This window comes from Beta vulgaris, chromosome 8 (assembly GCF_026745355.1).
Source record: "Beta vulgaris subsp. vulgaris cultivar EL10 chromosome 8, EL10.2, whole genome shotgun sequence".
Classification (NCBI taxonomy): Eukaryota; Viridiplantae; Streptophyta; class Magnoliopsida; order Caryophyllales; family Amaranthaceae; genus Beta; species Beta vulgaris.
The window spans coordinates 27138906-27210994 of record NC_079209.1 but is presented as its reverse complement, the minus strand read 5'-3'; the positions used below and the strand labels follow the sequence as shown (position 1 = coordinate 27210994).

Sequence of the window (72089 nt, the reverse complement as noted above, 5' to 3'; positions counted from 1 at the left end):
GGAGAGTCTGTATTGATTATAGGAAGTTGAACAAATCCACCCGCAAAGACCATTTCCCCTTTCCCTTCATTGACCAAATGTTGGAGAGGCTTACTCGTCATTCACACTTTTGCTTTCTCGGTGGTTATTCAGAATTCTTTCAAATCCCCCATTCATCCAGATGACCAAGAGAAAACCACATACTTGTCCGTATGGGACATTCGCATATCGAAGGATGCCCTTTGGTTTGTGTAATGCCCCATCCACTTTTCAAAGGTGTATGACAGCAATCTTCTCTGACATGCTGGAGGATTCTATTGTGTTCATGGACGATTTTAGCATGTGTGGTTCATCTTTTGACACATGTCTGGTTAATCTTTGAATGTGTATTGAAAAGGTGTCAAGAGACGAAGCTCGTCTTGAATTAGGAGAAGTGTCACTTTATGATCGAGGAAGGCATTGTCCTTGGGCATAAAGTGTCAAAGAAGGGCATTGAAGTGGATCTGGCAAAGGTTTCGGTTATTGAGAAGCTTCCGCCACCGAACTCGGTGACGGGAGTTCGTGATTTCCTTGGACATGCGGGTTTTTACCGGCGTTTCATCAAGCATATTTCTCAAATAGCCAAATCATTGACAAATCTACTCCAAAAAGATGTAGATTTTGAGTTTGATGAGTCTTGTATTAAGGCTTTTGAAACTTTGAAAAAAAAACCCTTATTTTTGCGCCCATTATGCAAGCTCCGGATTGGAGCTTACCTTTTGAACTAATGTGCGATGCTAGTGACTTTGCAGTGGGTGTTGTTCTTGGGAAACGAAAGGAAGGAAGGCTAAACTTATGCAAGTAGGACTTTGGATGATGCTCAACAGAATTATGCAACTACGAAGAAGGAGATGTTGGCTATAGTATTTGCATTTGACAAATTCCGATCTTACTTTACCTGTAATAAGATTGTTGTGTATACGAACCATTCTGAGGTCCGCTATTTGATGAGTAAGAAAGATGCCAAGCCTCGACTCATTAGGTGGGTGTTGCTTCTTCAAGAGTTCGATTTTGAGATGAAAGAGAAGAAGGGGGCGGAAAATGTTGTAGCTGACCATCTTTCTGGCCTCCCTCTTGATGAGAAGCTCTTGGATCTGGACGAGATCCCTATTGAAGAATATTTGAGAGAAGAAGCGCCATTCGCCATTCTGAACAATAAGATTCCATGGTTATGCGGACTATGCGAATTATTTGGCTTGTGGGATTGAGCCTCATGGTTTTAATTCCCAACAAATAAAACGATTCTTCAAAGAAGTTTCGAGGTTCTACTGGTATGACCCGCTCTTGTTTAAGAAGTGCGCCGATGGAGTGTTTAGGAGGTGTGTGCTCAATCATGAGATGACCTCGGTGTTGAACCATTGTCATACCTTGGCATGTGGAGGGCATGGTCGAGCAAGCAAAATTGTTGCTAAGGTGCTTCAATGTGGTATGTTTTAGACCTCATTGCAAAAGGATGCTCGGGAGTTTATTTTAAGTTGTGATAGATGTCAAAGGAGTGGGGGCATCACAAAGCGACATGAGATGCCTAAACAAAACATCCTCGAAATTGAACCATTTGAAGTTTGGGGAGTAGACTTCATAGGTCCATTTGTTCCTTCTTTGGGCAATATGTATATTCTTGTTGTGGTTGACTACGTAACTAAATGGGTTGAAGTCATTGCTTCCCCAACTAATGACCACAAGGTTGTGACCAAGCTCTTGAAGAAGATCCATTTTCCTCGATTTGGAGTACCCGTGCATTGATAAGTGATGGCGGTTCACACTTCGCCAAGAAGCAACTAGAAGCACTTTTGAAGAAGTATGGGGTAAATCACAAAGTCGGTCTTCCTTATCACCCCCAAACCCAAGGCCAAGTTGAAGTCTCAAATCGAGAAGTTAAGAACGTCCTTGAGAGAGTGGTCAATAAGTCAAGAAAGGATTGGTCTTTGAAGCTTGATGATGCTCTTTGGGCTCCTTGCACGGCTTTCAAGACACCTATAGGCACCACTTCCTATCGCCTTGTGTATGACAAAGCATGCCGTTTGCCAGTTGAACTAGAGCACAAAGCTTGGTGGGCAATTAAAGAGCTCAACATGGATCTTCACTTGGCAGAGATGCTCGAAAGGAAAGGTTAGTTGAGCTTGAGGCACTCCGATTTGACGCATATGAGAGCTCAAGATTATACAAAGAGCAAACAAAGAAATGGCATGGTCACCGGATTCAACAAAGAGAATTTCGGGTTGCGGACAAAGTCTTGTTGTTTAAGTCAAGACTAAAACTCTTCCTTGGAAAGTTAAAGTCCAATTGGTCGGGGCCTTTCTCAGTGTTGAAGACTACCCCCCTATGGAGCTTATGAGATTTCGTGGGAGAACGGTCCATTTCGGGTGAATGGTTAGAGATTGAAGCTTTATCATGATAATCACGCCATTGTTCCATTGGTTGTTTGATGCTTCGCTCACCCGAGCACATCTCGTGAAGAACATATCCTTCTTAGTCCAGCTAATGACTTAAAACAAGCATTATACGGGAGGCAACCCGTTTCTTTTCTTCCCTTTCATTTTTTTTTATTTTATTTTTCTTTTGGTTGTTAGGCAGATTTTTGATTTATCAGCTAGTCATGAGAGCTACAATGGGAAATATGATTCTTATGAAAAGTTGAGTTAAAAGGAGTGAGTTGGTAAAAAAAAGGTTGAGGAAAACAGACGAGCTTGGTGCGCCCGCACGTCCTAAAAAAATTTCGAAATATTAGAACGGTGCTCCAGCGCCACTTAGAGGTGCGACCACACCAACTTTTAGAAAAAATTTGCGAAAAAAAACTTAAGAGGTTGGTGCGCCCGCACCAAGCGTTAAAAAAAATTTACGAAAAAATAGAAGAGGTGGGTGCGCTCCAGTTTCAAAAAAAAAAATTGGCTGAAATAGAAGAGTTTGGTGCGGCCGCACCTCGTCAAGGTGCGCCCGCACCAAACTTTTGAATTTTTTTTTGTCGTTTGGTGCGCCTGCACCACCTATAAGGTGCGCCCGCACCAAACCCGGTTGGGCAAAAAGACGAATTTACTCGTTTTTTTTTCGGCCTCACTCACCCTACCTCTCATTATCAAAACTCTCTGACTCACTCACTCACTTTCTCTCTCTTCAAACTCTCTAGATCCGGCCACCACACAAGTTTTTCGGCGACCTCCGACCGACTTTCTCACCGGAATTTTCATCACCTTCATCTCTACAACACTCAAGGGTTTCAAATTTTGGGGATTTTCATTTCCATGTTGGTAAATCTTCTTCTAATCCTTTTTTTCATCTATGCTCTTGTTATTTGGACGTCTAGTGTATTTTCTTTTTTATTGCATGCATGTTTTTCCTCTAATTTTTTATTATTCATGAAGTTTGCTCAATTTTGTGCTTGATATTGTGATGAACTAGTGAGATTTCATGTTCTTTGTGAGAATTTCATAATCTTTTGATTTTTTGTGAAGTACATTGCATGATTTGCTAAGTGTTATTAATATTGATAGATAGATGCCGCATTATATAGTCCTAATTTGCTTGAGGACTTGCAAATCTTAAGTGTGGAGTAGTTGATAAGTCTTTATTTATACATGGTTTTTGCCTGTTATATTACTTTTTGGTACAAGTTATGAGACTTATAATAGCTTTCTTCTCATATTTTAACGTTTTTATGAGTTAAATTACGTAAGTAATATAATTGATGAAAATATGAATAAGATGTGCTTAATAAACTATTTGCTTGATTCTACTACAATACTTATAATGTTTACATGCTAATTTGACTTATTTAATATTTATAATACTGGTATGTGTTTACTATGCAAATAGTTTTTTTTTAAAAGCGAATTTATTGATTACCTTATTATCGATTATTTTGTAGGAAAATGATGAAAAAAGAAACAAAAGAAGGAAAAAAAAAGTATATGAGAATCATCTACTAGGCCCACGAAAGAAAGCTAAGCTTAATGGTATAAAACAAAAGAAAAGGAAAAAAAGGAAGAAAGCTCTTGTTGGGCCAACAATTTTGAAGAAAAGAACCAAAACACATTGGGAGCTACAGCTAGCCACGCAGCAAAACACACGAAGAAAACAAAAAAAATTAAGAATAAAAGGACGCAGCATAGGAGGACAATAGGGATGCAAGAGGAGAAACAAAGGAACGCAGCATATAGGACAACAGATACGCCAGTGTGGGAGCAAGCACGTTTCATCTGAATCTGGGGTTTCTTTCTCTCCGCTCTTAGTTCATGTTATTAAATCTTGTTATTATTATGCTTAATTTGAGATTTTTGTTCTCAATTAGTTAGGTTGATTTAGCTGTTATGTCTAGCTAAATTTCTATGCTCTAGGTTAGGGATATAGTCTTTTATATTTCTATCAATGAATTGAATTTTATTTGTTGTTTGGGTTTGATTTATTATAATTGCAATTTGATAATCTTGGTTTGTTTTCATATAATTGATTTGGGCAGTTGATTATATGTTTAAGAAATTGAATTATTAGCAAAAGTGAAAGTTCAATATTAGTTCATGGGATTATTAAACGTCAACTAGTATAATTTTAAAAATAGTTATACACTTGGGGTGGTCCTTTATATGAAATTTTTGTTCGTAAAGGGTTTATATTAATTGTTATGACCACAGAAGTAGGCGTAAGATTAGTATATATATTTAATACACGTTTTCTACCTTGGAAGATGAGATAATATATCATAGGAAATTTGATCATTGCAACTCAATATTATTTCAATCCAACAACTAGTTTAATCTCATTATAGGAAGTAAAAGGTGAAACCCGAAACTTAGAACTATATCTCATATTTGGTTATACCTATTACCCAACCTTTTTAGAGTTAAAATTAGTTTAGTTCTTATTTTTTAGTAGTTTAGTTTATCACCACCATTCACTATTTCTGGGATGTCTAAATAATATTAATGTCTCTTAATTTGGTAGTTGATTATACCTCCTTGTGGGAAACGATATCTTGCTCACCTATACTATTATACTTGACCCGTACACTTGCGGAAATTTAGGTATATTTTAGACCGACCAATTTCATAAGAAGCTAGTCTGAAGAAAGGCAATATTTTTTTCTTGGACCATTTGTCATGAAAAGGTTTCATTCGCAGAAACCATGCTCTTGCATTTGCCCCTGAAATCCATCCGTTAAAGGGCTTGCTGGCTTAAGGCCAATTGTTTGGGAGTATTTTTGGGACAAATGGAAGTGTTCAGAGCTTATTATTCTCAATGATAATATGGTTCAAGAACGGGTAACATTGTTGCTCTAAGACATTGACCCGTACGCTTTGGATTTTGCATCTTGAAAGGAAAAGGACCAATAGTGACAATTTTGTCCTCTAAAGGAGTTAGCATCAGTACTTTTGTTCACATACCATAACACTTGAGACTTATTAGTCCCAAGTTTCACTCTAATGGCGTTGCATAGTTAACGAGCTGCTTTAGATTGCATCGCATCACGTTTTGTAGAAAGTGGTTCACGAATCTCATCTTCACGAACTCTTTCATTAGACATGGTGAATTGAAGTTTGGTGATGAATGGGAATTCGTAAAGAAAGGTAATAAAATTGCTTGAAGAATCTTAAATTTTCCTAAAATCCTTGAAAAAGGTATTAATGAGGAAGACAGCTAAAATGAAACAATAAAAGAAGAAAACACGCGCATAACGCATGATATGTTTCATTTTGGGTCATATTTCATTGTGCCATGTTAAGACCAAGTTTTAATAAATTAAAATTCAAGGTTCTGAGGTCATATTAATGAAGCCCATTCCAAAGGGGCATGACTTAGAAGCCCATTCCAAAGGGTGTGTTACTTAGAAGCCCATTCCAAAGGATGTGTAACTTTTCATTTTTCCAGAGAGAGTAAAGAATATTTTTATAAAAAGGAGTAAGTGTCACAACATTGACATACTACTCATCTCTTGATCAATACCCTCAAACCTTTCATCTCCCTAAACCTTATCAAAAAACCTCTCCAGATATGGACCGCTCCCCAGCCATCAACGGAATCATGCGTCACTGGGCCCCAAGAGGTTGACCACCCTTCTTCCCCCCTCTAGAGATACAGGAGGATAGAGAGGAAGAAGAAGAGGAAAAATATGAGGAGGATGCTCCTCCATCATCAGACCCTAAGTTTTATGATGATGATAAGGATGAGGATGAGGATGATGAGGATGAGGATGAAGATAACGATGAACCCACCGCCAAAAGGAGGAGCGTTGGAGAATTCCCCGATCCGAGGACACCTTTAGTGGGGAGAGTGGCTCGCGACAAACCGCCATCTCCAAAAGACATCATAGAAATTTTGGCCTAGAGTTTAGAATTAAAAAATTCTAAACCATAATTGCAAATTTTTATTTTAATATGAAAATTTCAATCTTAGGTTGTAAAATTTCTTATCTAATGAAAGTTACTTTTTATCTTTGTTCTTTATTCTTATAATTATTAGCCCATATTTGCATTATTTATTTTGTTCAATCAAAATTGTTCGAATTAATATGTTATTCCAAGAAAAACTATCAAATCAAATAATGCAAATCTAACGGTCAAAATTAAAATGAAGAAAGATGAAGTGTCTCTTGGGATACTAAATATATTAAAATATATTAATGAGGTAGAAAAAGTTACTTCAAAAAGTAATAATTACCTTCCAAAACACACCACTAATGGCAAAATCTACAAGTTATATGATACATTGAGGGGCTAATGGCCAGACCCATTTTACCCACTAAGGCCTTAACTTGAAATGGTTAAGGTTCACTTATAGAATAATTGCTTATTGTTGCGGTCATTAAGTGGCCTATTGCGGCGGTTTTGATCGCACAACAATTAAGGGAGTAGCAACAGGTAATTAACCTAATGCTGCGTTTTTTATCGCAGCAATAGACCAAGTTATTACTGCGGTCCCTAGCCAAAATTGCAGCAATATGTCACACCTATTGCTACGGTTCCTAGCCAAAATCGCAGCAATAGATACTGGTACATGTAAAAAGAATTTATTTTTTGCATTTTGCCATCATGTACATTTGAAAGACAAAAAGGCTGAAAGAAAATAAAACACTACTGATTGAAACTAATGACAACAAATTATTATACAAAACAAAAAATACAAAAAGACGAATTGAAGTATATTATTACAATATATTTAAGGCAGGTTATAAAAAATTAAAATTATAGTACCAGAGAAAGGGCAGATCTGAAAATAAATTATAACAATTATCTTAAAAATCACCCAACATAAGAACAAGAATATAACTCCAAAAAGTATATAAGAAAAAATTTATACTACAACTATAATATGGTAATACCACAAAACACTAGATTTCAAAATATTATAACAACAACAATTACCAAAATAACAACAATTACAGAAATCGAACGAACGGTCACTAATTGCAATCAATCGGAAAATTGCCCACACACATTTTCCTCAAATCTAAACCCTTCATCGAAATAGCATACAGCTGAAAACTGACTCAAATTCTCATACAAGCGGTGAAATCAATGAATTAACTAGATATTAACCTCTTGATTATATAAAAAAAACAAACAAAAAACATTAATTTTGCAGCTAAACATTCATGTGATTGGAGCCCGGAGGAAACAGTGTAACGGCGAAGGCATTTTCAGCCGCAGCCTGCTGGAATGACGAACGAACGGAACGATGACGCAGCCTGCTGGAACGCCGAACGAACGGAGCGACGACGCGCCCTGCTGGAACAACGAACGAACGGAGCGACAACGTAGCCTGTTGGAACGACGAACGAACAAACGGTCGTCGGGCTGTGAAAATTCTCCGCCGCAGCCTGGGTCATGTGGTTAAGCATCAGATGACGATGAGAGGATGAGAGGGTTAAGAGGTGATTGAGAGGATGAGATGGTTAGAGGAAGAGAGAAGGAGATAAACTGATGAGAGGGTTAGAGGAGGAGAGAGGGTGAGAGGAGTGAAACCCTAGTTTGGTAAATGACAGAATAACGGCACCCCACTATCTTAATATTAATCTTAAAATCCTATTGCTGCGATTTTTTGTAGGAACCGCAGCAATATGTTCAAACAATACTTTTTTATATTATTTTAATATATTGTTGCGGTTTTTGTCAGAAACCGCAGCAATATATTTGGTCAAATAGTCAAAATATTTCTGGTGAAACCATATTGCTGTTGTTTTCGGCCGAAACTGCAGCAATACGGTTATTTTATATTTTTTTTTTCTTTTCTTTTTACATGATATCTTATTGCGTATGGGTAAAATCGCAGTAATATCACCGCAGCAATAAGCAATTATTCTACTAGTGGTTAGTTATAAAAATATGTAATACGTTATCTGAATAGACAAACTTCCAAGGCCTCACATACCTTAGAAAATAGGGATGACAGTTATGGTGGTTGTATTATAAATATATCATTCACTAGTGGAAAAAGGTTGATTTGCGTCGGACCCGAGACCCCTATTTGCGTCGGACATGGGTCCGACGGCACAGGTCTCGACGCAAATGACCTATCAATGATCTGCGTCGAATGCAGAAACGACGCAGATCTTCATCTATTTGCGTCGCACCTTGTATACGGTGCGACGCAGATGACTATCCCAGCCCAATTCAGAGTACTTCAGAAGGTAATGTGCGTTGCACATTGCGTAGTGTGCGACGCACATGATTGATTTGTGTCGCACCTTGGGCTAGGTGCGACGCAAATTGCTGTCTTAATAAAAAAAATTAATTTTATGAACTAGCTTACTGCATTCCATAACCACCAAAATTCGAACTAATATTGCATTCGAACAGAAGAAGAAGGCATTCGAACACAACAGAATAAACAAACATAATTCCATAATATTATAATATCATAATTTACAACTCTAATACAAAACAATAAACCACCAAAATTCCATAATTTACAACTCCTACACAAAACGAAACTGATTATGGAAGACAAAAGCACCAAAAACTTCAATTTCCTTCAATTTCCTCCAATTTTCGATGAAGAAGACTTCCAGAAAAACCAAAAACAGATCTGGAAATGAAAATAAGAAAAAAAAAGTCAATAAAAAATCAGATATAAAAAGTAAAAAAACAGAAATTGTAGATCTGAAAAAAAATTAGATCTAAACAATGAAAAATGAAAAAACGAAATTGTAGATCTGGAAAAAGAAAATTGTAGACTTGGAAATTATAAAATCAGATTGAAAATTTGAAAAAAAAAACGGAACCTGTCAAAGTGAGAGAGAAGAGTGTTCGTTCATATCAAACTCAAAGTCGCCGGAGAGAGAGAGTTTCATCCATAAAAAACCAAGTCGCCGGAGAGAGAAAGTGTTCTGTTGTACGCCGTCGACGAAGTCGATTATACGTCGTCGACGAAGAGTTTGTTCGTTGTTCGTTCGGCGGAGAGAGAGAGAGAGAGAGTTTGAGGGTGAGAGAGAGAGACGCGAGAGGGAGATGACTTAGGGTTTGAGGGTGAGACTTCAGAGAGATTGAGAGAAAGCGGCTGCTGGAGTTTTAGTTTTTAGGTTTAAGTTTACCTTCCTTTCCTTTCAAATTGGTACATCGGGGTGATACGGTTAAACCTAAATTTGTGGGCCGCGGATCTGCGTCGGACGGGTCACAAAGTCCGACGCAAATTGGGCTTTTGCAACGCGCTAAACTAACATGCGACGCAGATCCTCGAAGACGATTTGCGTCATATGTGCCTGAAGGTCCGACGCACATTGGGCTTTTGCAACGCACATATGGTATATGCGACACATATAGCTCATACTGGTGCTCATTTACACATGATGTGCGTCGCACTGTTCTTCGTGTGCGACGCAAATGACCCTTTTGCGTCATTTCCATTTCAGTGCGACGCAAATCAGGGGACGCAAATCGTCGTTTTTCTACTAGTGATTCTAGCTATGAGGATTTTACTCCTAATATTTTGTTTTCCTATCAAAATCCAAAAATCCTTGAATATGGCTAATCAACAAATATCTTCTTTACCTTCCCGGGGGAATGTTGGAGGCATCGATTTGATTTAGACATTAACACAAGAGGACTGGAAGGAATTCAAAGATGAGGAGATAAAGAAGTGACAGTCTAAGATCACACGACTCTTTAGAAGGTATCCAAAGGTTCAATATGGAGATGCCAAGGAAAAATGGTCCGATGCCACTATCATTGGAAGCGATGTGGATTTCCTAACATCACATCTTTGGCTAAAAATAGAAAAAAGGTGAGTTTCTAACGCTAATGAGCATCCATAAAGCATGGGGAGAATGCATTGCAAAACAATACTTCCCCCCCCCCCCCTGAACTCACGTTGAAATACCACAAGTCCATAATCTGCGAAGAAAGCTTGGGGTATTCAACAGAAAGTATAGGGTCATCCAATTGGGAGAAAATATGAGTTTCAAAAAACTCATGCAATATAAGTGTACTTGCTTATTGTGGGATGAAAGTTTGTTGGGAGAAGGCGTCCTTATATTCCCATGCGAATATTACTCAGATGATGATGATGTTGATGAAGATGAGGAACCACAAATCATCATTAGTTTGGCCCATCTTCGTGCTTGATAGATCCAGCAACGTTTTAAATGTCTTAGATGTCTTAGTAGTCCTAGTAATAGTGCGTAGTTTGGATCTTTCCTAGGAAACTATGTATCTATTTTGAATTTAGTTAATAAATATCTTCTTAAAGATATTTCATGATTAAGCTATATTATTTCATAAGTAATTTTTATCTTGTTATTCTTTTTTTTTTAATATATCCCCGGATCACATTAAAAAATTGTGAGCTTGAATATCATTGTTCATGAAATGAACAATAAACCCAAGGAATTTATTCTTAGGCACAAACGCCTAAAAACCGATACATAAGTTTTAGATTTATCAACAAATTGATAATTTTAAAATAAATGATAATTAAAGAAAAGGCCAAACACTTCTTGAAAAGGGGTTAAAAGTTCTTAACTATTAACTAACCCCAAAATTTATCACAAAATATAACCATTGAACAAATTGGCTTAATATTTTAAGAAGCATAGCCATAGCATACTAGCATAACGAGCCATATGCAAATATGGTAGCTAAGTTTGATGATGATTGTTTTAATGATCGTTTTGCTTTCAACGGCACAGAGGAAGACAAGGGATCTTTCATTACAAATGAAAGAGCCAGATGGGTAGAGAAGATGGCACGAGTTTTTGGAGATGAAGCTATGGTGGAGCCAAGAGATCCTGAACTAGCTGAATCAACCGCTACGAAGGTTAGTTCTAACATAAACCTATTATCCATCTACATTTGGCCTAAATTAGATGAGGAATCACAAGACAAACTGCTAACAGTTTGCAAAAAGTGGGGAAATGAGGTCTCTACAATCTTCAACTTCCCACGACCTCCGAAAATGAAGTGGACATATGCAAAGAGTCTAGTTCTTTCTTGTACCAAGTCCTCCCTTAAATTAGTGATAATGAAAGAGGGTCAAGATGAACATCAGGGGAGAATAGTTCACTTTAAGTGTATGTGTGAACTATGAAAGTTGTTGGTCCAAGAGCACTTCTTTTCTTGGATGTATGTTGCGCTGGTCGACTGGATATATGCTTGGGATAAAAGTTACCAAAGGAATCTCTTCGAAGAAAAGTTTAAATATTCCCCTGAAGATGACGACTACTTCAAAGTTACCAAGAGCAATGCAGGATATGAATTAGAAGCCAGTGAATACGGGGATGGTAAAGACATTGAGTAGAGAAGACTTCAAAATGTTATCTCTAAATGCAAGGTTTTTTAAATTAAAACTTCATTAATGACTTTATTTTCATAAAATATAAGTCATAATATAAATGTAACGAAGTTACCTCAAATGGTAATCTTATTCAATAATATATTTTCAATTATTCAATTGCTTTAGCATAAGTTTTTGATTCACCAAATTGAAGTAAGACGATCATATGTGTGTATATATATATATATATAATTGAAGTAAGACGATCATATGTGTGTGTGTATATATATATATATATATATATATATATATATATATATATATATATATATATATATATATATATATATATATATATATATATTATATATATGTGTGTGTGTGTGTGTGTGTGTGTGTGTGTGTGTGTGTGTGATCTCCAAAAGATTCTAAGCTTAAATCAAAATGGATTACACATATCTTCCCGTGTTTCACCAACCTACTCCACAGAATATGACATGTCCATCAAAATGCCCAAATCATCATAAGGCATTGAATGTCATATCTAGAGATAATGATGAATATATTAGGACTGAATCTACTAAATGGATCTCCTCTACTCAAAAATACTTTGGAGATAATCATGTTATGCAACAAGATTCGGAGAAAGAAAGAGAATATAAGGCCTTCAAAATAGGGTCCAATCTAGATTTCATAAAAGAACTGATACTTCCTAAGTTCGAACAGACTGATCAGATTACGTCTCTTCTAGTTTGCAAATCATGGGCAAAGTCGTCACAGAAGAGATATGGAAACTTAATATTCCTTGGAGATATCTGAAAAGGCTATTTGTCAAAGGAACTAAGAAGAAGGTTAAAGTCTACAGAATGGTGGATGGATCATCATCAAGAGTCTTAGTTCAGTACAAATGTGCATGTCAGATATGGTGTGATCTTATGACCTATGATATAAATCATTGTTGGTTATTATCAAAGGACCTGGCAAATGTGAATCTTGAGGAAACTTTCTTAATAGATTTCACAACAGCTAGAAAGAAAGGTGAAGGAATACATGAAAGATTATTCTTCTTAACTAATCTTAGTCATCCTAAAAGAGCATTTATTGACCACCTTCAAACAATGGAAGAAGTCACATTCATAACACTATTGGATGATATTAGCTGTAACCATTAGAAGTCCCTCTCTGCTCATAATTTGTGTTGTGGTGTTGAGTACATCACTCCACAAATCAGGGGGGCAACTTATTACTACCATTTTTTGATGTCAAGTAACATTTAATGTAGTACATCGAATCAAACCTCAAAAGATTGAATTTATGCTTTAACATAAGGGCCTAATGAAAGTATAAAGCGCATTAAGTGAAGTTAATAGAAGCCAAAGTCAATAAGACCCAAAGGAGGGCCATCTAAACTACCAAGAGATGAAAGTCAGAGGTAATAGAAGAATAACAATCAAAAGAGAACAATCAAAGGGTGATTCAACATGAAAACAAACGTGCATTAGAAGGCAACAATTATTTAGCGCCAGAAAGCGGTTAAGGTTGGAATCAAATATGATTCAAATCTTTTCCCTCCCTAGCATACACGAAAGTTACATATCATGATTCTATATAAATAGATAAATCATTATCAAGCAAATGACAACAAATAACTCATCAAACTGCATTTCTTAATTCCTTAATGTAGCCTAGCTTTAGCATAGCCAACCCCCTTCCGGGGGTATAGTTTAGTTCTCTAGATTTAACTTTGGCATCCGAGCATGTTCTAGCGCCATAGACAAGGTCTCAAACTCTCCAATTGAAACAAGGAACCATGGAGGTAATAACCTTCGTGTCTCCTCTTTAGTTGTCCAGTCTGACTTATCCTTTTGTGTGTTGTAAAATTCATCTCGAGGTCTGTGGCATGTATGGGAATCTTATACTTTACTTAAGAGATTAATTATTGTTTGCTCAATTTATTGTTTGTTGCCTGAAGTTAATTTGTTGTAGTTTGATCATTAATTAAATTACAACAGAGTACGTTAGTAAGGTTTTATCCAATTAAAACCGGTAATCCCCAGGGATTAAATCTCCCAAGGCATTCAATACTAAACTATTGGGTGTCCATTGACTTGTTTGCAAGGTCAACGAACTGATTTTGCACCAACAATATCCAATAATATGATGTAATTCATCCATTTTTTCTTTCCCCAAGAAATCATTAGTGGCTTAATAAAAAAAATTATTTTATTTTTTATATGAAAATATTGCCTATTTTCAATATACATAATTTTGGATTTTTCATTGGGAAAATGTTTGTTGACCTAAAGGTTGCAAACTCTCCTATACACATAGAATAAAATATTAATATATGTGCAGTAAATTGGAAAGAGAAGTGTAATATAATTAACATTTTAATGTATGATTGACCAATGAAAATTCAATGTTAAGAGGTTTGACAACACTTTGGATCACCCAATCACTCTGAATTAATATATTTTCATAAAATATATGGGAATTTATATTGTGATTTTGTAGTGAATATGTAACATGTGACTTGTGAATATTTGAATATAGACAAATTATTATGTTGCGAATTTGTGACTTGCTAGGTTGATTTTTTAGTATTGCTTTTAAATGTAATACGAGTAAGAAAAATACTATAGGAGTTGAGGATTAGTGAAGGGATATTTGTGTTATGCGTATAAATATATTTCAGAATCATGAAGAAAAAACAAGATGGTAAAGTTCAAGGGTATTTTTTTATATATTCAAGAGGACACCTAATGAAAATGCAATTTTTTTTTTTTTACGTTTGATACAATAACAAAAATACACTACCCCAAACTCTATTTCTTGTATCCGCCATTGACACTAGGTCATAGGTTAGAAAAACCGATAAAACAATAATACCACAAACTTTCATACACTAGTGGAAAAATGAAGAAGGGCTGCGCTAAAAAAGGCATGTAGGGCTGCGTTTTTTGACAGCAGCCCTTTCAGTAGCAGCCCTTCACTTTTTAAGTAGGGCTACGCTAGAAAAGCGCAGCCCTTAAGCTAGAAAGGCTGCGCTAGTTAGGAAAAAGCGCAGCCCTTCTAGCCCAGAAGGGCTGCGCTAGTTAAGAAAAAGCGCAGCCCTTCTGGGCTAAAGGGCTGCGCTTTTTCCTAACTAGCGCAGCCCTTCCTACCAAAAAAAAATAAAAATAAAAAAAAAAAAATTTTGTCATTTTTTTACTCATAATCTCACATTTTCTGAAATTAAACAGAAGAGAAGAGAAACGAAACGAAAATACTAAACCCAAAACAATAAAAAAATGAAACGAAAATGAAAAAAGGAACAAAAACTAATATACAAAGAAAGTATACAATAATATACAAGAACATTAATCAAAACAAAGATGAAAATACAAGAAATTATATAGAAAAAGAAGCATACAAGAACATTAATCAAAATAAACAAAGAAAGCATACAAGAATAACATTAATCAAAATAAACAAAGAGAAGTATACAAGAACATTAATCAAAACAATGAGAAGTATACAAGAACATTAATCAAAACATATAAACAAAGAGAAGTATACAAGAACATTAATCAAAATATATAAACAAAGAGAAGTATACAAGAACATTATAGATCTGAAAATACAAGAACTACAACCTAATAATGTTTAAATACATAAAACAAAACCCAAATACATAATTTAAGGAAAAAAAAAATTTCGGAAAAACTTAAAATGGCTATTTGGAGGCTTAAACGAACTCGGATGGCTTAAAAAGCCTAAACGTCACGGCATACGGTGAGTTTGACTCGTTGGCTCGTTCCGCTTCCGAAAAGGTATCACAATAGGCAATCGGACTCCGTCGCCATGTTTAGTGCAAATCATTTCAAGGTTTTTGTTGCAAATGTTTATGGGAGATTTTGAGAGAGAAGAGAGGATGAGAGAGAAGGAGGAAATGAATAATGAGGGACGTGAGAGAGGAGAGAGAATGAGAGATAATATATTTGACGAATCCCCGCTCAATATTTCAAAGCCCGCGATTCCGAAATTTCAAATTTTTTCAGGAAGGGCTGCGCTTTTTTAAAAAAGCGCAGCCCTACTAAGCAGAAGGGCTGCGCTTTTCAGCCCTTCTTACCTACAGAAGGGCTGCGCTTATTTAAAAAAGCGCAGCCCTACTAGTGAAGGGCTGCGCTTTTTTAAATAAGCGCAGCCCTTCACTAGTAGGGCTGCGCTTTTACGAAAAGCGCAGCCCTTCCTGCGCAGCCCTTTATGTTTTTTCCCCTAGTGATAGTAGTACCAATGTATATGAAAAACCAATTTTTCTTTTTTTTTTTTTAAAAAAATGGTGTCATCAAACTACCAACTAAACACGAGTATGACCATAACATTTCCTAATATCAAGATAGAAAAATATAAATATTTTCCCAATATTTTTCAATTGTAATTTTTTTTTGAGAGGTTTTTTCAATTTTAGTTAGATATTAATATTTGAATGGAATCTAATCTATTAGTAATTGTTCTATCTTTTATCTTTTAGCTTATTTTTAGATTAACCTTCACAAGCCCATGATCTAGCTATTAAACCTAAAAACTGGGGATAATTTTTCTCAACTATTTTATGTTGTCCACTCCCAGTCTCCCAACTTAAATAATTCAAACTTGAGGGGAATTCCTCAAAAAAAAAAAGAAAAAAAAAAAAAGAGAGAGAACCGAATATCCACAGCACATTGTCAACCCCAGCCATGCACACTGATATATTCCTTAACTTACTTGATAAAGTAATCATCCATCCGTTGACTTTGACTCACTCTGTAAATCCATACCACTTGCCATTATCATCCCAATTAGCTGTCGTTTAGAACTGCTTAGACTTTGCAACACTCACGTCTAGTTGGGGCCCACTTTCGCTCCTCCTTTTTAAGCCCACCAAACAAACTAACAAATACCTTTCCAATTACATATCTTTCGCCAAATATCCCGGATTTTCGAGATAATTGAGATTTCTGATAATTGGGTTTTTCTCTGAATTTGATTTGAACAAGTGGGTCATCAATGGAATTGCAAAACGTTGGTATTGCGAGATGTGGGAAGTGGATCAAAAGGCCAGAAAATGTCAATTTTGTGATTCTAGGAAAGTCTTATAAATCTTCTTCTGCGAAATCAAAGCTCGAGATTTTTTCATTTGATCCTAAAACTACTACTCTCGAATCTTCTCCACTGGTACTTTACTCATTATAGAAAGTTATATTATGAATTTATGCCTTATGGGTTAGAATATATGGCCAAATTTTGTGAGATTTTGACGCATGTATAAAAGTAGATGGGATATTTATTGTGTCACATAGTTCCGTTTCTTTTATTGTTTTATTTGTCATCGAAACGATTTTTTATGAGGGTTCATGTTAGTAGACGTTTAAGACTTTATTGTTGTTGTTGTAATATGTTGCTGGTAATATGACGAGAAAATTAAATTTTCTGACTGATTTTTGGAACTTGAAATTGTGGTTTGTTTACAGACTGAACAGGAAATTGAAGATGGAGAGCCAGTGAGCATTGCGGTGCACCCTAATGGGGATCAAATCATTTGTGCTACTTCCTCTGGTGACTGCAAGTTAGTCTATCTTTCTTTTTCTAATCATACCTAGAAAATTTGTTTGTCTTGGAATCTATAATATTTGCTGTGTATGTTGCCTTAATGCATTTCTAGAAGAATGATACCTGTATCGGTTATGACCTCCGAGTATGTTAATTAGTTAGTAGCATTTGAAATTCATGAATAGTTACTGCGTAATTTTTATTCATTACTCAAGCTTGGCTGAAATAATTGTCCTAGCCCTCTCTAGAGGATGTTGCTCAAATCGACTTAGAGTATGTTCGGAATGGGGAATTTGGAGGGGAAGGGGGGGGGGGGGGGTTCGTTATCTTTTGTTTGGATATATAATGAGAGAAGTGAATTTCCATTGAAAAAGAAATTCAGATGACACATAAATTCAAATATATATACATTGAGGTTTAAGTTCATATGAGAACCACCCTTAGTGAGAACCACCAATTTTACCTTATTTTACGAACTTTTTTCTCATTTCACAATGTTTTTGCTCATTTTATGTTTTGCTTATGTTATGTTTTTACTCATTCAACATATTTATGCTCATTTCGCAACGTTTTTGCTCATTTTACATTTTTTTCGTTTAACTTTTTAGGTACATTTTACTCATTTTACAATTTTGTTCATTTAATATTTTCTACTTATTTTATATTTTTGCTCACTTTTTACTTTTTGGCTCATTTCATGAAGTTTTTGCTCATTCAGGTAGTTCTCACCATAAGAGTTTTCTTATTAGAAAACGGTGGGGAATATATATATACATATATGTATTTATATTTTTCATTGAAATATAAATAATACTCTGTCAAAGTAAATGCAATAGAAAACTGTGGGGTATATTCCAATTAAAAAAGTAGATGTGATTAGAGATAGTGGGTTACATTTATATAAATGGGAGAGTGAGAAGGGCCATAATTTGTAAGTAGTGAGCAGGAGATGTATTAAAATAGAGGTATCATTTCCACAAGAAGTGTAAATAGTATTATGAGATAAATGAAGAGGAGAAATGTAAAAGAGTATTACAAAACAACGGGAGTACTGAAAGAAATTTAATCTATCAAAAAGAAATGTTTTCTTGCATTATTATTCTATGGTTTAACTTTCAATCAAACCATAACAATCCAAGAGTATACAAGATTATTAAAAATGCTAAAATAAAAATTGAAAACCCAATCTGCAATTCAATATGGTAATGAGACAAGGGTAATCTCATAACATCACCTCCAAAAATAAAAGAAAACAGAGAAAATAAAAACTAGAGTAAGCCAAGTGACCGAAAGTACTTTGCGTAGCCAAAAGACCAAAAAGGCTGAGATTGTTTGGCAATCGAACACGGAATTTCAAGCCATGTTTTAAGTTGGTGACAGGAAAATATCGCCAACTAATCTATTACAAATTTATGCTAATAAGACTCCAAAAGAAGAAAAAAACATTATCGATTTTCTGGATCATCGTTGGGCTGTGGCACGCGTAGGCCACCCCCTAGATCTGCCCATGGTTTTAAGAGCACATGTTTGTAAGGCCATGCAGCTGTAAGTTTGTTCATAGGACCTGATTCTTCCATAGCCCAATGCAACACACATTAGATTTTTACATATTAACTGTTGTTCCTCTATGTCCACCAAACTCTGGGAACAAAGTACACAATAGGGGACTCCTTTATGCAAATTTTTTTACAATTGCCCTTATTTTATTGCTTGCACATGATAGAGCTTCCACATATGAGCAGCATAGACTGTTGTTCAGTGTTTGCAGTTGACACCTATCTTCACCTTTTTACTTAGTCTGAAGAAGCATTAACATAATTTTTTTAAAACGCAGGATATTTGAATTATGTGTCCAAGAAACATCTACAAAACTGTTGGCTAAAGAAGCACCATCTCTAGAAGGTGTTGGACTGCAAAATTGTGTAGCTTTTAGCATTGATGGATGCAAACTTGGTATGGGTGGAGAGGTAAGATGTCTAAAATTTTGATTTGAAGAAGGGATTAGAAAAGGGCAAGTTCATGTGGTATTGATTTTTAGTGATGGTTGCTTTTCTTTTCCAACAAAAATAATAAAAAATGATATCTTTTCTTTTTCCGCTGCTTTATTGCACATTTTCCAATTTACTCTGCTCTCATTCAGGATGGGCGTCTCAGAATCTTAGAGTGGCCTAGCATGCGAATAATAATCGATGAACCAGCTGCTCACAAGTCCTTTCGAGATATGGATTTCAGGTGACGATAAATTCCATCTGTTTTATATCCTATTTGGTTCTGAATGAATCCAGAATGAAATGTCTGCACATAGAATACATGTCCTTTCAATAGAAGGTTGTTGCGTAAAGGCACCCCTTGAAATATATTTGCTGCAAAATGGTTGGTGGTTACGTCAAGGACATTGTTGTTATCTCCTCATTCTGAAAAATCATTACTTCCTCTCTCTCCCCTCTGTATCCTTTTTCCTTTCCATAAAGATCGTTGAACTATTATACTTCCTCCACTCCAAAATTAATGCAACACTTGCCTTTGGCACGGAGATATAGAAAGGAGTTGGAAGTAGGGTATTGTGCTAATATTTATGTTAAAATAAGAAGAGAGAAAAGTTGTTTAGTGTGACTGTGTGAGCGTCCCATTTGTGGGTATATCTTTTTTTCCATTTATAGAAGTGTTGCATTAATTAAAGAACTACTCAAAAAGGCAAGTGGTGCAATAATTTTGGAGCGGAGGAAGTATATGGATATCTATGATGTTAGCTGTAACCTTGAATTCAGGATCACTTGGGTGCATCAAATCTTTTTATTATGTCAATACGGTTCTACGAGACTAAGACTTTCTTTCACAAGAAACCGACTAGCTTTATGTGCATGGATATGAGCCCGGGGGATCATACTCTTAATCAATGTTGGTAAAGGTCCTAACTCCTAACTATGTTGTACTTAGACATCTTGTCAGTTGTCATCTATTTTCTCAGTCGTCCCCCTTAACTGAGAAGACATTACACTTGTTCCATATCAGGCTATTAATGTTATTGCTTGAGTCTTAAAACACACAGTGAAATTTTCCATTTCAACTTTGTATATGCATATGCACTTGATTCTGTTTGGAAATCGTTTTCGGGAAGTTGGTTTAATTTGATGAGTATCCAGATTGTGAAAGATGAATCTTCCATTTCTATGAGGTGTTATTCATCATGTATTATGCATTAAATCGAGTATGGATTTATGATTGTAGCCCCTCTGAAGCTGATTTACTGAACTTGGTTCATTTAAAATCTATTGTGGCTGTATTGAACATTATACATTTAAAACCTGGAACGATCTGTTTAACATTGTGCCGTAATCCTTCAGCCTAGACTCTGAGTTCTTAGTCTCAACTTCTACTGATGGTTCAGCAAGAGTTTGGAATGTTAATGAAGGAGTTCCTGTGGCAACCTTGAAACGCAGTGCGGTAAAGATTTCTTGTTTAGTCTTCACGCTTTTCTGTAGTAACTGTGCTGAATTCTAATCCTTGAGTCTTGTGCAGAATGAAAAAATTGAATTATGCTGTTTCTCGAAGGATGGAACTAAACCTTTTGTGTTTTGCACTGTTCAAAGAGGTAAATAAGTTGCTACGTGATGTTGAGTTTTTTTCCCCCTTTAAGAAACAGTTCCTCAAACTAGTGGGAGCTACAATTTTGAAATAATGTTTATCTAAATACAGCAAAGCTTAAACCAATTACTGCTGTTTGGGACATGAGTACTTGGAAAAGGATTGGATACAAGGTACTGCTTGGAAAGCCTGCTTCAGTAATGTCCACCAGCCCAGATGGGAAATATCTTGCGCAGTAAGAACTTTAAACCGTTTGTAGTTTCTTCCATACTTGTAGGTGTGGTTTCTGTACTTTCATATAATGCTTTAAGTCCCAACAATTAATTTAACAGCCACTAGTACTTGTTAGTCTTTAGCTAATTCTTTTAGTGAATTGTTGTTCTTACCATTGCAGTACCATATGATACTGATTTGTCAACATACAAATTAGGGGGTGAAAAATATAATTATTCTTCAAACACTACTTTTTCTTCTTTTTTCAGGGGAAGCAAAGATGGCGATTTCTGTGTAGTTGATGTGAATAACATGAGGATCAGTCACTGGAGTAAAAGGCTGCATCCGGGTACATCTATCGGAGGAGTACTAGAGTTTTGTCCTAGTGAAAGGTAACTTTTCAACAATTATGACTCTGCTTAAGTAGTTGTTGGTAGTATGATAAATTACAATAAGCTGTTTTGCAGTTTATGATTTAGTTGCCTTCTTTCTATCTAGTTCTTCATCTTAATAACACTGCACTACATTGCAGAATCCTGATGAAAATTGGGATTTCATGATCTAGGCACCAAATAGAAAGGTTTTATCTAGAGTATATATTGGGGACATATTATGTGGCAAATCGCTGTCTTCATCGGCTTATGAGATGGTGACAGTGATGGGAACAAGAGACTATGGTGAAGCTATAAAATGTCACTTTGATCTTTCAAACTAACCTAATCAGAATCTTCTGAGGAATAAGCATTGATTTATGGTGTTTTGGCTAGCAATGGTAAAAGGAAAGGGAGAGAAGGATGCTTACTGAAAGGGAGAAGGAAATTGCTTAGTGTTTACTGAAAGGGAAAAGAAATTTGCTTCTTCCATCTCCTTCCCATCCTTTCTCCCAATTGAATTAAACGAAAATGAATCCATCACATTCCCTTTTATTCCTTTCTCTTCATATTCTTTCGTTGTTTACATCTTCGTCTGGATGCTTTTGATCTATAATACTCTTTTCTAAAATGCCCTCCCTTTTTGTTATACTCGCAAACCTGCTCTGTTACCCGTTAATGATGATTGAAGGATTCTGGAAAGTTGTATGGTGAGATTTTTCCCAGCAGCTGGCAACAACCTCCCCGCAATAGCCTGGGAACTGAAGTTCCTTAGCATGACAAAAAGCTGGGCATTTTTGAAATAATTGTCAGTTTATGGCTTCAAATCTTCTCCTAATTTTGGTGCAACAGTTGCTACTGCTGTGCGCTTCTTTGAATTTCTTGTTCTTATCTATAGTGTGAAAACATGCCTCAAAATTCTTGCTTAAAAAGACCTTTTTTAGAATCCCTTCTTTTACTAGCAGAAGAATAATGTTACGGCCTATGAGCTGCCTTGCATTTGGGATGTGAGTTGAAATGTGTTTCTGACATTTATATTGACAGGGTTGTACTTACAACTACTGAAGAATGGGGAACTAAGGTGACTAAGCTAACTGTTCCTGCAGATTGGAAAGGTTCTAATTTCTATCTTGAATGCATTACAACCTTCTTTTTATGTTTGAGGAGTGTAACTACTTACAATCATGTGTTTTGTTTTTGCAGATTGGCAGATCTATACACTGCTGCTGATTTTGCTTTTGGCTTCTGCAGTAGCCTTCTATATATTCTATGTGTATTCTGATTCATTTTGGCAGGTGCCTGGCACAACTCAGCACTCTAGACCAAAATTCGATACGCTTATAGGAGATCCACAATCTGAGGATCCATTTGGCCCGTTGGATCTGTAATTACTTGATTTTGAGTTGCATAGACCTTACAGTCATAACCAGGTTGAACCAACTTCTGCAGTTTTATTGATGAGGTTACACTTTACACTGCTCTCCTTACTCTGCAGTTGACTGATTGAGGCAAGATAGCAAAGTTGATATCTGATTTTAGCGGTGTATATTTTTATTTCTATTTCATTGTTTTTAAGTGTTTAACGTCCTTTTTTTTTTCCGTGGACTACATACAATGTATTGATTCTGAGTTAGTATCTTTTGGTGCAAATTTGTTTCTTAGTTGGGAATAAGAGCTGAGACATTTTGTGACTGATAAGCTATTTCAAAAGAAATGGTATTATGTATGATGCGTCGTCTTAGTCTTATACGCTCTCGCGTGTGCCTATATTTATCCGATTTATTAAGACTATGTTTTATTAAAGCAAATTTAATCTAGTTTATGTGAATATTCTTTATACTTCATTCGTTCTGTTTTAAATAAAATATTGGGTGTAATGACATTATTTATTGATCAATTTTGACTTCAATATATCGACATTATATAAAGAAAAAACATATTCAAGTGGATCTTGCTAGATTCGTCTTGATGCATATTATCAAATTATAATTTTTTATATCTTTTTACGTGTGCACAATTAAAGATATCTATCTATACAAAAAAAATATTAAAAGGCTTGCGTGATAATGTATACATGCCACGTGGCACCTCTGTTTCTCCATTAGAATTGTCCAATCTGTACATAATTCATGTCAATTAACAAAAGTAAAATTAGCTTGCAACAAGATTTGAACTCGTGACCTCTTGCTATTATACATGACACAATTACCATTTCAACCAACTTTTAATCATGCTTAAAGTGTCCATATTATTATATTTGTACCTTTCAAATGTTGAGTTTTTTTTAAATATATTTTTAATGGAAATGAAAAAAAATAAATATCAAGTTCGGAAAACAGTACCAACCCGGAGCAACACCCGGGCCCAAATAGTTAATGATTAAATAAGCGTGTTGGGTTGCGTGAAAAAACAAATGTTTCATTTAAAACAGAACGGAGGAAGTATGAGAAAACTTTATAATATTCTTTTTTAGCTAATATCTAATCCATTTTGGTAAAATTATAATTTTTTTTCTTACGAGACCAAATTTTAAAAGGATTACATTTTGAGGAAAAAAGTATTTGATAATAGTAATATGATAATAGTTGAATTATACACCATCAGAACACTTGTTAGGGAACATATTTTAAAGTGATAAATTGTAGTGTAGCTATCAAATGTTGTATTATTGAAAAGTAAATATGACGGATATCTTTTTATTTAAAAAAAAAGTTGGGTATTTTTTATTGATAAAACATGAATAAAAGTACAAGAAAACTAATATAATAATTATGTGATCATGCTAAAAATAGAAGTGATTATTCATAAGTATAAATTATACGAGATTATTTTTAAGAAGATATACAAGAGTCTGGAATATTCATATCAATTATTTGGATAAAATGTCATTCTTTTAATTTATTAATTTTTAGAGAGCATTTGTAGGGTACCCTGCTTTAGTATTACTTAAAACACTAGTGGAAAAATGAAGAAGGGTTGCGCTGAAAAAGGCCTGTAGGGCTGCGCTTTTTGACAGCAGCCCTTTCAATAGCAGCCCTTCACATTTTTAGTAGGGTTGCGCTATAAAAGCGCAGCCCTTCACTGTGAAGGGCTGCGCTTTTTAGGTAAAAGCGCAGCCCTTCATAGCTAGAAGGGCTGCGCTTTTTAGGTAAAAGTGCAGCCCTTCATGGCTAGAAGGGTTGCGCTTTTACCTAAAACGCGCAGCCCTTCCTACCAAAAAAAAAATAAAAAAAATTTTTTTTTGACATTTTTTACTCATAATCTCACATTTTCTGAAATTATACAGAAGAGAAGAGAAATGAAACAAAAATAAACCCAAAAAAAAAAAAAAAAAAAAAAGAACGAAACGAAAATGAAAAAAAGGAACAAAAACTAATATACAGAAGTTATAGATATGAAAATACAAATTAATCAAAACGAATATGAAAATACAAGAACATTAATCAAAACAAAGAGAAGTATACAAGAACATTAAATCAAAACAAAGAGAAATATACAAGAACATTAATCAAAACAAAGAGAAGTATACAAGACCTATAGATCTGAAAATACAAGAACTACCTCCAAACATTAATCTAATAATGTTTAAATACATAAAACAAAACCCTAATACATAATTAAGGAAAAAAAAATTCGGAAAAACTTAAAATGGCTATTTGGAGGCTTAAACGAACTCGGATGGCTTAAAAAACCTAAACATCACAGCTTAGAGGTGAGTTTGACTCGTTGGGCCGTTCCGCTTCCGAAAGTATCACAATAGGCAATCGGACTACGTCGGCATGATTCGTGCAAATCATTTCAGGCTTTTTGTCGCGTTTGTCGCATTTTCTGGGAGTTTTTGAGAGAGAAGAGAGAATGAGGAAAGGGAGGAGGGTCGTGAGAGAGGAGAGAGAAGGAGGAAAATGGATGAGGGACGTGAGAGAGGAGAGAGAAGGAGGGATAATATATCTGAAGACCACTCAATATTTCAAAGCCCGCGATTTTTTTATTTCAAATTCTTTTAAGAAGGGCTGCGCTTTTCTTCAAAAGCGCAACCCTACTTAGTCAGAAGGGCTGCGCTTTTTATAAAAGCGCAGCCCTTCACATAGTAGGGTTGCGCTTGTAGAAAAAGCGCAGCCCTTCTGAAGTAAGAAGGGCTGCGCTTTTTCTACAAGCGCAACCCTTCACTCTGAAGGGCTGCACTTTTTTCTAAAAGCGCAACCCTTCTGTTATGTAGGGCTGCGCTTTTGTACAAAAGCGATAAAAGTCGCAGCCCTTCCTTTTTTTTCCCCTAGTGAAAGAAAATGAAACGTGATTTTATAGTCACAGCCAGTACAAAATCTCAAAATTTAAAATGGCGGTAACTTTTTTTTTAAATAGAACCTATTAAGCTTAAATGTGACTCATGGTTAAAAATTGATTTTTTTACTTTTTTTTAGGGAAAAGAGGTAGTGTATTAATTTAGGGACAACGTGTCCATAAGCACATAAGGAGATACAACACTAGGACAATGATTTACCTAGTATTGCTCATAACCAAAAGACACTACTCTAGCAAGATGGTGGGCAACATAATTACTACCTCTTTTAACATGAGAAAAATTAACAAAAAGGAAATCAAAACAGAGAAAATAATGTCCCCAATGAAAACATCCAAATCCGAATAGTAGATAGTCGTTTGGAGACGCAAGAGATAATGACTTAAGAATCAGATTCAATGATGATCTTCGACAAACCTTTCTTTTTGGCCCAGCACACAACCATATGGATAACTTTTGCCTCTGCTACATCAGGTGGCCACCAAGCTCTAATGCGTCGAGCAACCAAAAAAAGCACCTTACCTTCCTTGTCCCTCGCCACTGCACTCAAACCGACCCACCCTTCCTCATTCAATGTTGCATCTGTGTTAATTTTCACCAAATCATCAGGTGGACTACATTAATGATTTGGACTCGGCAGATGTGGTCTACACAACCCAACATAGACCACAATCTTTAATATCAATAGTAATTTTCACCAAAATTCCTCTCTTTTTTACTCTAAATGACCCTTTTACCTCTAGGAATGACTCCTTCCTCCTAAGGCTAAAAGTGACTCCTTTAATTTTAAAATGACCTCTTTTAGGCGATCTTATAAAGATTTTTGATTTCTTACTAGATGCATCATATTGAATTTTTACATTATTAACATAGTAATTTTGGCCATCTTTAATTACTAATATGTACAAATACATCATTATTTTTGTTGTTATCGATTTATTGCCAATCTATATTTTTTAAACGATTTCTTTTACAATTTTTACGGATATCTAATCAAACATATTAATGGTCAAAGTTGTACATTGAGAAGTATACTCGGTTAATTTAATGCATCTATTAAAAGCTTGTTTGGTTGCATGTAAGAGTTAATATTTTCCTTGAAGTTTCATTTCCTAGGAGGTGGTCAAAGTTATTTAGTTTATCATGAAAAGTTCTAGTTAGCTAAGGGGGTAAGTGACTTCCTCCATTTAGTAGGAAGTAGAACTCCTACATTTTTATCAAGCAAACAACTTTATCTTATCTTAATACAATTTCTAAAAAATTCTACTTCCTATTCTGAACTACTAAACATGGCCCCAAAATTACTTAAAATCGTTCCAATTCCACCAAACATTTCCAACCCCTTCCTTTTTTCTTTCTTTTCCCAAACCACCACCTCCTGCCACAACCAGCCCACCGCCACCTCGTCAACCACCTATATTTCGAAAAAAAATTAGGAGTTTGGCCAGGACGTTCGACCCATGACTTAAACGTCTGACCTGAACGTTCGAGCCATGAATTGAATGATTCTATGTAATTTTGTGACTATGTTTAATAATCTTCTTCCTATGAGTTATTATGTCAACGAAACAATCTTTAAAAAGGAAATTTTCAATTATCATTGACATGTGTCCAGACTCTATATACTACAAATCGTGATCTTGACGTTGAATCTACTCTTAAACACACATTGGTACTTGTAAACACTAACCGACTAAGATAAATAATGTGGGCAAGAAGGGCATAGCAGCCAAAATTCTGGGCCTCACCAGTTTAGTCCTCATCTTAGTGAACATTCCCCTCCCAGAAAAAGGTAAATAACAAACAAACCGACATACAAACGGTAATGACTAGTGAATTCTCACCGTCAATTGCTAAAGGTTTCGTCTACCTCTAGTTAATTTTTTGGCCACTCAATATACGTGGACAAGATTTGATTTCAGATTTTGGTTATCATTTTTATACATATTAATAATATTTATATAAGGGTCTTGTTTGGTTGACAAAATAAATTATGGAAAGTGCAAATTCTTAGGAAGTAAAAGTATATGAAGTTGTTTGGTTGACAAAATCATGGGAATTTGCACTTTCTAGGAAGTTCTACTTCCTCTAAAATGGAGGAAGTTACTTACCTAGGCCCCCCTAGGTAAGTAGAACTTCCCATAGGAAGTTCAACTTTCCATTATCAACCAAACACAATTTTACACTTCCTAGGAATTTCAAATATATGGGAAAAACAACTTCCTAGGAAGTATGACTTCCTATATACAACCAAACAAGGCCTAAATATATTAAAAGACTTGTGAAAAAAAAGCTTTTCCACTCTCATTTCTCACTTAAAAGGAAAATGTAAAATGTAAGGTATTGAATTGAAATGAAAAGTAAAAATTTAACCATCAATACACTATGACTTTATTTCTAATGTTTCAAATAAATATGATGATGTCTTGTAATAATTATAATTAACTAAAAAGGCTTAAACAATTATATAGATATCTAACACTCTTATTACGTAACTTACAAGAGAATATTGATATCACATTTTTTTAAGGTATTATTTTCAAACTCAAAACTTTCAATATTCTTTTACTTATCACGTCATGACGTGAATTTTTCAATTTCTTAATGGACAAAAAATACGAAGAGTAGCAAAAAATAAATTATGAAATTCAAAAATAATAACATATTTGTTTATCATAACTGACCCGAGGCATCGTCCGGGCAAAAAAAAACTAGTAAATATATTAAAAGGCGTTCCTAAACAAGGAATTGTGATACGTAGCGCTTTCCATAGCGAGTTTAAGTTCATGTAATCCATGTACAATAAAAAAGATTGGAAATTACATAGTATATGTTTTAATCTCGTGACCTCAAGTTCATATACTAAATTTTTTTACCACTAGACCAAGTTGTATTTAGTGTTATCATTTTAAAATATAATATTAATAAATGTAATTTTTTCTTACCCGGAGCATAGTCCGGGCCTAATATTTAGTTCAATATTCATAAATTGCACCACATTCTTCTAACTTCTAATAGGTTTGAGGAAAAAAACGACGGTCTATTTATTGTGTTAATATTGTTCATTCCTTTTCTATGTTTTCATCTTAAAAAATATTACTATCCACTACAATTTGGAGAATTTAATTTTAATAATCAAACCTTTGACCGATTTGCTGAAAGACATCCTTTGGCCCATAGTCTCATAGGGGGTCTATGTTCCGACCCCCAGGGGGAGTCTCTTAGCCGACTGAGGGGGTCTTTGCTCTCTCGGATGCTCATTCCCCTAGATTGAGGGTTGAATGAGTCCAGATCTTTGCATCCGAGAGGCTCATTCCCTTGCCTCAACCTGAGACTGAAAGTGAAATTGGAGGGTCTCCCATTTTATAAAGTGACCATCATGATCCTTGTGTCGTTTTATGTTTTGGTTCAGCTGGTCCACTATCCTTTGAAGATTAGTAAGCAAAGGGGGTTGTGGATAAGGGGTCCCGCTGGTTGAGGCTGGGGCCATGTCTGACTAAGGCATGGGCTCTCATCCTCTTGAGAGTGGAAGGTCTTGACAGTAGGTGTTGTGAGAAGGTGGACTAGGAATTAACTGAGGAGCTTTACCATTTCGCCGATTGGTGTCATTTTCGCTCTTGGTTGTGGCTTGAGATTGTTGTATCCCCACAGTCAGCGCCAAACTATTTTTTTCAAGGAAACTTCAATCAAGGATGAAAGAGATGGACTTAATAGTTTAGAGAGATGCGAGAGAATCCTAGAGAGAGAAACCACCACCAAAACACAAACCCATGGATTACAGTCACAAACCGAAAACACATAAACCCCCCTACTTCATCCTCTAGAACATGCTTCATAGACTCTTTGCCCATAGACATTTCAATCAACGATCTAGAAAGAATCTTTTACCGATATGGAACCATATCAAACATCTTTATCCCCCCAAAAATGAGACCGAGAAGAAAACTCAGATATGCCTTCATCCAGTTCTCTCATCCAAAATCGCTTCAACTGGCCATCCAACATGAAAATGGAGTCAGAATTGGAAACAACAGAATCTCAGTTATGCCCGCAAAACTTGACTATCCTTCACCTAGCAAAACATACCCTCACCCAAATTTAAAACCCCAACCAAACCAACACGCACCAGCCAAGCACACCCCCTGCAACCACCAAAAATCACAAATGAGAGACCATAGATCATATAAAGAAGTATCACTCAACCAAAACCAAAACCCATGAACCCAAACCAATCAAAACTCCACACCACCAAACGAAAACAACCAATCGACAAAAAACCCGAAACTACAAGCTATTCCCCCTCAAGAGGTAGATCCAAAACCGGACTGCTTCATGTTTCAACCATGTTTAATGAAAAAGATGAGCGCGAGAATTCTTAGTGAAGATACGGAAAGAGTGCGAGATGAAATTTTCACTCATAAAATGGATGGAGAAGAATTCATAGCGTTAAAAGGTCAAACAGGATCTGAAAAAGCCAATCAGTTTGAAAGAAGCGTAATAGGATTCGCCTCCTCTTCTATGTCATCCAACCAGATTCTGGACCAAATTATTGCAGAGGGAGTCTTAGGCATATCAATCCATCCCATGGGTGGTATGCTCCACATGATCACATTTGAGTCAACTGAAGATAAAAAAGCAATGATAGATAGCAAATGGCTCGAAACATGGTTCATGGAACTTAGAGACGTTACGAGGTCCTGTTCATCATTGTGGAAAGAGACCTGGATCAAAGTCTATGGTGTCCCCTTGGGCGGATGGAATTACAACAACTTTTACAACATTGGAAACATATTTGGAAGGGTTTTATCAGTTGACTACTCTGGATTCGAATGCGCAAAAATCCTAATAATCACAGACTGCTTGTTCATCATAAATTGCAACATGCTATTAGAACTTGAGGGAAACATGGCAAAAGTATGGATAACAAAAGACATCAAAACAATTTACGTCAAAGAAGATGCAGTATGTCAGAAAAATCCTTTCCTAAGTTCTGACGAAGAAGATGAAAAGGAGAAAGGTGCAGAAAGTGCAGATGACGTGGAAATACAAAATTTGGATGACGTGGAAGTTCAAGAAGAAGAAGAAGGGACACAAAATAAAGGCGGCTCATCTCCCATCATTGAAACGACCAAGGGTGCACTTTCCAATGTCATGATCCCTTGGCCCCATAAAAACACTGGAGACAATGAAAAGACTCCTATTATGAACCAATCACAAACTGAAGTCGCACCTAAACATGTGGTGAATTCCAATGAAAACCCATGCAATCTAATTAATGATTGCTTCTCGCCCAAAAAGAGCCAAACTGAACCTGGTCCTATCATTTCCCCCAATAAAAGCACTCCCTCAAAAATATCCCAAACAACATCCAGCAATCTCGGAGACTTTGGGCCAGGCCCAATCATCAATACCCACCTCACTTTTCACCTGCCAAATAAAATTCCTTCCCCCACATCAATCTCGCACCCAACAAGTCAATCCCCTATTAAAACATCTAATAGATTCGGCCCACTTCTAAAATCCAATAAATCCTCCTCAGCATCATCTCTATCCTCTGGCCCTATGTTCCCTCCTGGCTTTGAAGACTCAATTCTTCCCAACCTCAAGAAAGCCCATGCGCAAAAAAGACAAAAAAAGCTTCTAAGGAAAAATAAAAAACTGAAACTTCAACCAGACCCATACCTCTTACTCCTTGCTCAACCTGGTGAACTAACTGCCGCAAGTGTTCTCAGCATAGCCTCCGAACTTGGCTTCACGTACAACGGGAACTTAGATAACCTCCACTCCTTGATCTCGGATATCCTTTCTAACCACAAAAAAGACTGGACCCCATCCAACATCTAATCCTTCATCCATTCATCAAACCTGTCCAAATGTTAGCCTTTTCATGGAATTGCAGAGGCCTCGGGGCAAAGACCAAACGCACCCAGACAAGAAAACACATAACCATGCACAACCCTTCTTTCATCTGCCTCCAAGAATCCAAACTACCCCAAACCTCTCCTGCTATCATCAAATCACTTTGCCCAAATTCCGATTATGAATGGATAGACTCCCCCTCATTAGGGCACTAAGGAGGTTTAATTTTATTATGGAAAAAACTTTTCTTCCATCAAGAAGCATCAGAAATAGATAGAAACTTCATTGCAATATGGGGTACCATCCCTTGCCTCGAGCTAAGGTGCATGATCATCAACATATATAACCCGTGTCATGTAGATGGCAGGGCAATTGTATGGAAGAAAATTATTGATCTTTGGAGTAACACAAACCTTCCCACCCTCATCATAGGGGATTTCAACGAGGTTCTCAAGGCCTCTGAAAGAGGCAGTCATATTATATCCTCCTCAGGAGTGAATGACTTCCAAAACTTCATCCAACATATGCAACTCATGGAGGCTCCCTCTACAAATAACCCAAACTCATTCACTTGGTTCCATGTAAACTCTAAAAGCAAGCTTGACAGATGCTTTCTAAACCCTGAATGGATCTAAAAACTCCCTTACCTTTCTTCCTCTATCCTTGGTAGAACCATATCAGACCATTGCCCAATCATAATCCAATACACATCAACCAATTGGGGGCCCAAACCTTTCCGCTTCATAAATGCCTGGCTTACCCATCCACAACTCCTACCTCTTATAAAAAAAGACATGGCAAAACCAAGCAGATTCACCTATCCCACAGAAACTCAAAATCCTCAAAGAGGAACTGAAATCATGGAATAAAAACACATTCGGACTCATTGACTCCCAAATCCGAAACCTAGAAGAAACCATCAGTGCCATAGACTTAATTGCAAATGAAAGAGTTTTATCCGAAACTGAGATTGCAAAAAGAAAAGAAGCTCAATTAGATTTATGGCTATGGCTAAAGAGAAAAGAAGCATACTGGGCACAAAATTCACGTGCAAAATGGTTAAAGGAGGGGGATAAAAACACCAAATTTTTCCATACCATCGCCTCCATGAGAAAAAGAAAAAATTCCATTACTTGCTTATCTATTGATAACACTAACATAATTGATCCTGCAGGTATCAAAAAGGAAGCTGTTAATTATTTCAGGAAAACATTCTCAGAGGAAGTAAAACTCCGCCCGCATTTTGAAGGACTCAACTTCAAACAACTCACATCTGTACAATCCTCGAAGCTAATCGCCCCATTCAGTAGGGAGGAAATCGATAGTGCTGTATCATCATGTGACAATGACAAAGCCCCGGGACCAGATGGATTTAACTTCCATTTTATCAAAGCAGCATGGGAGGTTATTAGAGAAGATATGTACGACATTATCCGGAAATTCTGGGCAACATCACAACTGCCAAAAGGGTGCAATACAGCCTTCATAGCCCTGATCGCCAAAGTAGACTCTCCAATGGGATTCAAAGATTACAGGCCCATTAGCATGGTGGGCTGTATCTACAAAATTGTCGCAAAACTTCTGGCCAGGAGACTACAACAGGTGATTGATCATTTAATTGGGCCTTCACAGTCAGCTTTTATAAAAGGCAGACAAATCTTGGACGGAGCATTGATAGCAGGAGAGCTCATTGAGTCTTGCAAAAGGAAGAAAATCAAAGCCATAGTTCTAAAACTCGACTTTCAGAAAGCATTCGATAGTGTGTCATGGGGATATTTAGACTGGATCCTTGAACAGATGGCATTCCCAGATCGATGGCGCCAATGGATGAAATCATGTGTAATGTCAGCCGCCGCATCCATCCTAATAAATGGATCTCCAACTCCTCCAATCAAGCTTCACAAAGGGCTACGCCAAGGCGACCCCCTCTCTCCTTTTTTATTCAATTTGATAGTGGAATCACTGAGTCTACTTATCACAAAAGGAGAAGATCAAGGTCTCTGGGAAGGCATTAAGATTCGGTCAAACGGATCGTCGATATCACATCTGCAATATGCAGATGACATGATCATTTTCAGCCCCCCGGAACAGCATTCTCTCTTAAACATAAAAAAGGCGTTGGTCCTCTTCCATGCTGCGTCTGGACTTCGGGTTAATTTCCACAAAAGTGCCCTTTATGGATTGAACTTAGAAGAGGCCTGGATATCAAAAACTGCCTCGATGCTTCAATGCAAGATTGGTTCGTGGCCTTTCTCTTACCTGGGTCTCCCAATAGGGGGGAGTATGTCAAGAATCAGTGCTTGGGACTCAATCATAGCGCGAATGAGAAGCAAATTAGCCTCTTGGAAAGGGAGGTTACTATCACTAGGAGGTCGTATAACACTCATCAAATCCTCGCTCAGCAGCCTACCAATTTATTTCATGTCGCTGTTCAAAATACCTGTTGGGGTGGCCGAAAAAATTATCAAACTGCAGAGAGACTTCTTGTGGAATGGTTCAAGCGATAAACGCGCGCTCCCCTTGATAGCATGGGATAAATTACAGATGCCAAAGTCTCTTGGAGGGCTTGGGCTCGGAAACATTTATCATCGAAATATCGCCTTATTATTCAAATGGATATGGCGATATTTCAACGATCCCAAGGCCCTATGGCGAGGCCTTATATCTGAAAAATATGGATATTCTCCCCATCTATCCATCGCAGACCTCTCTGGACCAGCAAAAGGAGGCCCATGGAAATCCATTTGTGATGCGGTCCTTAATCATCAAGCTGCAAAACACTTCATCAGCACCAAAGTCCGAATAATGGTAGGCAATGGAAAATCCACAAAGTTTTGGACAGACATTTGGATCGGATCAGTTCCACTTAAATCTCTTTTTCCTAGACTCTTCTCCATTTCTGTCAATAACTTCGCAACTGTTGCCTCGATGGGAGTATGGGATGGTCACTTATGGGTTTGGACCTTTTCATGGGCAAGGGTGCTAAGGCCTCGAGATTTAGCCGAAAAAAAGGAGCTTCTAAAACTGCTATCCATTGTCTCAATTGATATGTCTAGCGACGACATAATGGTGTGGACTCCGCAAAAAACCGGTGAGTTCTCTGTGAAATCTGTAACATTTGAGCTAGCTAAATGTTCTCACTTGGCCTCTCTTGATGTAATTAAAGGAGTGTGGAAAGGATTAGTTCCACCAAGGGTGGAAATATTTGGATGGCTAGCAATCCTGGGGAAGATTAATGCAAAAGCTAAACTAGTCCGAATGGGAGTGATCCCTCTCGCGGACTCGTACTGTACATTTTGTGGAGACCATCTTGAAACAAGTAATCACTTGCTTCTCTCATGCTCATTTTCATGGCAATTGTGGAGTTGGTGGCTGGAGATTTGGAATGTTAAATGGGTCATCCCTCACTCTCTAAAAGACATGTTCATTCAATGGAATATAAAAGGCAAAGGGGAATTTCTTTCGAAAGTCTGGCATGCTGTCTTCTATATTATTTCATGGTCTCTCTGGAAGGAGAGAAATGATCGAGCCTTCAATAATAAATCATCCTCTGTCTCAGCTATTCAAGACTTAGTTCTCCTTAGACTAAGTTGGTGGATTGGTGGATGGAATTCAAAATTCCCCTACTCTCACTCGGATATCAGTCGTAATCCAAAATGTCTCATGTGGCATGACTCATCTCTTCACTCACTCCCCAAAACCTTAAAACATCTACCCTCTATTTGGTCACCTCCAAAAACCGAAACCTTGAAATGGAATGTGGACGCGTCTTATGATCCAATACTTAACCAAGCAGCAGTGGGAGGAGTGCTCCGAGATGAAACCGGGATCTTTCTTTGCATATTCTCATCCCCAATCCCCCCATGGAGATCAATAGTGCTGAAATTTATGCTATCTTTAGAGCCATCAAGATTTCGCTTGCCACCCCTTCCATAAAAAGCAGGGCTATCATAATTGAATCGGATTCAAAAAATGCAGTGCAATGGGTGAAGCAAGACTCGGGTGGTCCATGGAACCTTGGTTTCATCTTGAACTTCATTCGGGCAGCAAGGAAAAGAGATCTCAACCTCACAATTGTCCACAAAGGCAGAGAATCAAACAATGTGGCTGATGCTCTCGCAAAACAAGGGCTTAGAAGGATGGATGATTTTCTAGCATGGTGTTGATATCAATGTTTTGGATAAGTTTTTAAGCCCATTTATTATTTGGCAGATTCTCTTGTAACTGCTAAAAGCCTTCTGGCTCGCATAAATAAAAATACAAAACCAAAATTATTAAAAAAAAAAAGGATGAAAGAGATGACAACTAGATGCTGAGAGGGTATGAGAGCTCCGATAGGTCCAATCGCCGTTAAACCTGCAAAGTATGATGAAAAACTACCCTAGGGGTTTTTTCGAAAACGCCCTTTAACACTTAAATCAGTAATAGAGAATATAGAGAAAGTAGTAATTGTAAAGAGAGATGCTCTAACTTTTTAGGTGAGAATTGAATATGTACCTTTTGAATGATGGGATGGGACAACCACTATTTATAGTGGTTGAGAATTCCAATAAATGAAGTTATTTGAGTCAACTACAGCTAGTAGAGGGTTGATTACCCTAGAAGTAGGGTATTTTAGGAATTTTGTTAGAAATGGGCTAGTCCATGAGATGGGACAAACAATAAACATTTATTAGTAATGTACTCCCTCCATTTTGACTTGTAAATCGTCAAATCATAACTTTGACTATTAATGTATCTAATTACACACTACTTGTATAAAAAAATTGATATCATAAAGATATACATCTAGACAAATTTAATGACTTCTTGTATACTAACATTGGGTTATATATGAAAGTGAGGTATAATTTAGTGGTTAAAATGTCTCTCTCAATTCCAAGAGGTCATGAGTTCAATTCTCACCCTTAATAAGTCAATATCTCATTTACTCCCCCAACTTGTCAAGGTTAAACAAATAGAACATTAGGTTATATATATGAACATTAGGTTATATATATGAAAAAAAATATGATCAAAATAAAATATACTTCCTCCGTTTCGAAGTAAATACAACAAATGCACCTTTTCATAATCACACTTTTCACTTTGACTAAGAATCGTGATTTATACATAATGAAAAACATAGTCAAGTGTGATCTTGCTAGATTCGTCTCGTGACATAATTTCATAAAATGTAATTTTATAATTTTTAAATATATGTAATTATAGATATTTATGGTCAAAATAATGCCTCGAGATGCGTAAAAGTGTATTTGTTGCATGTAATTGGTAGCGGATGAAGTATAAATAATGCTAAAGTCAAAATGAAGCATCGGTTTAGAAACCGAGAGAGCGAATTACCAACACCTAGATGTTGTACACACTTGTACTTATAGCATGATGCAATGTACATGGCTAACAAGCCAAGTCTACAAGGCTAACAAGCCAAGTCTACAAGGCTAACAAGCCAAATGAACACATATCCATGAGTGACTAATAAGCCAAATAAATATATGTACATCTATGTTGGTATATATTTATAGTATTGATATGAGTATTCATAATCTAATCCTTCATATTATCGTGTATATAGTTTTCATCCTATAGACATGTGTATATGCTATTGGGGCGAATTACTTAAATGCCCTATTGCTTGTCGAAAAAGAAGTCGGAGCGGGTGTGAGCGTGTGACACATGAGCTAGCAGCTCCGCGCGTGAAATAGCCGTTTGTATCATATGCAATTGCAAGATATTCTGTGCCCACCAAAGTCCGAAGTTGTATGAAGATCCAACTTAAAATATCTCTTCTTTTTTAGATTCCTCTTTTTACTTATAAAGACTGACGGAATAACCCCCTTCTCTCACTTCTCCTTTAATTGTCTTTGCTTTCTAGTTCTGCAATGAATTGTCTTCAAAATTTCCCCAGGTAATTACTCTCAACTTTAAGTTAGTGTTTTTACTGGTCTTTTTGGTTTTATTTTTGCTGGGTTCGTAATTGTATTGATTTTGTTTGTTGGGTGTTAATTAATAATCAGGTTTAACGCATTGCCATTTGAGTTCTTCAAATCCCATGAAACTAAATGTTCAAGCTTTGTTCATATGTTGGTATATTTCCTCTTTCACTAGAAATGTATTGTATTATAATATTCTTGATTTCCCCCTAAATTTTCTAGATGCTATTGGATAATTTAATGGTACAACATACTTGTTTTTGTTTGATCATTTGGGTTCTGGGTGGGTAATGCAGCCTGTGATGAAGGCTAGTGATCTGGATTTTCACCGAAATGTGGTTATAAAGGTTAGTATTGACCACTAGTTAAAATATTCAAAGCTCAATTTTGGATGTCTATTGGTTTTAATTAATCGATTCTTGAGTTCGTCATTTGTTTAAGTTGTTAATACTGGCATATTAGTCTAGTCGATGTTGAGCTTTTGTGCTACAAGAGATGGGAGGAATGTCAGCATTTAGCTTGTTGGGTGGTGATCCACGTGGTTTGGATTTATCAATGGAGTCTAGGTTGTGCTTTCGTGAACTGTGGTGTTTGTTTTACGGACCTAATTGGCTTTAGGAAGACACATCAATGATGCTTGTGCTGGTTGAATGGCTTTCTTTACGCATCTATGCTAGTTTATGCTTACAATTTTATGGTAGATACGAAAATGGGTTATTCAGCTTGGTGTTTTCAAGAAGAGGGAGGAGAGTTGGACCACTTACGAGCTATTGAAACCCAGAAGAAGCATATGTTATGGCCCTGGTTCAGTAGCTATTGAACTAGGTTTATTTAGGTGACCCAGATGAGCAATTTGTTAGGCTGATATCTGTATTATGCCCCTGCAGGTCCAAATTGAAAGTTACTTAATTTAATTCCACTGATAAAACTTTCGACTCCACTTGTCTTCCCATCTTCCCTCACGAAATTGAATTTTCTTGATGTGTGTGAAAAGTAATTAGTGGACATTCAATTTTGGGATGGAGCACCTCATTTTGCATTTTCACCTATGGCATGACTTGCATCTATACTTCAGGGCTCAGGCTGTATTTTGGTAATTGCAGTACATCCCATAATTTATATTTTTAAGAAAGTATTTTCAAATCGGTGCTCCTTGAGAGACTGTATAATAAGTAATTACATTAATGTTATCTGGCTTGAAAAGAGCTTTTTTTTGGTATTTGCCAAGTGAAGTTCATATATCGATAGCACAGACCATTCAGGTTGAACCTCTGACTATAGTTGGTGCCCAAAGTTAGGTAGTCACGTGTTTTGCATTCTTGGAGATACAAGTCCCCTGTCTTGACTGGCATTACCTATTCAGTGTGTTGGTTAAAAGTGATTTCTCGTGATTTTCTGTTAAAAATGAGAAGTGAAAAATTTCAGGGATGAGTGTTGAGTTTTTATCAGTGATACATATTTGAGCTTTAATATTTAGACGATAGTATTTTTTGCTACTGTACAGGCAGTTTCTGGCTCCCAATCCAGTAATGAGATCAGTAAAAGTGAAGAGGAGCAAATATCAGACGTATACAGTAATACCATGACAGAAGCAATGGGTGCTTGTAAGTTTGATCTTCCCTAGGCTCTAGTAATTAGTGATGATATGCTAATCCAATGTCTATGAATAGTTCAGTAGTTGCTTCTGTATCTTTTGTGTGACTTTAGTTGCTGTATTTGAAGGGCTTGCTCGAGATCCATATGCTTCCTTCTTTTTATCTATGTTATCAAACAAATAAAATAAACATAGGAGTCTTTCTCTTTCCCTGTCTGCGGCAATTGTTTAGTGTTGTCTGTCTTTTTTAACTCTTAAATCCACAGCTCTGACCTATAGGCATGAATTGGGGATGAACTATAATTTTATTCGCCCAGACTTGATAGTCGGTTCATGTCTACAGGTATATTTTCTTCTGCTTGTGCTTTTTTCTTGTTCCAGAAAATTTGGCTTCTTTAATTCTTTATCTCAAATGCAGACTCCTGCAGATGTTGACAAGCTTCGAAATATTGGAGTTAGAACTATTTTCTGTCTCCAGCAAGACCCTGATCTTCAGTATCCTTTATCTTTCTCTAATAGTCCTTTGATGGCTTAAACTTGTTAAACACAAGTAATAAAGTGAATCCTTGTGTTACCTGGTTATGTTCTTTGAGTTAGACGCTTTAAAATATGTCTTAACATATTCTAGATATTTTGGAGTTGATATCAATGCTATTCAGAAGTATGCAGAGAAATATATTGATATTGAACATATCCGTGCTGAAATTAGGTCATTGATTTATCCATTGTTATTTTCTGCTGGGTCTCTTGAGTCTTAGACATTAGAAAGCCATACTTATGGCTATATTACACAACTCTTCACTTTTTCCGTTCTTTATATGTTCCTGTGTTGGAGTTGATATCAATGCTATTCAGAAGTATGCAGAGACATATATTGATATTGAACATATCCGTGCTGAAATTAGGTCATTGATTTATCCATTGTTATTTTCTGCTGGGTCTCTTGAGTCTTAGACATTAGAAAGCCATACTTATGGCTATATCACACGACTCTTCATTTTTTCCGTTTTTCATATGTTCCTGTGTTGGATGCTTGAAACGCCAATTTTGTTTATATATGTGGATGGTTATCATCTTCAGCTTATATACAAGGTTTTGGGAAGATCGATGACCTTTTCTCTCTTGCAAGGATTAGGAAAGTAGTCTTCCTTCCGCTGTGAGTATTTGTGAACATGTGTACTAACAAACTAAGATAACCATCATTAGCAGCCCAACTAAGGATTTACCAGGTTACCATACATCTCCGTGAATTGCCTCAGTCACCTTAGCTACCTATGCTTTTTCTTCCTTTGCATGAAATTATTGACCTCTCCAGAACTCTTGCAGTCTTGCTCCTTTCCAACTCATTTAATATATATCAAGGTTTCTCTTTCTGCATGTAAGGTCAATGTGGTCAGATTATACCTACTATTATTCCAAATTTTAATCTCATTCTGTTCATTTCTTGGACAATATTTGGTTATAATGCGACGCACTTACAGTTGTTGGAGCTTTTAGCCAGCTTTTCTATATACACTTTGCGATGTTAGAGTCATGGACAAAACGCTATGTTGCTAAAGTAGTGCTTATGTTCTAGGCATCCAATTGTCATCGTGCATTTATTAGGGCCTATTATCCTGTTAGTGCTTTCACAATGTCTATTTTGTTGCTACAGTTGACGAAAGTGGGTAACCTTTTGCTGGTATTTTGATTAATGCTGCTTATTACAAAATTTGCTGATAGAAAAGTTTGTGTGGACTCTCTATAACAGTATTCGGCAACATAGCTTATGTAGGTCAGGTCCTAAGTATATCTATACGCATGGGATTAAAACTCCCCTGTTCCGTTACAGAGCGGCCGTTCTGTAACGGATTTTAGATTTGCCGTTCCGTGAAATCCCGCTCCATAGTCCGTTCCGTAACGCCAATTCGCCGCGTTAGAACGCTTTTATTCTCGTAACATCCGTTCTTTTTATGAATTGGCCAAAAATATTTTACAATTTAATTATATAGCTAATAAAACATGATATTATGATAGATTTGATTATATTATGTTGTAATAATACTTCATAAACTAAAACAAAGCAAATAAGGTTAGAACATATTAATGTGAATTTTTTAAAAAATTTACGCCGTGTCGAACGCGAAACGTTTTATTTCACCGTTACAACCCGTTCCCGCGACAACATGACCGTTCTGTAATGGAAATGCTCAAGGCTCTAGATTGAGCAGCAACAACAACTTTTAGTTTATTATGAGCCCAAACAATAGATTCAATTAATTCTTGCCAATAAGCACGCTCACTAAATAAAAACATCAAATTAAAAGCCCATACAAAATGAGTACCTAAGAAAAAGAGACCATATGTAGATAATGAAGAACCACAAGACTGAATTACCTGGGATAAGTGGGATCCATAACAAATCACGGAGCCACCAGTTAACTGTAATAGAACATTGCGCAAAGTTTCCTCCCCTGGTTTGTGCTACCACCCCTTGATCACTTATACTATCCGAAACATGTGACTGCATTTTCCAACTGAAATGAAATATTATTACCGAAATTGCATTGTACATCCATAATAACCCTACGAATACATCTGGAAATATATCTTGTAGATGCCACAAATCTATATATTTCTCATGTTCTAAACTCTCTATATTCTCTAAGTTTTCTATCTTCCCTTTCTTTCTTGACGTCCTTTTGAGTTTTCCCTTTTTCGTGTTCCCTTGTCTCCCTTTGTCCCTTCTAGATTTTCCATTGTCATTCAAATAGAAATAGCAGTTTAACTTAATTGTTAGCTTTTTCCAGTGCAGCTTGTGAAAATGGAACAAGTTTATGTTGGTAATTGATGTGAAGGGAGGGTAACCGGTTAACGTAAATTTGCTTTAGTTGTTAATTTTTTAGTGCTTATGTATTTATGTTTGAAACAAGTATACATTAGTACTTTAAATGAATGGTGATAACACGTTAATCGTAAGACCAGTGCCCTACCTTTTAAAGTTATTATATGTAACTACATTTTAAAAAGTATTGGCCTATTAGGTGTCATTCTAAATGCCTAAGTATCACATTTGTTAACTTCACAGCATGGAATAATTGATTCTAATAATACAACCTTTCACTGATTACTTTTTAATAAACTAATCTTTCAATTATTCGTGAATAATGTAGCCTTTATACTCTATTTACTTATAGTGAGTCAAAATGGTTTAAAATTGTCTTAAACATTAACTCTTTGCCATAGAAGTAGAGACATGGAGGCAAGGGAAGGGAAAAATCGACGAGCTGGGAAATGTGGCTTACCAAACAAACTGATTGTCTACACATCAAAGCCCATTAAAACCAAATACCCCAAAAAGTTGCATTGTTCAAGAATTATTGAAAGGTTGACTTATTCAAAATTAATTGGTGAAAAGTTGTACTATTAGAATCAATTATTCCTAAAATCTTTTGTCCACATGATTCTGGGTGGAATAGATATATTGTTGTCAAGTGTCATATCAGCTAAAGCTACTCATAACAATTTTGAGCTTTGCATTGCCAATATTAGCTCTATCAGGTCTAAAACCTAGCCCTAGGATGTTCCGCTCCTTTGTGTCTATCTTGCTCAATAGGATCATTATTGAACTTAAATCCAAGGATTTCAAATGCTTAGTTTTAATTCGGAATTTCAAATGAAATACAAGTTTCCGAAGACTACCTAAGGTGTAATTGTGCATCATATATATTAGTTGTGTGTTCTGTTCATCTTGATCTCCCTAGACAATCCAGCCAGCAAGTTATACTCTTGTAGGTGTTGATCTCTTGTTAGGGTTCTATATTTAAATAAGGCATTACTATTGCAATCTCATATGTTCTACCATAATGATTTTTCTTTTTGACGAATTTTGGACTAACAGTGAAATGCAACAGGGACTTTGATGCGTTTGATTTACGAACGAGGCTTCCAGCCGTCGTGAGCAAATTATATAAGGCAGTTAACCGAAATGCAGGCGTAGCCTACATTCATTGTACTGCTGGAATGGGGAGAGCTCCTGCTGTTGCTGTATGCTCTCTGAAACTTCTGCTCCTCCATGTCTACTTTTGTTCAGTACTTCTGTTTCTCTTCCAACCTCTTTTGTTCTCCGCCTAGAGTTACTGCTGGAAAATCTTGCTATATCTGAAGGTTGAAATGCTTATGATGATATCTTACCATCCCTCCATCCCAAAATAGTTTGAACATCTTATTTTTCCATCTATTGCAGAATAATTTGAACATTTCCTTTCTTGGAGGATCTAATTTGACCGTAAATGAGTCATCATGTTGTCAATTAAGGGTAAAATGGTGGCGGCTACTAACTTCTCTTAGTGTCAATTTTAGAGTCCTATGCTTATCAATTAAGGGTTCATCATGGTTGTAGATACATAACTTTGTCTCTTTCTTCGTCCCTGCGTGAATACCCGATGATGACTAATACCTCTGTCTAATTGGTCCAGATCGAAGAAAGAATAAAGAACGCACCTAGAATTGATTTTCCATTCCATATTATAGTCCATTTTCGAAAATGTGTTAAAAACCCATATTTTTTTAGCCTTCAAAAATTCTGATTCTAAAATATTTTCAATCAAATTATATTTAAAATCATCAATATCTCGTAATTTAGATAAAATGTGTTTCAGAGATAGCCAAAATCTTTCCAAATTGATTAAATTTCAGCAAAATTGTGTCTTGTAATGACTTGGATTATTTTCTTATAAAAAGGGTTGGATTACATTGATCGGGAGAGGGGGGGGGGGGGATACACTATGGCAAGTTCACAAAAATACAACATTTAATCCTTTAATTTCTTCTAAAACCTTCATAAAACCAATAGGCCTGCAGACTGCAGCACAACACAATACCAATACCACACTTTGCAACTTAATTAAACAAAGCAACTCAGTTATCGCACAAGATTTCGCAACCAAAAAAATAATCATAACCTATAGCTACAAATCTTTTTGGGAAGCATTTAAAAAAACAGCAAAGCACTTTGCAAATTACAAACTAAGTCATATTGTACGAAACCAGTAGCCATCCTTTAAAAAAAAAAATCAAAGACTACTCTTCAATAGAACCTGATTAAAAGAAAATTTCAAGGATCTCGAATATTTGATCTAAGATCCGTTCAGAAATAAAGCCCAGGCGAAAGCTCTAAATTCTAAGGGTACCTTTTATTTTATTTTATTACTACTGTGTTGTTTCTTACGATGTAGATTTTAAACACACTCATGTCTAATGAACTGATATTAGGGGGAGGGTAATTTAGGTATTATCTTGATTAGTAGCTTGAAGAATAAGCTAGGTAGGTTATTCAGGGAAATACTCTATATATAGGGGTATAGAGAAAGGGAAAGATATGCTGAATTTTGATGAGTGTTTTTAGTGAACTTTTAAGAGTTCTTTTGGGAGAGAGCAAGCCTCTCTAAAGCTTGATTTTATCCTTCTATCATCAATTTCCCAAAAAATTATGAATCCAACTTTGATTTTACTTGTTAAATCTTGTCCTTAATCAATCCAAGTTATGCTAGTTCATAACATCGTGACTTGCATATGGTTTTGGATATCATGATTCCTTTTCTTTGCAAACATTTAATTTTTGTGTATGTCTTTATTATTTATAGTTATCTTCGATCGCATTGTTAACCACTTTTAGGTATTGCTAAATCAGACCTATAATGTCTTATCATTACTAACTTTAATAATTTGGACAACCTGCTAGTTTTCCAATTCCAATAAACTAATTGTGGAAGTGGTCACTAAAAATGATGTCTTTAACTAGTTTTAGTCCCAGGTTACTCCTTGGGTACTTACATTTTTCATTTATTAATATTTTACTCTAAATATAACTTGGTTTAGTGGTTAAGTTTAGTATATAAGATTGAAGTCGCGGGATCGAACCTTATCCAATGCATTTACTAATTTTTTTATTGTATGTAGATACATGGAGTAAAACATCGTAAAAGAGTTACACATGGCACCGTTCTTTGTTTAGGAACGCCTTTTAAAAACCGACTTAGCATTATCTTCTTCTTTTTAGGTTGCAGTTAATTAATTTGCGTGTTAATTTTTTTATTTGCAATTTAATATGTGATTAAATCTAGCAGAGACCAATTTTATGGGCAAATACAGTTCGTGACCTAATTTCTAACCTTACCCCCAAACCTAGAATTTCTTCTTGTGGTTTGTGAGTTTTCCATTAAAAAAAAAGTTGGCAACTCTTTTTCAAAAATTAAAATTGTAGGTGAAAATCTTAGATGCTCACAATGGTACTCAATATTTTGAGCTCACAATTATTCATTTACAAGAATATAAATAAAAGGTTTTTTATACAACAATACTGTTAGAATAATGTAATATTAATGTTGAATATTCCTTATTCTCTAAATAACTCAAGGATTCATAATCCTTGATTATCTCCTGTATATTTGGTAGGCTAGGATTAGTTTCCTATTTTGTACCCATTGTATATCTTGTACACTAAGTGTTATGAAATGATTAAGGAAAATCAATTCTTTCATGGTATCAGATTATTCCTAGGGGCGATTCTTCCTTCTCTCTCTCTTCCTCTCTTCCGCAGCGCTCGCCCACCATTATTTCCGGCCTCCTTCTCATCTCGGCCGTACTTTCTTCCTTCTCCTCATGGCTGAAAAATCATCTTTTCATCCTGCTCTTTGTGTTTCGAATATTTGAAACCATATCCTTGTCACCCTAGCCATGGAAAACGTCCAATATTCTACGTGGGCGGAGTTGTTCAAAATTCATGCTCGTTCTCACAAAGTGATCCACCATATTATTCCACCGCAAAAAAGGATGGAGTTGGTCCCATCGACGGATGATGAAAAAAGCAATGGTCCACTCTTGATGCTACAGTTCTTCAATGGATCTATGCAACTATTTCCGATGATCTCCTACATAAAATTATTGAGCCAGACTCAACGACTATAGAGGCTTAGAATCGTTTGAGCGATATTTTTCAAGACAACAAGAATTTTCGTGTTGTTAATCTTGAACAAGAATTCTCTAATACTCATATGGAGGATTTTCCAAATACTTCTGCATATTGCCAACATCTCAAGATACTAGCCGATCAACTAAAAAATGTAGGAGCGCTGGCATCTAATAACTTTATTGTTCTTCAAATGGTTTCCGGTCTCACGGATTCCTATAATCAAGTTGCCACTCTCATACGCCAAATTGATCTTCTTCTTCCTTTTTACCAAGTCCGTTGCATGCTTACCCTTGAGGAGGCGGGCCTCACCAAAAAGCACACTACCGGCGCTGCCATGGTGGTGCATGAATTTGACGAATCACCCCATGATTCTCCTCAACCTCGTCACAATTCACGAGGTGCGAAAAATCATCACAAAAACCGCCATAATGGAGGCAATAAAAATCGTGGCGGTGGTGGTGGAAGACAAGGGCGGTCGATATTCCAACGGGGGTGGTGGCAATTGTTGTGGTCGCGGCCAAGCCATAGGTGAACCGACAGCTAGGCAGGGCTGCACATTCCTCCAGCAGCGTGGCCCTCGTCTTTGGGACCCCCGAGCTATCCCACCCTCTCCTCCCTTGGGCCAGACTAGCCCACGCCTCCTCTTATGGCCCACCAGGTTGTTATGCCCAAACAACAGCGACAGCCGCACACCCAAGCTTACACCGCATCAACATGCTCGGTTTCCTCTTCTCCAAACCCAACCAACATCGAAGCTGCCATGTACACTCTTGGGCTCACTCCACTTTGCCCCAATTGGTATACAGACACGGGTGCCACTTCTCACATGACTTCGAATCCAGGTACTCTCTCGTCCTATGTTAATATGAGCAGATCTCGTGGTATAATTGTTAGTAAGGGTAGTTCTATTCCTATTCATGGTCATGGAGACACTCACTTACCTTCCCCCTTTCCTCCTTAAACCTCAAAAATGTTATTCATGCTCCCCAACTAATGAAAACTTAATTTTCAGTTCGCAAAATTTACAACCTATTACTTTGTGGAATGTGATCCTTTTGGGTTTTTTGTGAAGGATTTTCAAACGGGGAGGCGTCTTATGAGATGTGAGAGCTAGGAGATCTCTATCCTCTTTCTACCACCATCACTTCATCACCACCAGCTTGCTTTTGTCGCTTTAGCCTCCTCATTATGGCATGAGTGTTTGGGACATCCTGGAGATCCTGTCTAGATTCTCTTAGGATAAATATAATGATTGAATGTAATCAAACTCATAGCTCATATAATTGTCATTCATGTCCTCTTAGAAAACTTGCCATTTCTTGCTTCTAATTCATGCACATTTATGCCTTTGATATTATCCATGCTGATCTTTGGACTTCACTTGTTTTAGATACTATCTTGTTTTATTGGATGATTTTTCTAATTATGTGTAGAATTTTCCTATTGCTAAGAAATCTCAAGTGTATTCCAATTTTCTTTCTTTTCATTCCTTTATCCACACTCAATTTGAACGTACATAAAAAATCTCCAATGTGACAATAGGTGGGAATTTGATAATGCACCTTTGCGGGAATTTTGTAACAAATCCTTACTCTTCATCTCAAAATGGCAAAGTCGAATGGAAAATTCGAACCATTAACAACATTATTCGCACTCTTCTTACTTATGCTTCAATTCTCCCATCCTTTTGGCATCATGCACTTCAAATGGCTACCTACCTCCTCAACATTCTGATTTGGACATGGATGGCTTCCTTAAAACAAGTCCTAATTCTGTTAGGATTTGTTTGTTTTCCTAATTCTAGTAGGATTAGGACTCTTGAATCCTAATCCTAATAGGATTAGATATCCTAAATCTGTTAGAAGTCTTAAAGCTTTAGTTTGTTTGTAATTCTAGTTGAGTTAGAAATCCAAATCTTAGTTGGATTAGGATTCTAATTGGAGTAGAGTTATGATAGTAATAGGAGTCTAGTTAGTAGGCGCCAATTTGAGCTTAATCTACTTGGATTAGGAGTGTGTTAATTCTTTGTTAACTTGTTCTTAGTTTCCTAGCCTTAGTAGGACTAGGGTTGCTTTGTTTTGCTTTGTTTGCACGCCTATAAAAGGCCTTTGAATTCATTAATAAAATCAGAGTTGTTTTTTAGTTGAAATTATTCCTTGTGAATTATCGTTGTTTTTGCCGAGATAGCAAAATAACATCGTTGAAGTAGCCGAGATAGCTTTATTCTTCAAACCTAGCTCATTTTAACCGAGATAGTTGAATTGTTCATATCCTTTGTTACAAATTCCGTCCATAATAATACTATAAACAAGTCGAGTTTTATAAACATACAAATGATCGAGTCGAACCAAAGAAAATCCACATCACATTCTTCCAAACATGGGTTTAGCTTATCGTACTCCTCACAAAATTCTTTATTAACAGAATCCATCTTATTCTCATCTTCGGGTTTTTGGGTGTGTGTTATTCTTTATTTCCCTCCACTACCATACATAAGCTTCAAGCTCTATCTACTCCCCCTATCTACTCCCCGTGTCTTTTTAAGGTAACCTTCTAATCACCGTGGATATAAATGCTATGACTCGTCCTTCTAGAAAATTCTCATTTGCCGCCATGTTATTTTTGATGATTCTACATTTCCTTTCTCCACTATCCATACTCCTACACATGCTTATGGTTTTTTGGATGATGATATTCCTCCTGCCATCCTTTACACATTGGCCCAATACCACCCTCCTATTATCCCACCCCAAAAATCCCTTGGACCCGTTCCCTCATCTCTAGCCCTGCCATCGCAGTCCCGACTACCTCTCCTGCGCTGATCTAATACCAACACAGGCCTAGGCCATCCTCCCTTCACACGCCCAACGCTGGCCCGTTGTTGGTTTCCCCTCGTGCTAGCCATGCTAACCAGCCCACGCCTAACTCTCCTCCAGTACATGGCTACATGCTGGCAGCCCTCCCCTCCTGCCAGCCGTGCCAACCAGCCAAGCCCACCTACCATCCAGCCCAGCACTCTGGCAGCCCTCCTTTTCCCTTGTCCCTCACCCGCACCAGCCCACTTCCTCTCCTTACCTTATTTCATCTCCTCGGCTCACGTTGGCATTGATTTTGGTGAGAATTTCAGTGTCGTTTTCAAACCGACTACTATACGCACTGTTCTGAGCATGACTTTATCTAAATCTTGGCCTATTCACAAGCTTGATGTGAAGAATGCTTTCTTATGAGGATATCAAAGAAACTGTCTACAAGCATTAACCTCTTGGGTTTTGGGATCCTGCTCGCCCTACCCATGTTTGTCGCTTGAAGAAGTCTTTATATGGCCTAAAGCAGGCTTCCCGGGCCTGGTATATGCGGTTTGCATATTTTGTTTCCATTATTGAATTTACACATAGTAAATCTGATCAGTCACTGTTTATCTATCGGCATGGTTCTGATATAGCATATCTCTTATTATATGTTGATGACATCATTTTAACTGATTCATCTCATACATTGCGTACGTCTGTCATGGCTCGTCTTAGTTCGGAGTTTGCTATGAAAGACCTTGGGTCTTTAAGTTATTTTTTGGGTATTGCAGTGACTCGCCATGTAGGTGAATTGTTTCTGTCTCAATGTAAGTACGTTTTTGAGATTATTGAACGTGCTGATATGTCTTCTTGTAAACCGTCCCCTACTCCTGGCACTGTGGATACAAAGCCCAAAATAAGTGCTAATTCAGACACACCTTATGAGGATCCCTTTCACTATCGGAGTCTTGCAAGGGCTCTCCTTATTCTGTAAATAACTCAAGGATTCATAATTCTTGATTATCTCCTGTATATTTGGTAGGCTAGGATTGGTTTCCTACTTTGTAGAACTACCCTTTGTTATCTTGTACACTGACTGTTATGGAATGATTAAGGAAAATCAATTCTTTCAAGTACTTATCTGCATGAACCGCCATAACTAAGAAGTGGCAAAGTGTACTGCTGGTTTATCAGGACCATCAGTGCATGACAGCATTCAATTATTCCAGTAGTTGTATCTGGTATGTATCTTAAAATGTTGTCCCTAACTTTCTTCACTCTCTGTTACTTCCACAAGTTCACTCCTCTGAGCTTGTTCTTTTAACTTCTTTAAAAAAAAATAAAATCAATTATGTTAGCAAACTGGATTGTATCTGCCAGAGGATATCTGATATCTGTGTTGAACATTAGGTTAGTACGTACATCTTTGCATCTGTTTGTGTGTTTTTCCTCCTTTTTTGAAAACAAACTTTTGAGACTTAATTTTCAGGATAAAACGTGTCAAGAAATTTTCTTTGTATACAAATGGGATTTTTCTGGTATGGACTCATATGATGTTGCCTGAAGGTCAGAGGAACACGGCTTTAGAAGAATATATTTAGTTTACTCTGTAATTGATGGCTAAATAAAGAGCTTAGGTTTTTCAACGAAGCTAACCCCCTAGGCCCCTGCATTCTTTCTTCTAGGTGAAGGTGTGGTGGTAGGAAAGGTTGCCATTTTTGTGGTTTTTCTTTATTTCAATTTTGAATAGTTTGTTGTTTTTGCAACAAATATCCCGCTATTGTTTAATATACTAAAGCTATTTCTTTTATCATAAAAGCTTTAGGTCTAAAGCTATCAATTGCCAGTACCCCACATCACAAAATGGGGATTTGGCATCCCGGATACATTCTCTATGTAGGATCTCTCGCAGTGTCATATATCTATATATTTTTTCTTTCTTTTTTGCCTTCTTTCTTGTGGGTGACCCTCCGTGGGTAACTTTTTAGAAATTATTTTCCTTCATTTTTGTCAAATCTTTTTTCTCTCTAGTTTACTGGAATGACTCAAGTTAATGAGTGCGTGAGAGGGAGAGAGAGAGAGAAATGGATATATTTTGAACCCAAAATAGAGAGAGGGAGTGGAAGGATGGAAGGTGAATACAATGTGAGGGAAAAACTAAGACTCCAAACAGACAGTTAATTATTCGCAAAACAGTTAAACTATCCCTAAAAACATTCCCAAACCCAGATTGACATAGGGGTAGTCAAGGAATCCGAAGCCTCAAAAGTAAGCATGCTGTGCAATATACTAATACGTTTTGCAGACAGATCATAGTTTCTTATTGTTGTGTTAAGTTTGTACCTCACCTCAAAATCAGAGACGCATTTACTTGCTTATCACATCCTAATCTTAAGTTTGTGCTCCTTTCATGACTGAACTGGCTTCTGTTGAACTAATATTCTTATAATCTAAATCAATGATTGAATTGCAGCTGGCCTACATGTATTGGATCCAAGGATATAGGCTAAATGACGCCCACAGATTACTGCTGGTATGTGCATTCTGTCCAATTCTTTATATGTGCTGTATGGTTCTTTTTTCTATGCAATTGCTTGATTTTACACCCTGCATTCATGAAGGTGATACATGTTATTGTGCTTTAGATGTATAAAATTGCTAAAAGTATTCTATATTCTAGAAGCAAGCATTAATGGTAAACCATATAATTCCAATAGGATTAGAGTCCTACGTTTTGGATCAGAGGACCAAGCATCCTGTTAATCAAATCCTACACAAATACTTAAACAACACAATAATAACCCTATGAATTCTACACAAATACCTAAATGCTCAACAAAAGTTGGAATTTTGGAAATATATTCATCCGTTACTAGATGCTTAATATTATTAGGTAGTTCTGAGCAGTGATACAAGGAACGCGGGATGTAGCCGCTTTTTCCGATCTGGGTTGTTCGTTCCCGATCGCGGAGCAAACGCGACCCAGATCGCTCAGAGTCGTACATCAGATTGGTGATGACTGCGTTCCGATTCTTGAGGCCCACACCGACATAATTTCGTTGGTGTAAAGGTTGGCGATTGATCCTTCGGCCACTGTAGATAGAAGAGAGAAGTGAGAGAATATTGAACAAGAAGAGAGATATGTAAGATGAAGAGAGAGAACAGTACTGAAGTAGTTACTTTTTCTTTTAGAAAGATAATTATTTGAGTTGTGATATTGTAAGCAGCTACATCCTACAGCTGTATACAACTTTCTGTTTTCTTTATTAAAAAAAATGTAGTAGAGCTGTATAGTGTATACACCTCTAAGGATAGGAGTTAGCTCAAGTGGGTAGAGCGCTCCCCCTTGGCCCCTGAGGTTAGGGGTTCCATCCTTACCTCAAGAATTATGTTGGGGTATTTCCTTAGCATGCTATGCATGCCTTATTAGCCAATGTGTTGGTGTTTCCTACAGGCTAGTAGCCTTGTAGGGGTTAGTTCTTGGGCTGACTTAATTTCCTAATAAATAATAAAAAAAAATGTATACACCTCTTTTTCTCTCTTAAAATCTCATCCATCATAAATCAAAAGTCACCTGGACTTATTTTGTATTGAGGTTTTTCAAAATTTTAAACCTTTCTACTCTTTTTTTTTTTTTTTTGCGGTATATTCTATCTACTTATTAACACTTCTGTTCAACTAAATAATTTTAAATTTTTTGAATCAGATAAGAGGTTTTGAATAATACAGTATAAAAAGAAGGATACTTATTAAAACCTTATTAAAAAGAAGTGTACTTATTAAAAAAATAATACGGTATAAAAAGAAGGATACTTATCAAAAAGGACACTTAATGATTGTTTACCAATGTCCATTAAAACCTTTTATCTGATTTAAAATTTTAGAAGTATTTAGTTGAACATAAGTGTTAATAAGTAGATAGAATATACTGCCAAAAAAAAAAAAAAGAATAGAAAGAACTAAAAATTTGAATAACCTCAATACAAATAAGTCCACGTGACTTTTGATTTATGATGAATGATATTTTAAGAGAAAGAAAGGTGCATACACTATATAGCTCTACTACATTTTTTTAATAAAGAAAAAAGAAAGTTTACAATATCACAACTCAAATAATTATCTTTCTAAAAGAAAAGGTAACTACTTCAATACTTCTCTATTCTCTCTCTTCGTTTCCATATTCTCTCTCTTTGCTACTTCTCTCTTCTATTTACAATGGCCGGAAAAGTAGCCGGCGACCTTTACACCAACGAAATTCTATCGGCGATGGCCTCAAGAATCGGAACGCGGCCATCACCGTTCTGATGCGCGACTCTGAGCGATCTAGGTCGCGTTTGTTCCACGATCGGGAACGAACGACCCGGATCAGAGAAAGCGGCTACGTCCCGCGTTCCTTGTATCACTATGCAGCACTACTACATTATACAACTCTTTCTCTCTCCTGTTTGCTACATTTTTTCTGGGACCCACTTTAATTGTTTTCTCTCTAACTCTTTAGTGCATTTTTTAGGGTAACTAACAAACAGTAAATTTGGATTTTATTTTTCTTTTCCCGTTTTCACCCTATATATTGCGAAATTTAAATCAGGAAAGGTTGAAGAAATGATGACTAGGAAATATTAAATATGTAATTAAATATTGGTGCCCAACCATTTAAAAAATATAAAAAAGCCTAAAAAGTGTTTAATTTCATATTCATCCGCGACAACTGCATCACAGTCCGTTATTAGCGTATCCGTTTAGTTCCTCCGCAACCGAAATCGCATTTTCGAACTATGTGCCACGTGGCACTCTCTAAGAATCTAATTTAAATGATTTATTTTCAAGTAAAACCTTCAATTGAAAATATTGAAAATTTAATGTTGTACAAGGTATCGAACACGTGACCTTTGAAACGAAAAGTGAAAGTCTTAACCATTAATCCACTATAACACCATTGTTTAGTATTTCAAAATAAAATATCACAAGGTCTTATAATTAGATCTCATTAAAATATTTGCACAAGTAGTTAGATACCCAAGCTTTTTATGATAATAACAAAAGACTATTATAGACATTGTTATTTCACTAACAATACAAGAGAGGGGGGGTGAATTGTATTTGTAGAAATAAACTTAACTTTTTGCGGAATTATATAACATAAACAAAGAAACAAGTTAAAGGAACACAAAGAATTTTTACGAGGAAAAATTTCTTAGACCCAACAAGAAGAAACAACCTCGACCTCTAGGGATTTTAAACTCAACACTTTCACTAATTAGCCCAAACAACTTTATTACAACCTAATTCTACTCATGGACCACACCTTGAGTCCTAAACTCAAGTTCCTGAACAACTATTCCTTTAACTGATGTTCTCCTCAACTTCACTTTAAGTTTTTTCACTTTAACCCGCTTTACTCAAAGCTTCTCTCTTACAGAGCTTCACTCAAAGTTTCCTTATCCGAAAACCAAAATTACAATGATCAATAATAGCTTAGTGGAATAGAGTAAGAAGGTGAAGAACAAATGACTTTTATGAGAGAATGAAAGCATTGACACTTTACTTAGTTAAACTCACTAAATCACTTGGTCAGACACAAATTGGGACTTAATTAGACATTAGTATTTATAGCAGTGATTACTTAGAACGTGGGATAAATTATGTATTAGTGGTAAAAACATTTTCCCATGATCTCTGTTAAATGTAGGAGATGGAAATATTACTGCTTCCGTAATTTTAGCAACCACTTAAGCAGTAAATCAAAAACCTGATTTAATTTAAAAATATTTTAATTAGTAAAATCAAAATAAAATCCTTTTACCAAAATATTGTCTTTAAAAATAATTTCCTAAAAACCAAAAAGGATTTTCATTATCTTATAAAAATAAAATCTTTTCCTTAAAAAAATATTCCTTAAAATCAGATTTTTACTTAAAACAAAACGATTTCCTAGAATCTAGGCATTAATCACTCAAACGACATTATTAACCGTGCTTCATCCTATATCTAAGTTCCTTTTAATAATTAGTTCCTTTAACTTAATATGACAGTGCCAGTACATCTGCTCCTTACAAAGGAACATATGTTCATTCTCATTCTAATTTGTCGTAGTTACTTACCAATTCTTACTCGTTCCTTTACATTGGAACTGGAAACATAAAACCTTGCTTTAGTCTTCTTGTTCCAATGCTTCTCCAGTACCAATTCTTTGAGCATCTTTACTTAGTATTTAAAATCCAAACTTGATTTCTTCTTTGACTTAGTATTCTCTTTGCTCCTTCCATTGATACCTTGTAAAATCCATTCACATAACAACTTTTTAGTTCAATACTTAGTTTGTATCTTTGTTCCTTTATCATCATCAAAACTAGGGTTCAACAGACATAAACTCTTACTCCAATTCCTTGTAGAAAATATTAAGCTATTGCTTTCATCCCAAAATTTTAAGGGTTTATTTTTCACAAATCATGAAATTCAGTTACTTACCATGCCATTACGTCAATTTTTCCTCACTTGACAAAAAGTTATAAGAAGTAACAAGCCGTGGCATCGCTCGGTACACTTACGAGTTAAAATATGCAAAAAATGAAAAAAATGTGAGGGGCAGCACTATGAAGGCTTTGCCTGGGATTTGCTGGGGGGTCTCACTTTGGTCATCTAGAGGTTCAGGTTTGGAGACAGGAGAGGCACAAAATTGTGACAAGCTGCTTTTTTTCGCTATTACATGGCCACATGGGTACTTTTGTTGGAAAGGATCGATAACATTTTCAAAGACCTGGTGTCTTCTTTGCTCCCAATTTAGCTTCTCTTTGAGCTCATATTCGTGAGGCATTCTTTGGTGTGTCCCTTTGTAATGTCGTGCATAATTGTAGTTCTTTTTGATCAAGTATTCTGGTATCTAGTTATTGCACTTATTACTCCTTGTTTAATTAAAATTCTTCCCTAATTTGTCAATTAAGCTTAGAGATGGTAAACGGGTCATACGAGGTCATTACGGGTCTGGTCATAATCGGGACAATTTTGTGTTCGAGTTATGTTCGGGTACGGGTCAATCTCGGGTCCATTAAATTTCGGGTCACATCGGGTTGGGTAAGGTTTGGTCGGGTTAAATCGGGTTTTTAATCTAGCAAATAAATGAAACACATATAAGACTAATAAAATTAAGTGAAATGACTAATGGGGAAGTGGCTAAGTCATATATAGTATTTCATGACAATTTTTTCCTTATATTTGTTTAAAAAATAACTAATATGACAACTTTTCCGGTCGGGTCGGGTCGGGGTCGGGTCATCATTATCGGGTCAAATTCGGGTCGGGTCATTCGGGGTCGGGTTATATTCAGGTCTATTTACTTTCGGGTTGGGTTATTTCGGATTTCAGTTCCATTTCGGGTCATTATTTTCGGGTGAAAAACGGGTCTCGGGTCAGGTCAACGGGTACGGGTCTATTTTTCCGGCTATAATTAAGCTGCCAAGAGTGACATTCCGGCTTCTGTGCATGGATGCCCTGTTATTTTATGCCACACAAGATGGGTGATTTATTCTTTGGGTTGACTAAAAATATCTTTGTAGAGGAGCTAAATTCATTTCTTGTTGATGACCTTTACTTGCAGGGAAAACGTTCTTGCTTCCCGAAATTGGATGCTATCAAAAGTGCAACAGCTGACATTGTGAGTTTTTTTTTTTATTTGCAGACTTTATCATATCAGTTATTTCTCTATGTTGTTGTTTAGCCTATAATAGAGCTGGCATAATATTTTTTCCCTTTCAAAGTCCTCCAGGAATGCAGATACCCGTCACATTTCCTTTTATTTTCATATTGCCTTTCTCTCATATTTATGCTAAGTATAATCCTAACTAATTATATACATGACTGATGACCTAGAACCTTAATGTTCACTCGATTGTATTCCTGTAATGTTTTTCTTTTTGGGGTCCCCCTTTCGGGTACCCCATGGTAAGATGAATTTTCTATGGATTGCCCTCGCACAGGACACTCACCCAAAGGCCCAACAAGCCGAAACCCCCCCCCCCCCCAACCCAAAACAATATTGAAATTTTTCCTTACACCAAGATTTGAACCTTGGTCTCTCATGTGAGAGATAAGAAGCCATACCATTGGACCCAAGGGTCCTTGGTATTCCTGTAATGTTATATGTCGTCTGTATTTACTGTATATTGTCCGTATTTATACGATATTTTCTTTTTTTCTCCCTCCTTTACTTTTTCTTCCTCCATAATCACCACCCCTCATCCACTTTTGCCCCCACCACTACATTCCCCCACCCCACCCCTGCATCCCATGAAAATCCCAAGGTAGTCACACATAGATTGCAAAGAATTCATCTTAGCATTGTCTTCATTTTAGTTTTTAGAGGTGCTACCCTAGAATGCCAGTGACCTACTTTAGCGTCCAATATTACACCTCATCTAATTCTCAATCCAATATTTTTCTTTCTATGAAGATGTGAGAATGACTGGCTAAATTTTCAGAAGAGAGTTCTGGTCTTGGCTTCAATTTTGTTTTCCTCTGTCTTGCTGTCCATCTAAAGCTTACAGGTCTAAAGACGAAGCCAGTCACATTCAAATGGCACGACCAAAGTTGTACACTTGTTGAAATTGCTGGGCTTGATATTGGATGGGGCCAGGTAACGAACTAACAATATAAAAAGGTTGTAATCTGTTTTTTGGATGATATGTAGATTAGTTAAACTTTCTTCTGCCATATCTTATCCATTCTTGTGCAATGATTGTGGTTTGCCTCAGCAACTAGCTCAATCTTGTAAAATATTTTTCCATCTAACATATAGTTTTAAACTTAATATGAGTTCAAATATGCATTCATGGGTTGCGTTGCTCCTAGATAAATGTTACTGTCAAGCAAGTATTCTGATTTCTGACAAACATTATGCTGGCTAAGTGGCTTAGGAAGAGGTATTTGTAATTATTGCTTTTAGTCTCCTGAAGTAGATGTTTGAGGAGTTTATTTTATTTGTTGTTGTAGTAACTCGTTTTTTATGCGTCAAGTAGAATCCATAGATGAGAACATAAGACTCCCTGAAAACCTATTAGTATGTTATTAACTTCTTTTGTGGTGCCGGTGAAAAGCTAATAGAAAATCTCTCCTTGCATTGCCAGAAACATATTGAATCGCTGATGCTCATCTTCTATACTTTATCATGTATTTCTTTTTCCTATTTTTGGTGTCTTTATGCACAATCAAATACAATTGATCCTAACTCATAACAATTGGTATCAGATGATGGTTCAGCTTGGCTTTTTGCACTATTTCATAGACATCATCTGTGTTGCGCATAATGTTATAGCTTGTTTTCTCTCAAGCAGGAATTTTGGGATTTACACTTGACTACTGGAGGGGTAGATTTTTAGGTACAAGTGTTAGTACGATGTACCACATTGAAAGGTTAACATAAGAACATAAAGAGTATAACCTCTCCTCTTTCCAATTGCTTTTAAGATGAGCTATGTTCATGGGCTTTTCTCTCCTTTTTTTCAACACGCCTTGCTCTTGTGATTAGGCTTTGTTCTTATCACCTTAGTTGGAATAAGTTCAAATAAATACACTAAGGGATAACAAGTTGATTTTGATACTAAAAGTAAGTTCATATACATTTTAATAAGTTTCAGGTGAAAAAAGGAAACTTTATAGCTAGCTCATGAACCCATCTAGATTTAGTCTTAGGCAAGGGACTCGAACCCCCGGCTCCTTAGCCTTTACATCTGGGCGGTCTGTGGTTTGCTTGGCATGTGGTAAACTCTTTCCTGCGATTGCTTTTTTTTTTTTAAATTCTTAGAGTATTTATTCCTTATCTTGGATGCTAAACAAAACATTATCGACATGTTTTTTTTCAACCTCAGAAAATTCCACTGAAATTTGATGCCGAACAAAATGCATGGATTCTGCAACGAGAACTGCCGGTAAGTCATGTATTGTTATACAAAATGGAGGCTCCCTGCCTCCAGTGTTTTTAGAGCACCCAACTTTCCTTCATATCTTCATAGAGTTAGAAGTATTGTCCAGGTAGATATATATAAATTTAACATGAATGATTTGAATGTTTTAATTAGGATTATACAGTTCTAGACAAAGTTGTTCACAACCAAAAATATATTGAATGCTTGATCAATGGATAGGGTCTCTATCTCTCTGTCACGCTCACCATCTCCTTTAACAGGAAGGACGTTATGAATACAAGTACGTTGCCGATGGTGAATGGACTTGCAACAAGTATGAACTTATGACGGCTCCAAACAATGATGGTCATGTCAACAACTATGTTGAGGTGAGTCTCAAAACATCACGATTTTCTGAATCTTGCTGTACAGATGAGTTGGATGCGTCTTTATCTATTGAACTCCTACTATAATGTACTTCTTGATTCTTATAGAGAGGATACAGGTAAGAATATACGTTTTGATACTCGAAGCAAAGTACCACATACCTCAGTAATATGCATCACTGTGAACCGTTTTAAGACAATACCAGAAGGCATATATTTGCTGTGTGCATAATTCTTCTCTTGAACCTCAATTGTGTACATTTGAAATCAGTTTCCCTCGAACTACAATCTGCAGGTTATTGCTGATGATCCAAATAGTGAAAGTGCACAAATGAGGAAGAGGTTGACCGGTGATGTTCCCGATCTTACCACGAATGAAAGAATTAGAATACGACAATTTCTTGAAGAATTCTCGGATCATGAGTGATGCTGATTATTTCAGTTTGTCTTGTAAAAGATTGTGAAAAACATAAATAAAAGGACAATTAAACTTTTGGGCACCTCATGATTCAGCCATAGTTCATACGAGTCAATATCTATGTTAATTAATGAGTTGTTTTGTACCCTACTTACTCTAGATCACATGTATAGAACCTCTTCGATAACCAAAAAAGTATAATGTTTAGCCCATGCAATGTAGGTTGTATACGAGATTTGGTAATATTGCAAAAGTATTCTTTGGTTTCGGTTATAGTTTGTCGAGAAACTCATGGCAACCAACTCAAAAGAGACTTCAACACCCAAAAAAAACGTGGGGCTCACAACAAAAATCTATGCAGTGAACAAAAATCTGGGCTTGTGGTTTTATATCTCCTAAAGAAAACAGGAGAGTGACAGTGTACTGAAGTGAGAGAAATAATGTTTTTCGGGAAAACCTGAGAATGGGAGTATACTGAAGAGAAACAATCAAACATTATAAAGAAAGGAGAAGAATTTAGAGGAACTTTAGCTAGTAGAAGGAGTTTTAGTAGGAAACATTTGCACCATTATAGCACATCTCCCCAACATTATAGAAGAGAGAACTGAATTTAATGGAAAATTTCCTAGATTTGAATGGGTCATTTTCAGTTGATGAGAGCTCGAATAACGTATCCCTTTTTCAACAAAAATGAGATATGATTGTAATATTCCGAAATTTGAGGTAAGGAATTTGTGAAAGTTATGCAATATAGAAATATATGTTTGAATTAGTTTTAGGAATTTTCTTGAGCGAGTTGGTAAAATTTAGAAGAATTGAACTGTGATAATGATTGGATGATATTTGCAGGAATGTAGAAAATACAAAAGCTATGTCAATTTTTCTTGAGTTAATTGGTAAAATTTATAGCAGTTTTTTCACCATATACCACCGACAATGTTTTTTTTTGCACCATATACCCCAACAAATTTCAAAATTCATCATCCCCCAATTTTCAGAATATTCACAGAATGCCCTTAATGACTAACTATCGTTAACTCTATTAGTCATTAATTCCTAATTAATCCACTAAACCTTAATTAGTAAATTACCCTTATCCTCATCTTTCTTCTCCACCATTAACACCACCACCAAGCTTACTTTTACATACCTCCATCTAGAGGTGTCAATTCAGTTCAACAGTTTAGTTATGGTTATAACCAAACAGTTTAGTTCATATCAGTTCAGTTTGTACTAGTTAAAATAATTAGCAGTTCAGTTCAGTTAACAAACTTTTCACTTCAGTTTAATTTAGTTTTTTCCTTTCCATTTTTAGCTCAAGTCAATTGTAGTTTAAACCAGCTTTATCCAAACAGTTAAACCAACCAACAGTTGAATCCATGGCAGTTAAAATATGTTGCGGTTCTTTTTAGTTTTGTTTCAGTTCATTTCAGTTAGTGACAAAAATCACATAAGTTCAACAATAATCGCATCGGTTCGGGAAGAAGTCAATCACATTCTTGTATTTGTTCGGCAAATTTTGAACTTCATGTTGGGTTTTGGCCAAGTGTTTTTTCGGGTCTGGTTAAATATTAATGCAACAAAAAAGTGTAGGCGGCACTTCCGCAATTACCTCGAAAAAAATAGTTGTACTTCATAAAAACGTGTATGAAAATGACATCGGTAAATGTGTATTTTATTACCGATATATTCAATAATTTGGAATAAGACAAATTTATATATAAGTCGATATTCAAACTCTTAGTTGTATGCAAATCATATCATATTTGGTTAAAAAGGACGTCTAATATCAATATAAATTCTTATAAACTTCCCTGAAAGACGAGTTAGACATTTTCAAAAAGCTAATTATATTAATGTCTTACTCTTTATTAGTTCAATGGATTAATATAATTATATTAGTCATTAAGTTTTATGCATTTGAAAACTGAAAGCTTATAATCGGCGTAAAATAAGTTAATAGTGGATTAGCTCAAGGTATCTAGGTGAATCGATAAGTGAAATCAAGATAACAATACTCCATTTAAGTTAATCATTAACAAGTTATATTCAATTTGAAACTCATGTATCTTAGCCAAACTAAAAGAAATTGCAATTGATAATAGATTAGATTAATGTATCAATGTAAGACGGTAAAGTAATTGAAACTCAAAACGTTTACTTACATTGAAACATGTTGTTATTGGAATGAGTGTATCAATGTAAATCGATAAACTAATTCAAGATAATAACAGTACTCTACTTAAGTTAATCATCTTTAAGTTGAATTCATTTCGGAACCGAAAGCATCTAATTTAGTTGCAACAAATGTAGAATGATGTAACTCAGTAGATTGGTTAATGTTATTTCACTAGGAACACTCCAAGGGGGGGGGGGGGTGAATTGTATGTGTAGAAATAAACGTAACTTTTTGCGAAAATTCAAACTTAAACAAATAAACAAGCTAAAGGAACACAAGGGATTTTTACGAGGAAAAACTTCTTGGGCCCAACAAGAAGAAACAACCTCGACCCTAAGGGATTTTAAACTCAACTCTTTCACTAATTAGGCCAAACAACTCTGTTACAACCTAATTCTACTACGAGCCACACCTTGAGTTCCTAAACTCAAGTTCCTGAGCCACTGTTCCCTTAACAACAGTTCCTTCAACTTCACTCGAAGTTTTCTCACTCTTTCTAGCTTTACTCAAAGCTTCTCTCTTACAGAACTTCACTCAAAGTCCCCTTACCCCAAAAACCAAAATACAATTGATCGAAATAAGCTTAGTGGAATTAGAGTAAGAAAGCAAAGACAAATGACTATTATGAGAGAATGAAGGCACTGGCATTTTAATTAGTTAAACTCACTAAAACACTTAGTCAGACACAATTTGGAACTTACTTAGACATAATTGTTTATAGTGACAGTAATTTAGAACGTGGGAATTAAAACATGCATTTGTGAAAAACCATTATCCCATGATGTTCCTACCCCAAGGAACACGTTCCTCAAAACACCCATGATCCCATGATCATGTTAGACGTGGGAGTGTTTTTAGTTACTGCTCTTAATTATAGTAACTACTTTGAGCATTACTCGAAAATCAGATTTAATTTAAAACATATTAAATATTAATTCTGAAATTAAATTATTTTAATAAAAATATTATCATTAAATAAATTTCGTAAAAACCGAATAATATTTATATTATCTTTTGAAAAAAAAATCTTTTCCTTAAAAAGATTTTTCATAAAATCAGATTTTTCCTTAGATAAAAACGGTTACCTATATTCTAGGCATTATCTTCTCAACTGCCATCAATGTACCGTTGTAATGCTTCAACCTAAGTCTAGTTCCTTTTATTTGTTAGTTCCTTTAACTCATTAGTTTAGTGCAATTCGTCTGTTCCTTACAAAGGAACAGACTATCATTCTCAAATAAAACTGCCACAGTTCCTTACCATCTTTACTCGTTCCTTTACAATGGAACTAGAAATAAAACGCCTCGCTTTATTCTTCTTGCTCCAATGATGCTCCAGTATCAAATAGGGAAACAGCTTCACTTAGTCTTCAAAATCCAAACTTGATTTCTTCCTTGACTTAGTATTCTCTTTGTTCCTTTCAATGATACCTTGAAATTCATACACTTAAATAACTCATTAGTCCACTACTTAGTTTGCATCTTTGTTCCTTTGTCATCATCAAAACTAGGGTTCAACAATTTCCCCTTTTTGATGATGACAACAAAGGTACAAACTAAGGAAATAACAAATAATATAAGCGAATGAAAAAGACAAAATAATAAAACAGGAAATGAAAAATAAAACAGGATTAAAGTATCTTAATTTTGATTTTTCATTTACCTTAAAAAATGTGTTTATTTTTTTTAATTTTATTTTTAGTTTGTTCCTTGATCTTTTCCCCCTTTGTCATCTTCAAAAAGGGCAAACTCTGCGTGATTTCATGAAATGTGATCAAGACCTTGAGACCATGAGCAAGCACCAAAAAAAAAAGGTCAAGGTAGAATATTCAAAGGGTAGACTAGCTCGAACATCAATCACAAAATACTGGGCATTCCAAGTAAGAAATTATGCACAAAAATCACAAACGAAGAGAAAATAGCAAAAGTCATATATATATAGCACTTGTTCCTTTAAGTACAAAAAGAGACAAAGAAAGAAAAAGAAATAAAGCTAATCAGTCTTGTTCCTCGAAGAGAAACAAGAACTAAGAACTAGGAAGGGAAGGGGAATGGTGTTCCTCAACAACTTCTTCTTCAACCACATCCTCCAATTTCTTCATCACCTCTCCATGATTTTCACCAAGTCGCTGCTTCAAACTCTCAACGGCTTGGGCCATTGTCTCCATCTTCTTCTGTTGATCAATCACCGTATCACTAAGAACTTTCATTAAACCCAGCATCTTATCAGTTTTGGCATCTAAAGTCCAGTGAAGGTGATTATAAAATTTAATCATGTGTTGTGTAGGAAGACAAACTTCATTTACCCAGCCACAATCATCAGAAGGAACTTGTTCCTCTCCCTTAGAACCAGAGGCAGTAGGTGGTTTTGGTGGAGGAACTGGGGTGGTGTCTTGTGAAGGACCAACTGTTCCTGGAGTAGAAACAGATGGAGAAGTGGTGGTATAAATGGGAGGAAGAAAAGGAGGAGGTGGTGGAAGATCAGTAGAGGTGGTGGAGAAGGGATTGGGACCAGTCATCTCATCCTTTAACTGTTCAAAGCTAGAAGGAACAGAGAAGGATGAGGAAGAGATGGAAGAGATTTTAGTGTGGGGAACAAAGATTTTTGGTGAGGATGGAGGAGTTGGTTCCTTAGGAGAGTTATGTTCCTGTTCCTCCGCATCAGAAAGTACTAATGGAGAGTCCTTGTTGGAAGGATTAGGGACAGTTTGAACAATTTTCAGTCTAGAGCTCTACCTAACTCTTTTAGGAACAGGAGGGGTAGGCTTTTTAGCTATTGTTTTGCGCCTCTTAGGTTTCGGTTCCTTTGGTTCAGTGGGAGCAGGAACTTGTTCCTCCGAAATAACATTAGCCAGTTCCTCTTCTACTGCCCTAGGCAGTTTCCTCTTGCTAGAGGAACTGGGAGCAATTCTCCCTTGAGTTAACATTCTCTCTTGCACAGAGAGATCCAAACCATGAAGTGTTTTCTCATTTAGAATATTTCCTTGCTTAATTTCCAATGTAGGCCATCCGGTTATTTTTACTTTAAAGTGGTGAAGGAGAGAAGTAATTAAAGCTCCATAGCCAACTACACAATTGTTTTTAATGCAATGAGTAAGATGTTGGATTAAGAGAGAAGAAAAGTTTATTTGGATGTGGTGGTCAAGGCAGAACATATAACACATGTCCAAGAGACCCACTTTATTCCTCTTTTCAGTTCGAGGAATGAGTGCTCTCCAAACTAAGTTAAACAGAATTTTGTGAACAGGAGAGAGTAGGTTATGGTTGATTTTATTTTGGCCAGCAGTTCCCCCAAAAGATTCAACAATCTTGTCTTGGGGAAAATTGAGAAAGAAAATAGTTCCTTTCCGTTTAAAGTACACATCAGTTCCTTTGCAAGGAACTTCCCAAATCTTTGCCAAAGTTTCTTCAGAAAATTTTATTTTCTTCCCCTTACTTCAGTAGTACAAATTCCATCATTGTTTGTGAAATTTGCACAAAATTCATCCATGGCTAAAGTAACTAGGGTATTGTCAAATGCATATTATTCAAACAGGTATTCCATACCGTGTTCCTTTAGAATATCAGTTAATTCATTGAATTTCACCTCTTTTGCCCATTCTAAATCGACACAAAAACCTAAAACATACCTTGATTCACTTCTTTCCACTCGTTTCTTGGAGGAAGAAGTAGCAGTTCCTTTGGAAGGAACAAAGGTAACTTCTTCTTCCCCCTTAGATTGTTCCGGGGATTCTTCTTCATCATCCTCCCCAATCAATTTTCTCCTTCTCACACTTCTTCTTGGTGATTCTAATTTTTGTTCTTCTTCCACCATGGGTGTTTCTTGATTTTTTTCGGTTTTTAGGGTTTTGGAAGGAGAAGAGGGGTTTTCCACTTTAGAGGTTTTGAGAGATTTTGTGTTTGGAAAAGGTGAATTGCGTGAGGTTTTTGCCATTTTGTGAAGTGAGTTTGGGATTTTATGGTGTGTGAAGAGGTGTGAAGAGGATAAACGATGGTGAAGATGAAGCGACTAAGGAACACGGTTTTGGGATGAAATAAAGGAGAAGAAATGCATGTAACAGTAGGTGAAGAGTTACATGCGGAAAAATAGATAAAAATAAAAAATAAGCGAAAAACAGATATAGGAACAACTTATGCTACATATCAACGTTCTTCATATTATGCATGTTTCTTTAACTTAGGAACAGTAAGGGGAGTATTATGTGACATTTGTGAGTTGTTTTATTCCTTTGAATTCATTTTTATGTTTGTAACATCTTATTTTGCAATGGTCTTAGGCAATCAATCACAGTCACTGCATATAACATAGAGTAAGTCAAATTAATTTAAACATGGGGGATTGGAATAGGAACAACTACTTAAGTTTTATTAAACGTAACTCAAGCCTTAATTTTTCATATCTATCTCTCTGTAGAGGCTTAGTTAGTATATCAACAATTTGATTTTCAGTTTGACAAAACTCAAGCTTAATCAATCCTTTTTCCACATTTTCTTTTAGAAAGTGATGTCTGATATGTATATGCTTAACTCTTGAATGATGCACTGGATCTTTTGAAATACTAATAGCACTAGTATTATCACAATAAATAGGAACACAATTAAAGTTTATTCCATAGTCACATAATTGTTGCTTTATCCAAAGCATTTGAGAGCAACATGCAACAACATCTACATATTCTGCTTCAGCAGCGGATAAAGCGACTGTGTTTTGTTTCTTGGTGCTCCAAAAAACTAAACTATGACTAAGAAATTGAACCATACCTGAGGTGCTTTTCCTATTTACAAGATCTCCTGCATAATCAGCATCAGCATATCCTTTTAACTCAAATGTGTCACTTCTTGGATAGTAGAGTCCAAGATCATATGTTCCTTTAAGATATCTAAAAATTCTCTTCACGGTGGTTAAATGAGATTCCTTGGCATGAGCATGAAATCTAGCACACAAACCAACACTGAAAGCTATGTCTGGACGACTAGTAGTTAGATACAAAAGTGAAACAATCATTCCTCTATATTTTGTTTGAACAACACTTGTTCCTGTGGAGTCTTCATCTAATCTAGTTGAAGTTCCCATAGGAGTATGATTTATCTTTGAGTTTTCGAGGCCATATTTCTTCAACGGTTCCTTTATGTATTTTTGTTGGTGAACAATTATTCCCTTTTCAGTTTTCTTAATTTGTAACCCAAGAAAGAAATTTAACTCACCCATCATACTCATTTCAAATTCATTACTCATGAGATTTGAGAATTCTTTGCATAATGTTTCATTTGTTGCTCCGAATATGATGTCATCAACATATATTTGAACAAGTAAAATGTCAGTTCCTTTCGATTTTAGGAACAAGGTTTTTCACCTTTCCTCTTTTAAAGTTGTTTTCTAAAAGGAACTTAGATAATCTCTCTACCATGATCTAGGCGCTTGCTTTAACCCATAAGAGCCTTATCAAGCTTGTAGACATGGTTTGGAAGATTATTGTTTTCAAACCAGGGGTTGTTCAACATATACATCTTCATTTAAATAGCCATTTAGAAATGCACATTTAACATCCATTTGATATAATTTAAATTCCATAGAAGCAACAAATGCAATTAAAATTCTAATGGCTTCTAATCTAGCTATAGGAGTAAAGGTTTCTTCATAGTCTATATCTTCTTGTTGATTATAACCTTTTACTACAAGTCTAGCTTTTTTCCTGACAATGGTTCCATACTCATCTAGTTTATTTCTAAACACCCATTTTAAGTCAATTACTTTTTGTTGTTTAGAATAAGGAACTAGATGCCATACCTTGTTTCTTTCGAACTCATTTAATTCAGCTTGCATGACAGTGATCCAATCAGAGTCAGTTAGGGCTTGTTCATGATTTTGTGGTTCCATCATTGATAGGAACGCATGAAATGTACAAAAATTCCTTAACTGAGATCTAGTTTGCGTACCTTTTGATATGTCACTAATTATGAATTCCATTGGATTTGACTTTTGTTGTCTCCAAGGTTTTGGTTGAAACTCTCTTATAGGAACATGTTGTTCCTCGTGAGTTCCTTGAGTAGATGAGGACACTACTGTCGTCACAGTAGGCTTGTGTAGGAGCGTAGGACAAGTCCCACACTCCCCCCATTGTTCATCACTTGTAGGGAGTCCAACTATAATTTATTGCCATAATTCACTTTAATACTGTCCATTCATTTCATAACCACATAGAGTCATTTACATGTTCTCTTAGTTATAATGCTCAAAGCGTATCTCTTGTAACACTCTTGTTACACTATGGATACATAGAATCATTTACATGTTCTCTTAGTTACAATGCTCAAACCGTATCTCTTGTAACACTCTTGTTACACTATGGATAAGATTAATAATGCTCATATTTATACTACGATAGAATTACGCATTCCAATGTAACCTATCGATTTCAAATTACAAATGTCTAATCAAACAATCTCAATCAATCAAATGTTCCCTATCATGCTTCTAGGTTCCAATAGCATAGATTGCAACCTAATCATGATACTAATACTTGGGATTAAACTGGTACGTGTACGTACCCTGTAACGGAGAATTTTTGCTGTCTTAATCGAACGTTCCGCTTATGAAATTGGGACCTAAACCGTTAAATAAAAACTTTAGTGCTACGTCGTTGGTAACATTAACAACTACCACGTAACTAAGACTATACGGTTTAATAATTCGAAATAAACGATAGCTAAAACCCCTTGTTCATGAACTTCCGTTACTTTTCTATTCTAATGAGTTTAGCGTCTTTTAGGAGTCAAAGTTAGTGAACGAACTAAACTTAGCTAGTGTAATTAGTCCACTACCTTTACCAAACCAATTAAGTCATAAGTCCAACCACGTCTTATGTCCAAAATCTTAGGTCCAATCCAGTCTTATGTCCAAAAGTCAGATTCGCAACTATAGTCAGAATAATCAACTTATTGTTTAAACTTTCTTTTCATAAACTTTATTGAAGCTAAAGTGACTAGGAACAATTAATAAGGTGTTTGCAAAATCTGATTTTCTTTAACTTATTTTATACTTGCTCATAACAACGGAAATCTATACTGGTATTTGTATGTTTCATAAAATCAGAGTTAAGAATAACCATCTTACTAACTAGCATTAATAAACCAGGGTCTGATTGTTTTTAATTTATAAAATACTTTGCTTACAACAACAACTTAATCTCAAAATTTATACAAGTGTTAAAGTAACATCAGAATTGTGAAATAAAATCTTCGTAAGAACTAAGAAACAATTGCAAATCTGCATTATGGAGGTTACCGGACTCCTTGCCGGCGATGATGCATGAATTCTGGCGACTGCTCCCTCGATTTGCGCGACCACACCTCACACCACTCCGGCAGTGCTGCAAGAAGGCCCACGCTGCCTCGCACGAGCACGCCCCAACGCACTACGCACAACCTTAGATGAATCGTCGCTCGCTCATTCGCACCGCACCCCAACAGTGACAACTTGACGCTTGTCACGCACAACACGCCTCGTCTGTCGCCCGCGTCACGCACGCAAGCCTCGCACAGCACACGACGCTCGACTTCTCACAAAATCGCTCGCTCGCTTCCTCGCACCAACTTCGCACAACACTTGCGCCACCTCGCACAACAACACCCTCGCCTTCGCACACACACTGCAGTGCGCACCGCACACTCGCTCGTCACAAACCCTTGAGCCTCGTCGAAGGTTCGCACCACACAACCCTCGCCCGTCGTTCGCACCCTCGGACTGACCTTTGAACGCACAACAACGACGCTCGTCACAATCTTGCACTCGCCACGCACCCTTGAACCGTTGAAGGTGAAGCGTTGAGGGGAGGCGACGAGAGAGAGGGAGAGAGAGAAGCTGAGGGAGGCAGAACAACGAGAGAGAGGAAGAACAGCGAGAGAGGAGAGAGAAGAAGGAGATGATGGCTGAGAAGGAGAAAGGGAAATTTAGGGTTTCTCAAAATTTCTCCTCTTATTTTCCCTTTTTATACCCTTCTAAAAGTGGCAACCCTAGATTGAGTGAACTCGGTTTAACCTTTATAAATCCGAAATTAACACAACCGACTCGTATTATTATTCTATTATTATTATTATTCTGTAAATAGTACTAAAATCCTTTTTATTAACTTCTTTATATTTTCTTAATTATTACGAATTAACTCCAAAAATACGGAGTATTACACTATCATTCTCAAATAAAAACTGCCACAGTTCCTTACCATCTTTACTCGTTCCTTTACAATGGAACTAGAAATAAAACGCCTCGCTTTATTCTTCTTGCTCCAATGCTGCTCCAGTATTAAATAGGGAAACAACTTCACTTAGTCTTCAAAATCCAAACTTGATTTCTTCCTTGACATAGTATTCTCTTTGTTCCTTTCAATGATACCTTGAAATTCATACACTTAAATAACTCGTTAGTCCACTACTTAGTTTACATCTCTGTTCCTTTATCATCATCAAAACTAGGGTTCAACAAATAATATAACAATACTCCATTTAAGTTAATCATCTCTATGTTAAATTCATATTGAAACTCAAAACATCTACCTAAACAGTATCCTAAGTTTATTTCAAGATAATAATAGTACTCTACGTAAGTACTTAGATTACTTATTAAGTTACAAAATCATAAGTTATAACAATTAACATATCAAACTTATATTACTAATGCTAAAAGTAACTAAACTAAACTAAGATTTTACTTATATGATTGGCTAATACATATATATTATTGACTAAGGTTAAACTCAATTAACATGTCAAAACTTGCATTAATGCATATATTGATATACATAAAAGATTTAAACTTTAAAGTGATTAATCATCAATGAATAATGATCAATCACTAATTTATCAAATTCGGATTATAGTTTTGACTTTGAAGGTTGGACATGCGATAATCAAGATAAAATACTTCTGTTCTTCATTTGTTTGTGAACACAAACCACCTAACAATTAATAATCGAAATCTATAAGTCCATACTCCATATATACTGATTAATGATTAGACTATTTATTAGAGTCATTAAACATAGTCGTTTAGTTAGTTAGTGACTTATTTAGTCTCACTGGGCCACTATATAACAACAAAAAGAGTTAAACTATTAAAGATGAGTTGAATTAAAGAATTATTAATCAGTATACGAGAATATGATACTAGAGTATGATTGACTGATTGTATGAAGATAGAGACACTGGTTAGACTGCGAGGCATGAAGTGATGAAATATGAACTTATGAAATTATAAATAGGAAAACATGAAAAGTATGAAGTTTATAATTTATTTGAACTTAATTAACTTATGATTAGTGAATACTGATTAAGGATCGATACATTAACTATCAAAGCACAAATAAGGGTGAAATAACTCGGAGTCTCGAATCAACTTGTTCTTAATATAATCATAATTTGTTCAATTAGTTAATATTGATTAATGATTGATACTTTGGTACTAAGGTTTAAGTACTAGTAAATACTATCTAGTAGTCTAGTAAGTACAACAATACTGAAATATAAATTGTCAAATACTAATTAACAAATAACTGATAAAGTGATAACATCTTCGAATGCTTTCAACTTCGCATATTGGAATGAGTGTATCAATGTAAGTCAATAAAGTAATTGAAACTCAAAACATTAACTTAAATTGAAACATGTTGTTATTGGAATGAGTGTATCAATGTAAGTCGATAAACTAATTCAAGATAATAACAATACTCTACTTAAGTTTGGCTTGAGACTCTAATGAGCCGAGCCTGAGCTACCTTAAGCTCGGCTTGCAAGCTCACGTGCATGCATGCTCGATAGTATTTAAATTACTAAAAATATTTCATTAGTGTTAAATATAGGATAAAATAATTATAACTATTGGAAAAAATGATATTCTGGGCTTTTTGATCACTAAAAAGTCAAAGTGTATATGTTTGATTCTCTTTTAACAAAAAATTATATGTTTGATTCACTAGAGAAACAATTGAAAAGAAAAAGCAAAGCAAATCATTGAAAAAAACAAAAACAAAGGCAAGAAAAAAAAAACGGTTTTTTCACCAAATACCCCCGACAAATTAACAAATTCACCATATACCCTCAATGTTTCAGAAATGCACTGTATACCCTTGAGTTTTCAAAAACGTGCACCGGATACCCTTTTTCTAACTGTCGTTAACCCACTGTTAGCTTTATCTACGATTATGCCATCATTAAACCCTAACCCTAATCTAACCTAACCCTAACTCTAATCCAATTCTAAGCCTTACTCTAATCCTACCCCTAAACCCTTCCTTTTAACCTAACCCTAACTCTTTGGCAGCCCCCACCCCTTCCCTT

The 72089-nt window shown here is 36.0% G+C and overlaps 2 protein-coding genes across 5 annotated transcripts; both read left to right on the top strand.

The window, feature by feature from the left end:
- The first annotated feature begins 16312 nt into the window (after positions 1-16312).
- Positions 16313-23202, top strand: LOC104882907 (SEC12-like protein 1). Its single transcript, XM_010667323.4, has 10 exons — positions 16313-16911; positions 17208-17302; positions 19121-19253; positions 19427-19518; positions 20631-20730; positions 20806-20878; positions 20983-21106; positions 21354-21476; positions 22500-22570; positions 22659-23202. Exons 1-10 carry the CDS (start codon positions 16744-16746, stop codon positions 22841-22843), a joined length of 1164 nt encoding a protein of 387 aa, XP_010665625.1. The 5' UTR covers positions 16313-16743; the 3' UTR covers positions 22844-23202.
- Positions 23203-37349: 14147 nt separating this feature from the next.
- LOC104882906 (phosphoglucan phosphatase DSP4, amyloplastic) lies at positions 37350-59852 on the top strand. 4 transcript variants are annotated; one of them, XR_008967272.1, is made up of 15 exons: positions 37350-37519; positions 37629-37698; positions 37841-37891; positions 39049-39148; positions 39405-39481; positions 39557-39633; positions 39767-39847; positions 43032-43164; positions 51353-51412; positions 56474-56530; positions 57413-57508; positions 57999-58041; positions 58509-58631; positions 58740-58799; positions 59057-59089. XR_008967272.1 is itself a non-coding variant. In XM_010667322.4 (14 exons), the coding sequence occupies exons 1-14, from the start codon at positions 37494-37496 to the stop codon at positions 59586-59588; spliced, it is 1128 nt and encodes a 375-aa protein (XP_010665624.1). In that variant the 5' UTR covers positions 37360-37493; the 3' UTR covers positions 59589-59852. The 4 variants fall into 4 exon arrangements, 3 of the variants coding, with proteins under 3 accessions (XP_010665624.1, XP_048490859.1, XP_048490856.1); XM_010667322.4 differs by lacking the exons at positions 57999-58041; positions 58509-58631 and adding an exon at positions 59457-59852 and having other exon boundaries at positions 37360-37519; positions 59057-59164; XM_048634902.1 differs by lacking the exons at positions 57413-57508; positions 57999-58041; positions 58509-58631 and adding an exon at positions 59457-59852 and having other exon boundaries at positions 37360-37519; positions 59057-59164.
- Positions 59853-72089: the final 12237 nt, after the last annotated feature.

What these genes read in the sequence shown, in the direction of transcription:
- LOC104882907 (XM_010667323.4), top strand. Translation starts at nt 16,744, where the DNA reads ATGGAATTGCAAAACGTTGGTATTGCGAGATGTGGGAAGTGGATCAAA. An exon ending in ACTTCCTCTGGTGACTGCAA is followed by an intron (nt 17,303 to 19,120) that starts GTTAGTCTATCT and finishes TTTAAAACGCAG; the next exon opens with GATATTTGAATTATGTGTCC. An exon ending in AACTTGGTATGGGTGGAGAG is followed by an intron (nt 19,254 to 19,426) that starts GTAAGATGTCTA and finishes GCTCTCATTCAG; the next exon opens with GATGGGCGTCTCAGAATCTT.
- LOC104882906 (XM_010667322.4), top strand. Translation starts at nt 37,494, where the DNA reads ATGAATTGTCTTCAAAATTTCCCCAG. An exon ending in ACCGAAATGTGGTTATAAAG is followed by an intron (nt 37,892 to 39,048) that starts GTTAGTATTGAC and finishes GCTACTGTACAG; the next exon opens with GCAGTTTCTGGCTCCCAATC. An exon ending in TTGATATTGGATGGGGCCAG is followed by an intron (nt 57,509 to 58,739) that starts GTAACGAACTAA and finishes TTTCAACCTCAG; the next exon opens with AAAATTCCACTGAAATTTGA.